This window comes from Cornus florida, unplaced genomic scaffold (genome assembly GCF_030987335.1).
Source record: "Cornus florida cultivar Cherokee Brave unplaced genomic scaffold, ASM3098733v1 CherokeeBrave_3.0.0_Hap2_Chr03, whole genome shotgun sequence".
Lineage (NCBI taxonomy): Eukaryota > Viridiplantae > Streptophyta > Magnoliopsida > Cornales > Cornaceae > Cornus > Cornus florida.
The window spans coordinates 20,554,277-20,626,365 of record NW_026775573.1 but is presented as its reverse complement, the minus strand read 5'-3'; the positions used below and the strand labels follow the sequence as shown (position 1 = coordinate 20,626,365).

At 32.1% G+C, this 72,089-nt stretch overlaps 3 protein-coding genes across 9 annotated transcripts; all 3 read left to right on the top strand.

The window, feature by feature from the left end:
* Positions 1–12,094: 12,094 nt before the first annotated feature.
* Positions 12,095–23,047, top strand: LOC132299854 (cysteine synthase-like). 3 transcript variants are annotated; one of them, XM_059796717.1, is made up of 11 exons: positions 12,095–12,228; positions 13,662–13,727; positions 13,814–13,923; positions 14,154–14,211; positions 14,464–14,727; positions 14,800–14,937; positions 15,030–15,081; positions 20,526–20,605; positions 21,779–21,838; positions 22,001–22,081; positions 22,793–23,047. In XM_059796717.1, exons 2-11 carry the CDS (start codon positions 13,689–13,691, stop codon positions 22,880–22,882), a joined length of 972 nt encoding a protein of 323 aa, XP_059652700.1. In that variant the 5' UTR covers positions 12,095–12,228; positions 13,662–13,688; the 3' UTR covers positions 22,883–23,047. The 3 variants fall into 3 exon arrangements, with proteins under 3 accessions (XP_059652700.1, XP_059652701.1, XP_059652699.1); XM_059796718.1 differs by having other exon boundaries at positions 12,152–12,288; XM_059796716.1 differs by lacking the exon at positions 12,095–12,228 and adding an exon at positions 12,295–12,531.
* Positions 23,048–27,963: 4,916 nt separating this feature from the next.
* On the top strand, positions 27,964–65,127 carry LOC132299856 (putative disease resistance RPP13-like protein 1). Of its 5 annotated transcripts, XR_009480207.1 has the most exons (5): positions 27,964–28,438; positions 30,651–30,719; positions 35,838–40,066; positions 63,549–63,631; positions 65,097–65,127. XR_009480207.1 is itself a non-coding variant. In XM_059796721.1 (4 exons), the coding sequence occupies exon 3, from the start codon at positions 35,857–35,859 to the stop codon at positions 40,021–40,023; it is 4,167 nt and encodes a 1,388-aa protein (XP_059652704.1). In that variant the 5' UTR covers positions 27,964–28,438; positions 30,651–30,719; positions 35,838–35,856; the 3' UTR covers positions 40,024–40,066; positions 40,773–41,068. The 5 variants fall into 5 exon arrangements, 3 of the variants coding, with proteins under 3 accessions (XP_059652704.1, XP_059652705.1, XP_059652703.1); XM_059796721.1 differs by lacking the exons at positions 63,549–63,631; positions 65,097–65,127 and adding an exon at positions 40,773–41,068; XM_059796722.1 differs by lacking the exons at positions 63,549–63,631; positions 65,097–65,127 and adding an exon at positions 40,150–40,378.
* On the top strand, positions 57,027–63,615 carry LOC132299855 (putative disease resistance RPP13-like protein 1). The gene is made up of 3 exons (XM_059796719.1): positions 57,027–58,460; positions 58,994–63,337; positions 63,544–63,615. Exon 2 carries the CDS (start codon positions 59,068–59,070, stop codon positions 63,292–63,294), a length of 4,227 nt encoding a protein of 1,408 aa, XP_059652702.1. The 5' UTR covers positions 57,027–58,460; positions 58,994–59,067; the 3' UTR covers positions 63,295–63,337; positions 63,544–63,615.
* Positions 65,128–72,089: the final 6,962 nt, after the last annotated feature.

Below are 72,089 nucleotides of genomic sequence, written 5' to 3'. Positions count from 1 at the left end.
CCATAGGTATTGTGACACTGTAGATCATTCCTAGTTCTAATAGCTTGCTTAAATAACAAATGGTTGTTTTGGTAGAGAAAAGGGTTTTTCTAGTTATTTCAAAAGGAATAAAGAAAATAGGATCTACATCTAACAAGATAACGGACATAGGTATTTGGGTGCCTGTTTGTATAAATCGTAGGAAAAAAGTAGTTATATCGGGTTCCTTTGGGTGGACTGTTATTTTTGAGGTAGTTTTGGATATCAACCCACTCTGTGAGACCATCAGACTTAATCTCTTCAAGAATAAGGTCTTTGAGATCATCAAGGAAGAGCTCAACTTGTTGTCTTAGGATTTCTCTGTAAGTTGAGGAAAAGAGGGTAGAAGCTTAGCATACTTGGTTTGTACCTGCAAAAATTAAACTTTCTGAAGATTTTCATCTTCATTAGTTATCTGTTCAGAAATAGTTAGTTCTGTGGGGTTTTCTGTTGATCTTTGATAGGCTAAATTTAACTTTTTATAATGAGATATAAAAATCTCGTGCTCCTTTTGTAAATTCTGATATGCTTTATTAGTTGATTCAAAATATTCACTTAAGGTATTTAGATTTCTAATGATGGTTCTATTGGGGTTGTTTCTGGAAAACCAAATATTATCTAAAATAAGTTTTTGGTCAGGAAAAAGATTATGTCTAGCGCGGAACTGTTGAGCTGTGTTTTGGATAATTAAAAGAGGATTAGAAGTGCCTGGTATAAGGCTATAGCTATTGTTGCTTGTGATCTCCATTCCTGCAAAAGTTAACAATCGATAAGTAAACAAGATAGAATATTTGCTAAATAATTATCTTTTCCTCTGACATGTTCAAATATAGGTTTAAAACCTCTTCCAGTAATACAGTCAATAAAGGAAATCCATCTCTTAGCAGACATTCGCTGTTGTTTTGCTTTATTTGCGAATTTAACTATATTATCACAATCTGTTCGTATAAAAAATTATTTATCAAGGAAAATCTGAAATTTTTCAATAGAGTTGGTGACCCCTAAAATTTCTAAGTCCGTGGAGGGTAAAATAGATTGTGCTTTATTAAAGGTTTCACTAGTATGGCGACAAATTTGTTCTTCATCTCGGGAAGACTCTTTTGTTGGTCTTTGAAGAAGTAACCCTGCCCATCCTTGAGTTGATGCATCTGTTTGAATAATTTTATAACTTTTTTCAAGTGGAAGTTGTAAAGCTTTGAGCTGCGAGACTAAAGATTTAATTTTCTTAACTAATTCTATATCTTGGGTATTAAAATACTTTTGACCATGTTTTCCTAGTTTTGAATATAAAGGTCCGACTAGTTGTCCTAATTTTGGAATAAAATTGCGACCATAGTTTAATAATCCTAAAAATGCTTGTAACAACTTGGTCTCTTCTAATTTATCAGGAAAGTCTAGAATATTTTTAACAATATGAGATTGTAATTCTATTTTTCCATCTTTTATGTATAAACCTAAGAATTCAATATCTTGTTTTTCTAATATCATCTTTTTACTACTTATAATGAGTCCTTGTGTTATGAACTCAGTGAATATGATTTCAAGATGTTTTCTATGCTCTTCTTTAGTTTGACTGAAGACTAGGATATCGTCGATGTAAACACAACAGAATTTTGAGTGTTTATTAAATATAATATCCATTTTTCACTGAAACTCTTGGGGCGCATTTTTTAATCCAAAAGACATAACAAACCACTCATAATGTCCTTCAAAACATGTGAACGCTGTCCATTCAATGGATTCATCGGCCATCCGGATTTGCCAAAATCCTGATTTATAGTCAAATTTAGAAAACCATTTTCTATCTTGGATTCGATTTATTAAAACATCTTTGTTAGGGATTTTATAACTATCATCATAGGTATTATCATTTAATCTTTTATAATTTATAACCATACGAGCCTTTCCTTCTTTTATTTCGGCATGATTTCTAACCATAAAAGCTGTACTCCTATGTTTACTATTACTTTTTCTTATTATTTTTAGTAATAATAGTTCTTTAATTTGTCTTTGGAATTCTTCTTAATCGTCTAAGGTATGAGGATTATCTTGTGTCTTTATAGTTATAAAAGGATTTATTATATTTAATTTTGCTTCAATTTTATTTTTATACCAGTGTTTTTGAGGGTCTTCACCTAAAATTTCTGTGGTTTCAGCTAATCTTATGAGATTATCTATGTTTAGTTTGGGGTTTTTTAATATGGCTTTATTATTAAGGAAAATCTTTGGTTCATGTGATACCCCCGGATTCCCGAATGCAGGTTGGCCAGGCCCACGCCCAAATACCCGAGGATATCAAAACAAATTGATAATAAACGAATACAGAGTACAAAAGAATAAAGAAGAATAGATAAAATACTGATAAGAAACTAAAATGATAATCTAATAATAAACCTCAGAATATATTTTCATTAATTAATAAACTCTTCTGATACAACTGATCCTTTAAAATACAACTCGGGAATCCAAACTGTGTGGACCCCTAAAAAATCCAAACTAAACAAATGACAGCAATAACTGTCTAAATCAGGAAACTGAATCGTAAAGGAACTCCTATGTAGCATCGGAAGAATGAAGTAGACTGATCCCCGCTCAGCACGAACAACCTCTACTCCTGACGAACACCTGAAAAATAATGGTGGGTCAGGCCAACAAACAAGTTCTACTCTCCTACAGTCCAAGCAGAGATCCGATACACGTATACATCCTAGTCAATCCAACAGTAACTAGTAGTCCGTATATATATATATACACACTAAAGGAACCTCACTAGACTATAGGGTTGTCTCAACCTGAATAGTAGGCAACATGCAAAACGCACATATAGTAGGCATGAGTACCTAGACCTATCAGGGTATACAGCTACACTATATCTAGCTACACATCCCTGGCGATATACGCACCCTAACCACTGATCCTGAGACTCAAGCTCATATCATGACACCATACTTATATATATAAAATCTAGTAACCATCCTATTCAGTATAAATTAATCCTCCATAAGTCATTCAACTTATTCAGCTGACCTGACTTGAATATAAGTAGGACTTAACATTTTAGTTAATCCATTCCTTTATATAATAAATTAATCCTCCATAAGTCATTCAACTTGTTCAGCTGACCTGACTTAAATATAAGTAGGACTTAACATTTTAGTTAATCCATTCCCTTATATAAAATAGGTAGGACTTAACTGATAAGTTAATCCGTCCCTAGAATGCCACCGTCCCATACCGGTGCATTAAACCACACAATCCAACAATTAATGTAACGATTAAGGAAATACATTAAACAATCCAGAAATAACTATGATAATATGATATCAAGTTATCACAAAATAAGAATGACTTATTATTTATTTAAGCTTTCTATATCATATGTCCTACATTAACTGATTCTTATACATATGATGATATTTTATTATACCGTCAAATAAGCATTCTCCATATCCAATTCATCCTACACATTTAATCTCAATTGCTAAAACATATTAAAAGATTAAATTCATTCGTTTGTTTAAAACATTCAAATAGCAAGCATCATTATGATTGAGTCTATTTAAATTTATTTAAACCCAAACTTAGTTCTTATTTAATGTTCAGAAATTCTAGGCATGTTTCTACGTTCCATCATTCCACAGATATGAAAAATACATAATTTAAACATGTAAAAATTCACACCGGAAATCAAATCAAAATCATGCATTTATCAATTCATAACACAAGAACAGATTTGAACAAAATTCATAAAACCTATGTTCTAATCCAATTAAACATGCATAATTATTTAATTTTATGTGTTTAATAAATCCTAGAATTTTCTAGGCATGTACAGAAATACGAATCAAAGGGAAAGAGATAGAAGAAGAACTTGCTTTAAACTTTCGGATCGAAAGTTAAACTTCTTCTTCCTTGATCTTCTCTCTACATGATTTTTCTTCTCCTTCCTTCATTTTCCTCCTCCTTCTCTAACTCTCTCTCTCTAGAATATATCACGTGAATATTTCTAACCCCCTTTTACAACCTATAGCTATATATTTATAGGCTAAATAAAATAACCCTAACCCTTTTCCCAATCCACGTCAACTTAAAAAAAATAAAAATAAAAATATTAAAAAAGTAAGTAAAATATGTTACGTATATAATTTATGTATATCTTTATTAAATAAATAAATTATATACATCCCATTATTTATTAATGGATTATCCAATAATACTTAAGTTACCATAATATTATAAAGTAACTTAAAACATAACACGTATCAAATCTATGTATATTTTTATTATTTAAATATAAAACATATACATCAGATTAAATATTACTACCCAAGTTACCATAAAAGTAATTAATAAATTACTTTCCTTTTATATATATTAAAAAGATAAGTAAAATATGTTACGTATATAATTTATGTATATGTTTATTAAATAAATAAATTATACACATTCCATTATTTATTAATGGATTATCCAATAATACATAAGTTACCATAATATTATAAAGTAACTTAAAACATAACACGTATCAAATCTATGTATATTTTTATTATTTAAATATAAAATATATACATCAGATTAAATATTACTACCCAAGTTACCATAAAAATAATTAATAAATTACTTTCCTTTTTATATATGTATATAATATATATCTATATATTACACAACTATCCATGGGTAATAATCCATACACATCCAACCTCCTATCCAAATAGTTCATGGGACCCAATTGGTTGGCCCATTACTACTAACCATAACCATAAAAGAAAAATAAAATAAAATAATCAAATAATCAAGTAATACCTAATTCAATTAAACACATAAGCAATTAGTCAAATAATCAATTAGATAATTAACAATACAATTAAAATAAATAAATAAATACCGAGACTATCCTTTTAGAATTAGGGGTATTACAGTTCATCAAGATGACTAAGAAACATTAAGGCTTCAGAAACGTCTTCTAAAAATTCGGATACATCAAATAAGTTTTCTGTCGTTTCTTCTGTCATAGGTAGAGTATTAACATATGTAATGGCTCCTTTATCTTTTTGAGGAATAAAAGGATTTTTAGACGGAATAAAGGTTCATTTCTTAAAAAACTGTAAGCTTGTAGGGGTATATATAAATCTTTCGGTAAGTGAGTTTATAAAATTTAATCTTAAGATAAAATCATAGGTGTTAGGGATATTATTAACTACGTAAGTCTGGGGTAAAACGAACTTTTCATTATTAATTAATATAGGAATGTTTTGAACACAATGGGTTATTGGAAGTTTTTCATTATTATACTGGCTCATATTAACATTATAATTTAACTTTACTAAGGCTTCGTCTGGGACTAAATGTTTTTGAATTATACTTTTAGATGGTCCAGTATCAAGCATAGCTGAGGTTTGAACTAATTTTTCTCTAAATTCTAATGTTACTGGGAATTGAATTAGACTAGATGGTTTATATATTGAATTTATAGATTCAACTAAAATATCTTCTTGCTTATCTTCATATTTTGTGTAGCAATTATGATATAATAAAGTTTTACAATAGTTTTTACAGTAATGACCTTTTTTAATAGATATGTTGCACTGTTTACAATTATAAGAGGAAAATTGAAAACTGACTGCGTTATACTGACATGATGGATTATTTATAGTATAAACGAAATCTTCTAATGAATGAAGTCCTTGTTCAAAGTCTTCATCATTATCAAAGTTGCTATCTAAACTCTCAATACTATATATACTTTCATTATCATCGTTAGAGTCATAAATGTTTTCTAATTCATATAATTCCTTTATCTGTTCTTCAATATCTTCGAGTATATTGATATTTTCTTGTATCCTTTTAATAGGGTTTTGTTTGTATCGATGAGGGCAATTTGGTCTAATGTGTCCTGGATCTCCACAAATAAAACATTTGCAATGTCTTTCTTTTGTGGGTAACGTGTTTACCTTATTATCCTTGTCTTTGTTGCCTTTTTTATCTTTATTTATCTTTTGCTTCTTATACCAAGGTCGCTTTCTGAATTGCCTAGGGTTAGTTCTAACATAGGATTTTTTATTACGAAAGTTCCTGTAGGTTTTGCTTTTACGCAAATTATATTTTTTAGATTTATTATGCTTATAGTTATAATTTTTCTGAGGCATACACCCATATTGGGGTGGAAAATCTATTTGTCTACACGTATAATAAAATTGTTTTTTGATTTGTTTAGACTCTTTACGTTGTCGACATTCGGCTTTTAACATGTTATACACATGATTAACTCTATCGCCTATAGTTAGCGTATTGCGTTTAGGATTTTCTAACCATTTTTCCCATATTTTAGTTCCTACGCTTCCGGGTAACTTCTGAAGATATCTATCAAGTAATGTTTTATCACCTGTTTTACCAGTGACTGCAAAATACTCAAAAAACTTATTGGTATAAGGTTTTATGTATCTAAAGTCACAAATCTGTAATAATTCTAAATTACGTAAAGCTTCGTTTTGTTTTATTAAGGTGTCATCTAATAATCTGTCTTCACTAATTAATACCTTTTTAATGAGGCTTGTAAAGCCTTGAATGGTAAAATTATCACGTAAGATGGCATAATCATTTGGATAAATTACTTTATAAGCTTGCCACCAGTCATGAATGGTTTCTCTTAATAAGGTTTCACAATAGGTTAAGGCTTGAGTTCGATTGTCAAAATTGGTCAGAATAGATTGCCTAATACAATCTTGTTCCCAATTTTCGATTACTTTTGCCCAGTCTTGGGGATCGTGTCTTGCTATGTCTAATATTGTTCTTGATGATTGTGCTGGTATATTCTCATATTGTCTACGATATTGCATTAATGTGTATATATTTGGTATATTTCTATTTTCGACATAAGTTTCTCGTGAAGGATTTAATCTTTGTCCAGTAGTAAAATCATCACTTAAGGTATTACTTCCTGAAGTGTTATTCTTTCTTAGGTCACTCATTTCTTGGTCTATTGAATGAGATTTTGATCCTTCTGGTACTTTCCCTTCTCTATGCTCTATTACATTTAATTCTTCTTTTACTGTGTTTAATTCTAATGCTGTATAGAAGGATTCAAATCTGACACTTAGAATATTTTTCTTAATATCATCATTATTTTTTTGTCCTAAATAAATACTTTCGATAAGTTAGTATTTAGGTTCTGGATACTTGTCTTGCAACTCTTCAAATTCTAAATTATCAAAATCGTACATTATTTTATCTAGAATTTCATCTTCTAATCTATCATAAAAGACATTTATCTCTTCTGGAGATTCGATTTCTATTAGTGTAGTTAAAAAGTTTTCTTGAGTATCATCAACTAAATTGTCTTGCCTTTTATAATTACTAAACCCATCTCCGCTATTTGCAACATATATCATATTATTTTCGGGAATATTTTTAGATGTAGTAGTAAGTTTAGGTAATTTCCATTTTGTTCCTTCATGAGTAATACTGCTTACTTTTCTGGCTTCTATCATCTGCACATATTTGCTACTAAAAGGTTTAACTATTTTACTAAATTGGGCTTTAAATTTTAAGTTATACGGATTAACTGCCTTCCCATAAATAAAGTATTAACTAATAGATTTTCAAATTGTCCTGTCATATTATATTCTTTTGTAGATATAGCTACCTTAATATGTTTACTGAATTATCTAGTAGTCATTGTATAATTGGGAATACACCTTATTATTGCAGCATTGTCGGCTAAGTCTATTTCGGCGCTGGCTATTTGAGCTTATTGATGGTTATTCCATCGATCATCATAAATATAAGCAAGTGCTCTAGTTCTGGTTTTTGGTCTGTTTAATCCTACTAATTCTATCATTATGACACCTAAATGCATAAGTTCTAGATTATTATTATTTAGTTCTTGGCATGCTTCGGGTGTTATAAGATCTAAAATAATTTGATTGTTAATTACACTTATTTTTCTTTGGCTAAAATGATTATATATCTTGCTCTGAAAATCTAATAAATTATTAGAATAAAGATTGATTTTATTTTTTACCTTCTTCATTCCTTGTTTTATATATTTTTTAGCATCATGTTCTTTGTCATATAAATCTTCTACTCTCATTATTTCTTTGACTTTTCTAAGGATAATGGCCATTGTGGTATTTACTTATGAGGTTGAAGTTGTAATAAATTTACACGCTTGGCTATTGTAGGATGGGACTGATTATTAACTGACAATTTTATTTCTTTTATTTTATCTGATAATTCAGGTAATTCTTTTGAACATTCTCTGGGAATACTTTCTTGTATTAATTCTAATTTCTCTTCAAGTTTATTAACTTTATTGAATAACTGAAGTAATAATTGAATTAAAAAGTTATTTTGTCTAATGTGTATATTAGTTGACTGTACATCTGTTTTAAAGCTGGTAAATCCTATAAGTTCTTTATCAATTTTGTAAAGTTCAGCTAACGCGGTCAAATATTCAGGACTACAGGTGCTCATAAAACTATTGTAATAATTTTTAGATATCGGTTTTAAGGGATTTTAAAGAGTTTAGGATTATTTTTTGGTTTTTAGCAATATTTTTAATATCACTATTAATATCTTTAATTGCGACTAATATTATCTTATTGTCTAAATTATTTGGACTAGAATTCTGTACTACTTGTTCTTTAATATAATCCAAATTTTCTCCTAATCATTTCATAGAAGTATCTAAATTATTAAAGTCAAATCTATTCATAAACTAAAATCGTTGCCGTCTAGCTTCTAAAATATTTTGTAGTAATATAATTCTAGATATAAGTTCTTCAATTCTTCTTTGAAGACTACGTGTTGTGTCTCCTAATTCGAGCGCTATGTAACAGTTCCTAAGTGCTATTTGACAAAATTCTAATACTTGAATAAGTTGTTCTTTGGGTAAATTGTGCATAAATTAAATATCTAGGGGTGAAAATATAACTCCGGCTTAATAAAAGGCTAAAATAGAACTTGGTTCATGTATTTGTAAATATGCAAACTACGTTTGGCTATGAGTAATATACCTACACTAAGACCACTTTATTGTAAAAGTCCCAAATAATAATCATAATAATATTCCAGAAGCAGTTTTAGAGAGAGAAAGTGAGAGGTATTGCTACGTTAGTTGCAGAGGGGTACAAGATGAGGTCAAGAATTCAAGAAAAATTGGTGGTGGAGGGGAAGAGATTGGTTTGTTTTCTTGTGTTACTTGGTTGGTTCGTAGGATTAATGGCTCGAAATTTGTGCTGGTCAAGTGGGTTTTGGAACCTAAAAGTCAATTTGGTTATGCAGCCATTAATGGCTTCTCTTCTACCTGAAAATTTCCAATTTTTATATAATCCAAGATTTGTAAATGGTTCCCATTTTCCCTTTTCTTTTCCTTTCGATTTTATGTTGGGTTTAAATAACAAATAACAAGTAAAAATTAAAATTGATCATGAATTAAAGAGAGGTTTTGATATCATACCTGATTAGAAAATTAAACTTTAGATACCTTTGAGAATTTCTTATCGCCTTTTGAGAGATCTGAAAAATTAAAGTGCTTTACCCCTTTCTGAAAGTTGTCGATACGATAGAACTGAAAGCCCTTATACATGTAACAACAACAGAGGGGACGGCTTCTCTAAAACAAGTATATCTAAGTCCCCCTCCTATCATGAAAACTTAGATATCAATGGTTAGAAATAAATCACATCATATAAGTTAGAAAATCACAATCTAACAGTATAAAACCATACTCTCAATTAGACCACCAAATTAGAAAGTACAAACCCAATCCATCAAGTATCAATAATCACATTGCAATCCTACTTTAGAAAAGTAGTGCATAGGGCCATAAAATAATTTTTATTATATATATATATATATATATATATATATAAATTCCAACATTTTGTACATATTTATATGTGTGTGTGTGTATATATATATATGACCATGGTAGGTGTCCCCTGGGTTCTTGGAATTGCAGTAAATGAAATGAAAATTCCATAATTTTGGCTAGATTAGCATTTGGATTTTCAGTCTAGTTCAGATATCTTTTATTTCCGAACAAAAATTTGGGGAAAAACAGAGATGTATGATGTTGAAATAAGGGTGAATTTTATCTTGTTTTTTAAAGAAAGGAATTTACCCGGGAAAAAAAAAAAAAAAATCAAAAGCTGTGATTTCAAAAACCATGGGAATTACAGAACAATTTCTCAAAGCAAGGCCAATAGAATTTCACTCATCGAGGATATTGAATAACCACTCCGGCGCTCGCTTCCGATCGCCACCACGTCTGCAAAATTCAAAAGCTAGAAGGTGGAGCCTCTTCGTACCACCATGAAGGAGAGATCGACAGCGATGGAGAGGGCGAAGAAGATGCGATCAGCTGTCATTCACTTGGAAGAGAATTCGAACCATGACGTCGATGATGGAGAAGGCGAAAAGCGGAAGAAGATATGATAGCGGTCGTTGGCAAGAGGATCTACGCTCGGGAAGATGATTGATTGGTTCGTGCTTGGTTGTGCGAGAGCTACAAAAACGAGCGCACCGTCGTGGAGAACTTGTCCACACCCTTCCCGTGAAATGGTTCTTGGAGACTAGAGGATTGAACATAAGATAACAATAACACACACACACACACAGAGACATGTAAGGTTGTGTTTGGCGTTTTGATTTTGGGTTTAATAGTTACAATAAGGGCATTAATATCTTTTCATGCCTACGAGGGCATTATGATCATTAAAATTATAGTGTATGCCACGTGACGGTCATGTGATCACTTTAATGGTAAGACCCGACCGGAAAAATGATGGATCCGATCGGACAGTGACGGATGGGACTATCTGTAACAAATATGCATAGTTCAGGGGTTAGTTGTAATTTTAGTTGCAATATATATATATATTGAGTGATGTATTTTTAAAATAAAAAATAATATTATAAATTAAGATATTTATTTGAGTTGGACGAATATTCAAGTCTTTGGATGCTCGATGCGTTTGTTTTTTTCGTTTCTTTATTTCAAAACATGGAGTGCGACTTAAAGTGAAATTGAGATGCTTCTATAAATTATTTTTTCAATCAGATAGATTCATAGATAATAATTTTTATTTTTGAGTCATAATCGTGACATGTCGACTGCTTCCACCTAGGTTTTTTTTTTTTTTTTTTTTAGTTGGTACTCACAACTACATGCTTTCACTGAGGTTTGAATTCCTGATTTTTCTTTGGGAAGGAGGAGTTTGGTACCGCTAGGCCACTGACCTATTGATTACTTTCAAATCCATTAGTTCGAATATGACCTATTTAATAACCGAATTAAAAACTCTCGATACGAATGCGACTCGTTTATTAAACGGATAGCAAAATATAATCGGTGAAAATAATTTAATAAAACAAGACATGTAATGATACCTACAGTTTAATAATTCATTTAACTAAATAAGTCATATAATAACTAATGAATAAAATATAAATATAATGAAAAGTTGAAATAATGGATGGCTAAATTCATAAAAAATGAAAAGACAATACAAATTCAAAAAAGACCAAATACAATATTTATGTTAGATTTATTTTAAAATAATAGGAATATCCAAAACACTCAAATTGATAGTATGGACTCAAATATTCAAAACAAGTAAAATAGAATTTATTTATTTTTACTTAACAAAATGTGTTTTTCACCTGTATAAGTAAACGAGCATCCTTACTCGACAAGTTCAAGCTAGTACATTGAACGGAATAATTTTAGTAAACAAGTTTCCTCCAATCGAGTAGTCTAGTTGTCATTTCGGCTACTCTTGTAGGTTGTAATTTATGCGCAAACTTGGCACTTTGCTTCAATAGTGATCTCATCATAGTTATTGAGAACTCGACAGTTAGTACTTCTTTTTTATTTATTTATTTTTTATTACAGAACATTAGTCGTCAACTATGTTATAATACCAGTAATAAATAAAATATTAGCTATCTGTATATAACTTTGTCCTTTTGTTGACTAAGTTTTTATTAAAATATACATTATCAGTTAAAGCCGCTCTGTTTCTCTTCTTTCAAGCTTAACAGATATATATATATATATATATATATATATATAGGAAAAAAAAAAAGATATATATATATATATATATTATTTGTCTCTTTGTGTAACAAACACTGAACCGATGTGTACAGGGAGTAAATGCATCCAAACAAAGCCTATCAAATGCATCCAGCAGCACTAGAGTACAGGTCCTATTTTTATTCAATTGAATACTTTTTTCTGTTTTACGGTGTCCAAAATCTGATTTTGTGAGTGATCTCTTTGAAAACTTACATTGTTGGGGCATTATAAAACCTGGGTACTAGTTCATTGTTTGATTTTAATATAATAATAACTGGGTTTGATATTTTCTAGTGTCGGCTGTTGACCTTCCTAGCTTCCGATATGTGTAGTTTGGCTTTTGAGAAAAATTTGGTTTTTTTTTTTTTTTGGTAATGATAATGTTTGGGAATCTGATTTCCTGGAGAGCTTGAAATTTTGGGACTTTTGAGGTATCTTAAATGTTTAAATTTTCTTTTTTTGCTGCTTTTATTTTGGTTGAATGTGAGTTATCTTAGCTTTCTTCTTTTATATTTCTAATTGTTTTATTATCTGGGAGTAATCTTGTGGTGATTTGTTGAACAATCTGCCAGTTGGAGCATTTACAATATGTGGATAGTTGAAACTTGTTCTTTGCTGTAAATTTGTGATATTTATGTTTTTGATTAATGATTTGGCTTTTATTTATTCTATTTTTTTCCCAATGTTGTTGTAGTTCTTCTGAAGTTGGGGTTTTGAAAGTTTAGTGTTTTTCTATTTATAAAACCATGGCTATATTCCATTTTGGTTTCTAATAATGTATTCAGTAGTTCCATCATTTGATCTTAAATTGTAATAGATCCATTATTATATCTTTAATTATGCTACTTATTTTAAAAATCTGCATCTTCGATGTTGACAATCACATGAGGCTTTGATCTTTTGAGTTATGGTATGCCCTCACATATAACTGAGCTGGTGGGCTTGTTTTCTTACTTGGAGGTGGAAATTTGATGGCTATCTAGATTGGTTAATGAGATAGCTGATTCTTGTCCAAAAGAGTAGAGTCCACTTTCGTCCTCCTCGTGCTTTTGTCCAGTAGGGATGTGATTTTTTTTTTTAAGGACATTTCTGACATTTCTTTCTTTGGTCCCTTGATTTTTTTTAGAAACATCAACAATCCCTCTTCCTATTCTATCATCATCTAATGAAAAATTTAGTCAGTTTTTTTTGGTTAAAGAATAAAGAAGCTGCATTGGAGTTTGAATTTATAATTTTGAATGCACTAGTAAGGTTTTGTTGAATAACAAATTTTTCGACCCATATTTGGCTCATTTGTCAATTGTGTGGCTTCTGAAGAATCAAATAATCGTGTTTTGCATTTGAACTGACTACAGATTTTTTAACAGTGAGTTCATTATTTATTAGGTATAGTATCATACCTAGGTTAATCACCGTTTAATATTTAATTTTTGTCATGTTTATTTATTTAGTATAATTTTTATGTTTGTAATGGTTTTATCTCCATGATATGTCCAATTGCTCCTTGAGGTACATTTTTTCATTTCTTTTTGACTTATGTTTGACTGTTTCATTTCTTTAGCATAGTGCAGTAATTTGATAAGAAAATATGGAAGACACACTTGCAATCGCAAAAGATGTTACTGAAGTAAGTTTTCATCCGAGAGCTTCATTACTGATTTCAACCGTCTATCAGCGTAAAATCACTTTATGTCTTGCTTTCACAATGTACAGTTAATAGGAAATACCCCAATGGTATATCTTAACAACATTGTAGATGGTTGTGTAGCCCGTATTGCCGCCAAGTTAGAGACGATGGAACCCTGCTCCAGTGTTAAAGATAGGTATTCATCTTATTTCTCTTTTGGGATTTCTTACTTGTTAGTTTCGTAATTTGCTTTACAACTGTGGTATGTTACAATCATGAAAATGCAATCATAGAAATACAAGTATTTCAAAATGTTGCAATATGAAAATGTTGAAATACAGGTATTTCAATTTTTTTGGGAACTGCTGTGTCGATGGGTATTTCGAAATTTTGCAATATGCAAATGAACATATTTCTTTCATGTAGGATTGGGTATAGTATGATTAAAGATGCAGAAGAGAAGGGCCTGATTACTCCTGGGAAGGTTAGTTGATTCCTTTTATCGGCAGTGTTCTGGTAAGATTTTTACCTTTCATAACTCTTATATCAAATTATTGTAGGCTTCAGAGTTCAAATGCAAATTATAAAATAATTTTACGCCACATGTTTGGGTGAGGCTAAATGTCCTATAGATTGCTTTAGAGTGATTGATGATCAAAGCAAGCTGAATTATGTACATTTTGAACTGAATATTATCTTACCATTTTTGAATATGCTAAAATAATGGTGGCTGAAGACGGTCCTCGTTGAGGTTACCAGTGGTAATACCGGCATTGGTTTGGCATTCATCGCAGCTGCTAAGGGTTATAAACTTATCGTTGTTATGCCATCTTCGTATAGTATTGAGAGAAGGATTGTTCTTCGAGCTTTTGGAGCAGAGTTGTACATCACAAATGCCGCCAAGGGCATTGATGGAGTTCTTCAAAAGGCGCAAGATCTGCTAGAAAAGACGCCCAATAGTTTTTTTCTTAAGCAATTTGAAAATCCTGCCAATCCAAAGGTATTCTTCGCATTGATATCTTGTAATGTGTAAAGATGGTAGGAAAGTTTTCATGGGTTTGTCATTGTGTAGATTCATTATGAAACTACTGGACCAGAGATTTGGAAGGGTTCTGAAGAGAAAGTCGATGCCCTAGTTGCAGGGATAGGGACTGGGGGGACAGTTACTGGGGCAGGGAAGTTCCTCAAGGAGAAAAACTCAAAGATAAAGGTTGGTTTGTGCGCGCGTGTGTGTTTAGTGAGAAATGAGATCATATTTTACTGTTTCGTATGGTGTTGAACCTTTCTTTTGCTTACATCTAGGTGTATGGTGTGGAACCAGCTGAAAGTGCCATTCTAAATGGAGGAAAGCCTGGTGAGTCACGTTGCTTTTCAAGTTACACACCTTACTCACTTAATTCTTTTTGGTTGCTGTTTAAATTTTTTAGTTTCAATATGAATTGGTTACATAACACTGTTGTATAACTGTGTACTTGGGAGATGCTTTCAGGTTTCACTGTACCAAAATAACACCCTTTTTAAACCATATTATGAGATGTATTACATTAATGTATCATGTAATATAACTAATGAAAGATAAAATAAGATAAAAACTAAGCCCTTCATATATCTTTGAAAATATATGCAATCTTTTTTATCGAAAGAAGCACTGTGATCATGACACCTTGTTGGGAGTGTTGCTTGAAAACACCATCTTGATGACATTTGCTGGAATGTCACTAGCTTTTCGCAAGGATTGCTGTGTTAAGTTTTTAGGTGTTAATACTTTCCTTTTCTGATGGTATGATGCACACTCATGTTCTAGTTGGGACTAGAACCCCTTTACCTCTCCTTTTGATTGTGGCAGGACATACCACTCAAGCTAATAACTGGTTGTAAGTTTCTTTGTTAGCACATTTCCAAGTTTTGTGACAAACCAGATACTGAATTGCTCAAGCTTGTCTGTCCAATTGGTTTGTTCAATCTTATTCACAAAGTCTAAGTTAGTTGTTTAGCTTAATTTCTACCAAATGATTAACATGCCAGTATTGAGCAACACCAAGCTTGATTTCCCCAAGCCACTGAAAACAGGAGACAGTTGTTCTTAGCTACCATTATGTGTTCCATAGAGAGACTTGCCAAGAAGTCTTCTTAAATAAAAGCTATATAGAATTGTTAGGGTAGAAAAACCAATGAGTAGGTTAAGTAGGTTAAGCAAGTTTGTGGTGCATGGCAATCTATACTTGAAGCATCTGCTGCGGTGCTGCCATTCACCAATCTTTGCCAAAATATTGTTTTGGCATGCGTTTGATCGAATTTCTAAATCCATTGAAATATTATGGGGATCCTTATTTAAATTAAGATATGGATAAGTTACATGGAACTGATTATTATGTTTCAGCTGCTGTGTTCTAAGGTCTAAGATTTTTTTTTTTCTTAGTTGGTAATCACACACCCATGCCTCCATTGAGGCTTAAACCCCTCACCTCCCTTTGAGAAGTAGGGGCTTAGTACTGTTGGGCCACCGGCCCGTTGGTTATAATCTAAGATTAGTCAATGCCCCAAAATAGGAAAGTGAGTCAGCTGGGAATTCATAGTGAACTAAAATGTTTTTATCCTTGTATAACATGGCTGCTGGCCATTTTATTTAGTGTTCGGCATGTTAAACATATTCTTTTCTGACATTGGTAGTTTAAGCATTTTATAATGTCCATTGATTGTAGACATTCATTATTAAGTTTATGTATAGGTCATGCTCAGGTTCATGAACAGGCTAGAGCTTTGGTTGACCAAGCTTAGATAAGTTTGAATGGCTCTAGTTGAGCTTTGGTTGACCAAGCTTAGACAAGTTTAAATGGTGTTAGTTGAGCTTGGGACAAGTCTGAGCAGTTCAACAAAGCCAAATTTGATGATGAATTTTTCCAGTATTATTCTATATGTTTCATGATGTTATGTTCTCTCTTTTCAATCAATATAAATCACCGTCAGTCTCTTTTCTGTCATTGGGTAGGCCATGGACTGGAATCTATATGAGACAGAAATGCCATAATTCTAGAACTCATACATGCTGTCTGGCACAGCAGCCTGAAAACATGAACTTATAATAACAAAAGTAGAGGGAAATGTTGGAGATTGACACTGGTACAAGGTTTTTGCAATTTGCAGTGATGTTATTTGTTCTAATGTGCAAAGATGTTTTAAACAAGGTGTTTGGCTCACAAAGTGGTCTGAGGTCGCTACCCAATGAATGGCTGACCTAAAACGCGGGCGTGCCAGAGTCCTGATGGACTCGAATATTTCTTGCCAAACTATTCCTATCGGGTCGGGTCGCCAACCTAATGTGATTCAGGTGAAAGTTGGAGAGTAGGAATGACCCTCTCCTTAAGATTGCTATTGCCTTTAAGAAAGGACTTTAAACATTCAAGATAGATATCAATTAGAAGCAAATTAATTGAACAATAAATATACCTGAATCTGCAAACCTTACTTCATTGAACTTGGCTGATTACAATGATGAATGAATTACAAACTCTTGATTGAAATGGAAACTAAAGTATTGAATGCTGAAAGATGAACTAAATACTAAACTGATAGTGCTAAACTAAACTTGATGAAATAAAAGTTAAGTGCTAAGTGATATGAATGCTAAAGGTTTGAACTTTAGAATTGGTGTTGGACCCCTTGCTTGTGAGACTTGAGTGGGTATTTATAGAAACTTCAACTTGGTGTTGTCCCTTTCAAACCGTTTCTCTAGAAATTAATTGGTTGTAAGTTGAAAACGACTTCTCCTAACCGTCTTGCTGAGCTGGTCAGGTTGACTGACTTGCACATCTCTCCATGGGCAGATACAAATGTGTCTGACATAATATTTTTGACTAAATGGTGCCTCTTCTTTCATGCTTGATGATTTTGGTCTTTGGCTCTTTTGTTCCCAAGATTGTTCAGGATTGCTGTTCACAAACATGCTCTGGTTGTTGACTGCTATCGCCTTGATAGTGGGACACTGTTTTGGGATGTGAGATTCGGGCGATCTTTTCAAGATTGGGAGTTGGATGATGTCACTGGTTTGCTAGCCCTTTTGTACAGATAGGAGTTGGATGGCACTAGTGCGGATTCCCTGATTTGGGTGCCTTCTTCACAAGGGATTTTCCAGGTCCGGTCCTTCTTTGTGCGCCTCTCTGGTTTTCATGGTATTCCCTTCTCGTGGAAGACGGTGTGGCTTTCTAAGACGCCTCTTAGGGTGGCCTTTTTTGTGTGGACTGCAGCTTGGGGTAAGATTTTGACTTTGGATAATTTGAGGAAGAGAAGACATATCATTGTTAATCGGTGTTGTCTTTGCAAGTGCTATGGGGAGTCCGTGGATCACCTTTTGCTGCACTGTCCTGTTGCCTATGATTGTTGGAGTCTTATGTTTGGTTTGTATGGCATCCATTGGGTTATGCCTCGGACTTCTCGAGAGTTGCTTGATATCTGGAGAGGCCAATGGGGGACAGGCTAGAGACTTCTGGAGGGTGACCCCTTTTTGCGTTTGGTGGAGCCTTTGGAAAGAGCGGAATAGACGATCTTTTGATGGGAAGGAGTCCTCCATTGGAGCGCTGAAATTTTCTATTATTTGTACCCTTTTTTGTTGGGGTTGGGGGAGAGATTTTTCTTCTTTTGAGGATATTGTGGACTTTTTGGGCTCTTTGAGTTCATAGGTTATTTTTATGTATATAGCTTGGGACGCGTTCCCCTTTTGAACGCTTTCTAATACATTTTATTTATAAAAAAAGAAGAAGAGAACCTTCTATTTGTAGTTCTGAATCTCTGGACCTCTGACATGGTCAAGTTGTCCTTTTCTATTTCAAGCTTTCTTTAAGCTTCCAGACCTGACTTGTTGGGTTCTTGAAACATTGGGATTCATAGCCGGTCTTTATTTGAATGACACCAAAGATTCTTCAAGTGAATATGGCCCGAAGAGGTATCAGATCCATCTTAAACTGAGCTTGTCCATCAATTAGGTGTACTCTCGATCATTGGTAGAGACTGTCGATCATGGTTGGTCGAGAGATTTTCTTAGGTCATAGTGACTTACACTCTTGACCATGATCATAGAAAATCTTAGGTCATGATGGTTGAGAAACTTTTTTCAGTCATAATGATCCATGGACCTCTATCAGCCATAGTGGTCGATGGTCCTTCGTTAGCCTAGTGGTCGATGGTCCTTCGTCAGCCTAGTGGTCTATGGACCTCCGTCAACCACACCTCCATCAGTCATTAGTGACCAAGATACTCTGTGGACCTCCATCAGCTATAGTGGTCGATGAGACCTCCGTCAGTCTAGTGGTCGATGGACCTCCGTTAGCCACACCTCCATCAGTCATTAGTGACCGAGATGCTTCATGGACCTTTGTCAGCCATAGTGGTCGATGAGACCACCGTCAGTCTAGTGGTCGATGGGACCTCCGTCAGCCTAATGGTCGATGAACCTTGACCATTGTTAGCCATGAGCTCAACACCTTATCTCTGTTCTAATGACCTTAAATCTCGACCTTAATTCCGACCACTATGATTTAAAATTAATCGTTCCCCTCGACGATCGTGGGCTGATCCATAGTTCAGGCCTCGGGTTGTTCGACCACGTGGCATGATTACTTTGGATAATATTTTTAGGTGTTAACACAACGGTTCCCTTGTTTTGCGGGTTTAGTTTGGCTCCAAACTTTCCTGTATTAATGATGATTCTTTTTTCTTCTTGTTTATGTCACTTGATCTCCAACCCACACAAGATTTTTGCAGATTCGTTTCCTTTGGTTGGTCGCTATATGTTGAAGGGTTGAATGTGTTAATGTTGTGGTGACCAGATGGGCTCAAGCCCATCGAACTTGAGAACTTTCAGAAGTGAAATTTTTTGTTGCAGTGAAACAATAAAATTCTGAGGGCAGATATGCAGTAAATTTTATGAAAGATATCTGAGCTCTTCAAGCTTGTGAAAAACACCCTTTATTAAAAATCCTAAAATGGACATATTCAATAGGATTCATAAAGAGTAAGTTTGGTGGAGGTACGGTTTGTAATTTAGTCCAGTTCCTGGATTGTGGATAATTATCTATGAATGCATGAGCAGTATTAGAGAGTGGTTTCAGACCATTGTGGGAAGAAAGTTTTAATAGTAATTTTATATTCTCTTCTTATGTACTTTTTGTTGATGTTATTGATTTTACTTCATTACTGTTAGAGTGCTCCTGTCATTAGGTAGCCCCGTCAACTATGTTTCAACTATGTTAATCTCAGCTGCTCTGAGAGTCATGTTACTTCTGATAAGAAAATGCACTTTGGCTTTTCCTGTATGAAGTTAGTAAACCTAAAGATCATTTTTTCACTTGTCGAAGGAAAGCGATTAACTGAATGGGCATCAAACTACCATCAATATGTCCCAGGCTTGCAAAGATCAAACACTTTTTTCCTGCTTAAGAAATCGGTGATAACTCTGTTTGGTTAAAATTTCTGTTATTGTCATGAAATTTCAGGTGGTTTCAGAGTTGGTAGACTTTCATGGAAATGCTTCTTCCAAATTGATCTTTCAATATTACCAGTTAGCTTATTCATTTGTTGTGGTCAACAAAAAAAAAAATATTTGGAAGTTGCTACCAGTTTTTGTTTTGTTCATCTTTTTCTTCGTGTTTCCAATTTTTGTTTTCTTGGTGAGTATGATTCTTCTTCAATGTCAAAAGTCAAGGTTTTAAATGTGTTTTCTTGCATCAAGATCTTTTGAGAAGAGAAACATCTTCACATATTGATTCTTTCCTGATTGGATATTTGCATATGTTCATCTGATAGGCCCACATAAGATACAAGGAATTGGTGCTGGCTTCATCCCTGCTGTATTGGATGTCAACATTCTTGATGAAGTTGTTCAAGTAAGCCTCAAAATCTTATTATCAGGAATTTAGTTTGAGGATTTTTTTAGACGATTCACATTGTCACCTTCTGCTTCTCCTTGACTTTGTTGCATTTTCTAGTAGTACCATTGAACTGCTTCTTTATGAAAAATTATTCTTATCATGGTTGTTGAGCAAAAATAACCTTTGTAGCATTTTGTTTATAGTTCTCATAAAAGCACACAGATAGTGGATGTTCCTTAAATTCATGCTGTTATATAGGCAATAAATGGATTAAATTTAGACCAGTTATTTGGTGTTTTAAATTGATCTTGTAAGAACTTATGATTTGGTAATATGACTGGCAAACATAAGTATTATTTCAATTAGTATGTTGAAAAAAAAGAAATTTCCCACCAAATAATTGTTCACTCTAAGATAATTTACATAAAACAAAAGTTTGGTAATAATAGAATTTTATGAATTTATACTTGTCGTATCCAAATTTGACATCTATCATCAAACTAAAATTGATATAACCAAACAACCAAAAGAAAAACCAATGAATTTCAAAATATTTTCAGCCTTGAATATTGTGAATCTAGTGGCTAATGTTAAGTTAGTAACCATATACAGTATTAGTGAATTTTTTTTTTTTTTTTTTTTTTTTTTTTTGTGTGTGTGTGTGTGTGTGTGTATTATATTAAATTAACTTTACTCATGGGTTTTGTCCCTTTTTTGCAATATCTTCTTGTGTATCCTTTGCTTATCAAAATAACTAATCATATTAATTGGTATTACACTATTTTATTATTTCATCGACCCATTGTTCTAGAATCCCCTTAAATCCGAGGTCATTCTGTTAATGAACATATATAGTGAAATGGACTTTGGTACTCATCAGATTTAGGGGATTATAACACTCTTACCAAATCCAAAGTATGGGAATTGGATTAAAATTGAATTTAAATCCAAACTGTTGATATGTGCCCGCCCACTTACTTCCTGATATGGCAATATCTATTATGTGAATTCCAGCAACTTTAAACTTGGATTTCCTAACCATCAAAGGCTGTAGACTAGTGTTATTTCCTCTACCTTCGAAATTAGAAGGTCGAGGGTTCAAGTGATGTGTGAGTTATTTGCCCAAACAAAAGAAACAAAGAACTGGATTTCCTTTTTCTCAATTGCGATGTTTTTGTAAATATTCAGGTATCGAGTGAAGAAGCTTTGGACACTACTAAGCTTCTCGCTTTGAAAGAAGGTTTACTGGTATGTTTTCAGTTAGTTAAGATCTCTTATAATGGTCTCACATGTATTTCTGACACTCCTTTCTCTTATCAAAGTCCCCAAATTCCTAGTTGTACATACTATGTTGTTTCTGTCATCAACATTTCCTATGTTTTGTCATGTTTGTGGTGAGATTGTTTGCAGGTGGGGATATCTTCTGGGGCTGCAGCTGCTGCTGCAATAAAGATAGCCAAGAGACCAGAAAATTCTGGGAAACTCATTGTTGTAAGTTAAATTTCTTTAATCCAACTTACATATTATATATATATTCACCTCAGTATTTGTACTTCATTTTCTAGGTTTCTTGTTTTCCTCATTGCATCATCTGTTGCCATTAAGAATTGCAGGCATGGAGGGTTTTTCTTTTTTTCTTTTTTCTTTTTTTTTCAAATATTGACCACTGATGAAAAGAGTTGAACTTTAAAGTGTATCCTCAAGTTTCCATACAGTAAAGAGTGTTATAGTTTGGTGAATCCTAACTCAATATGATTTTAGTTAGTTAATGTTAGTGTTAGGCATATACTTGTGGTTAGAAATTGGATAGACCGTGCGTAACTCTGATTAAAAGCAGCATGAGGACACTAAAGTTGGGTCCTTTTGTTATCAGTTGATTAATAGGGGAGGGAAGAGGAGATACCGGCTGTTAGAACCGTGAACTAAAATTGTTCAGAGTACTACATTTTCATTAAATGTTGCCAAATGTGTGTATGTACACACACATACACAAATATTTGTAATCAAAATTAGATCAGGTTTTCATGCTCCAAAAACTTGTCAACCCTTCGTGCGATATCAACGTGATTTTTTGCTAGCCTATGGTGTTTTGTACTACCTTTAGTATAAACTGTATGAACTTGATTTGTTTTATAGGTTTTTATTTTTCTAGAACAAGTGAAGAACCCAATAGAATATGGCACTTATATTTGTTATGTACAGGTTATTTTCCCAAGCTTTGGAGAGCGTTATTTATCCACTGTGTTGTTTGATTCCTTGAGGCATGAGGCTGAAAACATGAGTTTCGAGTAAGGTGTTAGTGTTACCCAGCAGCCTAAAGAAGCATGACTTATCCTTTCTGCTACTTTTTGTATTGCAGTTTGTGTTGGACATTTAACCAATTGATTATTTTGAACAATGTTTGATTTGTAAAGATTCAAAATAATAGTTAGTGTGATCTCTTTTTTCTTGAAATAACTCAACCGGAACTGACAACATTTACACTTATTATTGAGAAAATACACTTTATTGTAACTTTTTTATTTAATAGTATAAGAATTAGGGATATTTTTGTTATTTGCTTACAAAAATTAAAGACAAAAGAGTGAAGTCTTCCTAATAAAAAAACAAAAACATGTGTGAAGAGTCAGCCTGGAAGCTGCAGTGTCGCTTTTGATGGGCAAAGTTGCGGACATGCTCATGCTCATGTGAATGCATCCTCCAATTCTTTTACATTGTCTCTTTCCCACGTTAGCTAAATTGGGAGAAAAATTTTGGTGCGCCGTACCATTCGTATAATACACTTGCTTGTGCGTATATTACACGCGCAGTAGTGAATGGTCGGGTGCGGCTGTTGCACGGTGCAACAACCACATCCAGACCGTTCGTGTAGTACAAGTGTAGTAATAAACGATCGGATAGGCCGGTTGCATCTTGCTTTAGTTTGACGCTTAGCAATCAAGATCATAAGAATTCTAAAAATGTATTGTTATAATTATGAAAAAAAAAACATGTATTGTTATACAATTTTGTTCATTTATTTACTTCCTCCTCTTATATAAATGGTACATCTTTTTATTTTTGGTTGATTCATAATAATTGTCCCATTTAAAAAATTAATACACTATTTTTTATAACATTATCAATTTATCGCTAAAAGATAAAATAAATTAAAGTTCCAATTCTCAAAGGGTAAATTTGAAAATAAACCTTCTGCCAATGTAATAAAATATAATAAAGTCTAATGTCTTAAAAAGTGTGAATTTTAAAACTAGACATGTATAATGATACAAAGGTAGTATTTTTAATTTTTTTTTCAATATCTCAATAGTGGCATACACATTTTAGGACATGTTTCCACTGTTTCTTTGACGTACTCTTCATTTCTCCTCTTTTTCTTCTTGTTCTTCCTCCTCTACTTCTTCTCACTTTCTCTCTCATTGATTTGGCTTACATTATATTATAATATGAGAGAAAAGTTTTATGCAAAAGATATGAATGAATAACATTATAATGTTGTTGGACTTTTAAGTTTAGTTTTTATTTTGACGCATTAGATTTTAAAATTTGAGTTGAGCCTCATGATTTAAATTTTTTTTTTACAATATTCACAAAGTGACCCGTGTGTTCCAAAATTGTCAAAACATGTCTAGTCATTATTTTGCATATCCAGTTGTGTTCTTAGCGTATTCAAACGTGTCCGTCTAAAAAATAATAATCATTTAAAAAAAGTGGAATCTTTTAGCCTTGTTGAATATGTCTTCGACCGTGTCTCAAGCGTATATTCGATATCATGTTGTGTTCGTGTTTCTTATAATCTCACGGTTCTTATAAAGATGTGAATTAAAATAAAATAAAAAAATTATTCCAACTTCTTTTTTTTATCTTTGGTCCCTCCACAAGGTCCAATAAAAAGAGCTACACTCTTTAACTCTTTTGGGATGGGAGGAATAGGACTATTTCCTTTGGTGTTTTTAGAAAATCCCAACTTTAAAAATAAACTATTTTATAACATTCCAATCTTGTCCCAAGGTTTTAGTAGCTTGATATAGATTTACCTTTCAAAACAGAATTGATTTTTTTTTTTTTCTTTCTATTTATATATATTTCTTCTTTTTTAATGAAATATCAAAAACTGATGATTGCACTAGCTTAGTACCAAATTATTAAAAATTATTTTAGCTTTTGCTCGACAATAGTAAGCTTTGAACTCTCAAAAACCTTAACGTATGTGGTAATCTCCAAGAGGCTTGACTTACCATTGAACAATTATGATGCGAATGGACCAAACTGCTTCATTCCTTCATTAAAGTATATGACTTATTATTATTATTATTATTATTATTATGTTACATCAAATTTAGTGAAGAATCTGATTTCATAAAAATGTGAGATAGCATTTGGCTTGTGTGGCCCATAAATTAGTGTGAATGATTATCTTTGTATAAAAAAAAGGATATGTGAAGAGTCAATGGCCTTCAACGCATTATTGACTTTGTGTGGTCCATAAAATTATTTCAACATAAAAGATGAAAAGAGTATGCATGGTAGGTGTACTTTCTTTTTGATGTGTTAAATGTGAATGTCAAATCTCTTTTAGTAGCTAGATTGATATCTTGCTTAATGTTAAACTTGAGGAATTGTGTTGCAGATGCCATATTGGACTTTTCTCTTTAAAGTGTTTATATATATATATATTAGGGATGGCAACGGGACGGGTTTGGAGCGGGTTTCCCTAAATCCCGCCCCGCCCCTTTTAATTTTTATTAAGTCCATGCCCGCCCCGAGACCCACGACGGGTTGGATTTTCATATCCAACCCCGCCCCGTTAAGAAATACTGTGCCCCCGTGCCCCGCCCCACTAACAAATTTTTTTCTCCCACTTTTTGGAACTTAAACTTCTGCTATTTAAATGTGCAAAGCCTAGGAATGACACAACATAAATAAAATTATGTATCCTAATAAAAATAAAAAAAATAACATGCACATAACATAATTCAGAGAACATAATAAGCAAAAATAAAAGTTTAATACAACCAAATCACAAGAAGTTCTAAGCTCCAACTTCTACTATAACCAAAACAAAAGCAAATTTAATACCAAGTTTACATCCCAAATTAGAATTGTAAGAGATGGGTAATTGGGTAAGCCGCTAAAATAACTTATTAATATATATATATATATATATATATATATATATATTAAATATAGTTATATGAGGGGCGGGACGGGGCGGGGCCCCTAGGATATGTATATTGAACCCTTACCCGCCTTGTGACCCTCGACGGGTACAAAATTTGTATCCATGTCCGCCCCAACGGTATAACAAGTGTTCCCATATCCGTTATTAACGGGGCGGGACGGGGCGGGGCCCCGGCGGGGCGGTAAAAATTGACATCCCTAATATATATATATTGAATATTAATTTTATTAAGATGGTATATTGACGGTTTTGAATATGTTTAATCTCTTTTTTGAGTCATTTTTATTTGAGTTCAAGATTGTTCAAATTCAATTTATGCATACTCAGCTTGGATTTCAATTCAGACTCTTCACAAGTTCAGAAAACATTTAGTTGTTAATGTTCATATTCTAATTTTTCATTTTTCATTTTTCATTTGTTCTATAAGAATGAGAATTCAACATTTTATTTACTTCAAAACCCTTATTGAGTGTGTGACCAATATATCAAAAGTTATATTATTTTTCAAAATTTCCTTGATCATTTTTCAAAATTATTACAATATATTTTCAATTTTTATATTTATATTTATATTTATTTTTTTTTGTAATTCCTACTCATTTTCAGGGCAAAGAACAAAACTTACCCAAATATTATTATTATTATTATGTTACATCAAATGTAGTGAAGAATCTGATTTCATAAAAATGTGAGAAAGCATTTGGCTTGTGTGGTCCATAAATTAGTGTGAATAATTATCTTCTTAATACAAAAAAAAAAAAAAAAATATGTGAAGAGTCAATGGCCTCCAACGCATTATTGGCGTTTGTGTGGTGCAAAATCTATTTCAACCTAAAAGATGAAATGAATCTAGTAGGTGCACTATTGCTTTTGATGTGCATCTACTAGATTATTTTGTGATGTGCAAAAAAATATCTTATAATCATGCACAAGGGTTTTTAACTAAAAATGATAGTTTGGAATTTTAATGGAGAAGTTATATTCTTTTTTTTTTTTTTAGATGGAATGTTACTTTTTTTTATTTAAAAAAGTTACAAATTGAAGAATTCCCTTGGTCTTTTATGTATTTTCTAATATATATCACATTGCGGGCTTGTATCTTCACAAGTTGATAATTCTATTGAGGTTTTTGACTTATAATTAAACCATTACGATGAGAATGGACCAAACTACTTCAGACTTTATTTAGATTTCGTTTGGATAAATAGGAGATAAAAGAAAAGAAATGATAACATTAGTCATGAGAGAAAAGAAAAGAAAGTATAACAAATTAGCAAGGACCTTTATTCATATTTGGATAAATTCTAAAGGAAAAAAAAAGAAATGATAGTATTTTTGTTTGGAAAAAGTAGATAAGAGAAAAGAAGAGAAAAAATAACGATCCAATTATTTGATGATACTTTTTTTTTAAAGATTGGACTTAAGTGTCATAATATGTTTATTATTTTAATTGTTGAGGGTAATTTTAAAATTATGAAAGTATTATTTATTCATGATTATTTCTCTTTAAATCTTCTCATTTTTTTTAAAGAATAGCATATGTTCTTTCTTTTCTCTCCACTTAAAACAACCCAAGCACACATTTACAAACCCAACCTTTAATAAAAGAAAGACAACATTTACACTTTATTATTTGACAAATACACTTTATTTTTAAACAAGATGACATAATTGTTCCTAACTTTATAATTAAGAGAATAAGAATTAGGAATATTTTTGTCATTTGCTTCCAATGTCAAGGTGAAATGAATATAGTGTGTTGTAGCTGCACAGTCGCTCTTGATGGGCAAGAGGTGCCCATGTGAATGTGTCTTGCTTGAGTGTGACAATAAGGGCCCTTTCCTCTTGCAATCAAAATCGCACTCGAGAATTCCTCAGAAAAAAAATTGACTCGTGTGTCACGAAAGTGCCAAAACATGACCAGCGGTGTCTTTGCTGTCATGTTATTAGCGTATTATTCAGGTTATGTCCATCTCAAAAAATAATTATTTAAAAAAGTAAATTTTTTAGCCGTGTCAAATACGTGTTCGACCGCGTGCATCCGATACCGCCTTGTGTCCATATTTCTTAGAATATCACGATTTCATATTTTAGCTGCTACTAAACATATGTGAAGAGAAGAGTCAATGGCCTCCAATGCATTATCAGTTTTGTGTGGTGCATAAAATTATTCCTAATGAAATGAATATAGTAGGTGCATTATCATTTTTAATGTGCCAAATCTCTTTCAATAACTAAAATGCCATCTTGCTTTAATGTTAAGACTTGTGGAGTCTAACATTAAAGTGTTACAGATGTTATGTTGGATTAATGTTAGCCATCTTGTGGAGTCATGTTATAGATGTTATATTGAATTTTTCTGTTTAAAGTGTGTGTGTATATATATATATATATTTTTTTGAATAATAATTTTATTGAGATGGTATATTAGCTATAATGTCATTTTGCTTCTTCTTCTTCTTTTTTTTTTTATATTTATTTTTAGGCCCATATAAGTTAAAGTCGTGTGGGACCTAATTTAATGATATATATTGGTTGCAGCATCCATTAGACGTGTGCAAACATACAATTTCATAGCTTTAATTACTTGATATCTCAAGATTTGAAGACTCTCTTTCCATAGCTACTCTCCTCTTCCTGAATTCTCACTTTCAAAACATATACAGGTTTGTATCTTCATAAGTTAGGTCATTTTATTGAGACGGTATATTAACGATTTTGAATATATTGTATATTTTATTTCTTTTTTGAGTCATTTTAATCCGAGTTCAGAGTTGTTTGAATTCCATTCATGCATATTAAGTTTAGTTTTTATCTCATATACTCTTTACGAGTTCATAAAATTAAACTTGAAACTCAATTTCGAAAACCAGGCTTGGCTCATGAATTTGTAAAATATATATATATATATATATATAATTAATTTCTATCATATTTTATATTTTTATATTTAATATATGTAACAAAATTTTTCAAAATTTTGAAAAAAAAAGGTGAAAAAAACACTGTACTAAGGATCCGATGTAACAAAGCAAAATATTGAAGATTGAAGAGACTTTTCCTTGCCATGTCTAAGTTAGTCACTACAAGAAATTTACAAAATTTAATTGAAAGTTACAATCGAATCCCCATTTTATGACCACCAAACTATAATTTTTTTAAAAAGAATCTTAAACGATTGTGGCCAATTATTACAATATATTTTTTATTCCCACTTTATGACCACCAAATAATAATTTTTTTAAAAATAATCTTAAACGATTGTGGCCAATTATTACTATATATATATATATATAATGATTCCACTCAAGTTCAAACCAAATTAAAGAAAAAAAAAATAAAAACAACAGCAAAACTTACACAAACACTTAACTGGTCATGCTTTATTAGAAAATTTATTAAATTTTTCATGATTACCAAAAGATTTCACCACACAATCATACTCCCCATCTCAAATTAATGACATAATAACATTTGAAACATTCATCATCATCCGTAACAAAGTTATTCTAAATTTTGTCCTCAAGTACCTTCATAAGTTCAATACATTTAGTTGTTAATTTTGTTTCTATATTTAGCGTTAATTTTCTAATTTTTTACCATTTTTATTTGTTCTATTAGAATGAGAATTCAACATTTTATTTTCCCCAAAACCCTTATTGAGTGTGACCTATTATCAGAAGTAACGTTATTTTTCAAAATTTTCTTGATCATTTATTTTTGGACAAGTGCAAAAAATAACCCTAAATTCTATTCTGCGCAACACTTTTACTCCATATTTAAAAAAGTATGCAAAAAATACCCATAATCTTTTCACATTGTGTAAAAATATCCCATCCGACATAAATTAGTATTGTAATACCCGTTTTGCCCTTTTACTCTTCTAAAAATACACAAAGGGATATATATGCTACTAATTTCATACTATATGGGTATTATGTGCATATTACTTTATACTTTCGTTTTGAAACTTTTTTCTTTATATATATCTCTAAACATTTTTTTTAATTTTTTTTTGAGAATTTGTAGAACAAGAATTTAATTTTTTTGAGATTCCAGTTTACATTTTTCTACTAATATTTTTTTCCTTTATTTTATTTTATTTTGTACCAACACTGTTGAACAAAAAAAAAAAATTCCAATATCAGTATGTAATGGTTTTCGGAGTTTGGAAATTTTTTTATTTTCATTAGTTTGCACTTTATTTTTGTTTTTTATTTTTTATTTTTATCTTACTTTTATTTTCATTTTATATTTTTACTTTACTTGTCTATTGCCGGCGTCTCCAATAATGTCATTATCGGTCATTTTATAAAATTATTTATTTTTATATTTATAAAATGGTTCAGTAAGGGTAATTTAGTCAACTTAGGGTTTATATTTGTCAGAGGGATCTATTTACACCAAATTAAAACTTTAGGAGTGTTTTTTGTACGAGAGGGGCATCCTCCAATAGTGTTCTTTTCGGTCATTTTACAAAATTATTTATTTTTATATATTTTATAAAATAATTTAGTAAGGGTAATTTAGTTAACTTTGAATTTAAATTTTTTAGTGACGTATTTGTACCAAATTAAAACTTTAAGAGTGTTTTTTGCACGTGAAGAGTGTGATATGTACTGTAAGATTAATTTAGGGTGTTTTCTCACTTGACCATTTTTATCTTTGGTTCTACTTTATCTTTAAATAATTGGGTTTCTACAATTCTTTTGACACAGAGCTATCCTCCTACCTCAAAATTAATACTATTGGGTTTCCTCCATCAGTTGGCTACGATTTGAATTGTGAATTTATTATATCTGCATTTCATTTTATATGTGTATCTCCTACTCTCTCTTGTCCGGAATTTATACTAATTATTTAATTATTGTTTTGCAGACACAACTTCTTTATTTGTTGATTGTCATATAAGCCTGAAAACAAACAGAGAATTCGGAATCCACTTAGGTAATGCATATTACTTGTATATATTATGTAATCTGCATCATAATATATATATTTTTTCAATTAATTCATATGTATCTTCTATGCAAAGCAAAAACTTATATTTCGGTTAGGGTACAAGCAATCAAATATTGTTGCTTATCCTCAAAAAAATTTTTTTTTTTTGAAAAAAATGAGAGATAAATCTCTACGAAAGAGTGAGAGACTTTGTGAGAGAAACAAAACAAAAAGTGCATAAAGTAAGAGAGAGAGGTGGTGTAGCAAGGGTGTGAGACAATAGAGATAATTGCTTAAATTGAAATAAAAAAAGATAAAGAAAAGAAGAATATAAGAAATTTTTTACTAAATTTTTTAAAGTTTGAATTTTTCTATGCTGTTTATTTTATATATAAATATGTGTGTATTGAAAATTTTGTTACATGTTATTTTAGATTTTTTTTTTTTGGACATTAAACTCTTTAGATGTTACCATGAAAAATGCAACATTATTTGATTTCAAGTATAATCACTTATATACGTGCGGTGCACATGAGTGAAAGTGTGTATATATAAGTTTTGCATGGTTATTTTATTGGTATATTTTGATATAGAATTATTATGTATTTATTAAAATAAATTATATATTGCATTCTCTAATTATATATCCTTTAATTGAATTTCAGTATTTTTTCCCTCCTCTAATTATAATTTCTTTTATTCAATTTAATAAATGAGTTTTTTAATATTATATATTTCTTTCTCCAATTAGATTTCTTTTTATTGACTTTTAGTTTTTTTAATTTTTTAATTGTATATATTTCCTGCACTAATTAGATTTTCTAATACTCTATTATTAAATAAATTTTTTAATATTATAAATTTTGTTCTCTAATTAGATTTTCATTTATTGAATTTCAGTATTTTCTATTACTATATAATTATTATTTGTATTTTCTTTACTAATTAAAATTTTTTAATATTATATATATTCTTCTCTAATTAGATTTCTTTTTATAGAATTTCAATATATATATTTTTATTCAGATTTCCTTTTATTGAATTTCAAATATTTTATATTACTCTACTATTATTATTATTATTATTATTATTATTATTATTATTATTATTAGTATTTTTAGTACTATATTATTAAATAAATTAATATACAGAAACACTGACAACAATTTTTGTACTTTCAATAATAAACTTAATAGTGTAGATATATATATAAATATATATACGCAGATATATATATTTGGAAGGTACATTGTCCCATGTTATTGCAGCAACTATTTTTAGACTTGTTGGAGCATTTTCTTTCATGATGCTTTCGTGAGGGACCCGTAATCCAAAGTAGCTTTACTTTGTACAATGTTAATTGGAAAATGCTATACAAAATTATTAAATAAGATTTTTTTATTTTTTTTATTTTTTATTTTTTTATACAAAATTATTTTTTTTAAAAAAATTATATTTGAGTATAATTATACTAATTTTACTTTTGCTGTTATTTTTAAAGTTTCGATTTAAAAGAATTTTCAATTCTTTGTTATTTTCTATTTTTACTTATTTTTCAATATTTTGATTTAGAAGAATTTTTAATTATATCTGAATATGATCAATTGATTTTATCTGTGCCGTTATTTTTTATTTTTATTTGCTTTTGAATTTTGATGGAATATGTTTCGTCCAATTTAGAGTTTTTGATTAAGTTTTTTTTTTTTTAATTATTTCTTTTATTATAATCGAGTATAATTTTATTGATTTGTTCTTTTATGCTATTTTTCAAGTTTTTGATTTAAAAGAATCTTTAATTCTTTCTCCTATTCTATTTGAGTATGATTCTATTGATTTTACCTTTGTAGTAATCTTTAAATTTTTTATTTTATTGTTAAATTTGATAAAATAGGCTTCATCTAATTTAGGTTATTGATTAAGTTATTTAAAAAAAAAAAAAATTTATTTCTTCTACTCAAATATGATTCTATGGATTTTATTTTTGCCGTCATTTTTTGGTTTCAATTTACTGTTTCCTCATATCATAATAGTATATGTAATCAACTTCATATAACTTTTTTTTTTTTTTTTGGTAGAATCCCTAGCTTAAACTTTTAACCTTGAAATAGTTTGGCAGAAGATGATATATCAACCCTTGATGATTAATAATCTTCTCTTATAAACCCTATCTCGAATAAAAGAAAGACAACATTTACACTTTATTATATGACTTTATTATATGATGTACCATACACTTTATTTTTAAACAAGATGACATTATTGTTCCTAACTTTATAATTAAGAGTATAAGAAATAGGGATATTTTTGTCATTTGTTTACGAAAATTAAAGGCAAACAAGTGAAGCGCATTCATCCCTGCAAAAAATTTCTTCTTAATAAAAAAAACAAAAACATATGAGAAGAGGTGCCAACATGCCCACGTGAATGTGAATGTGAATGTGAATGGCATCTTTCAATTCTCTTATGAATATTACGTTATGTGTTAAATTATAATTTAGTTCATTTAATTTAAATAAAAAAGTCTTTTGTATAATTCACAATTTGGTAAACAAAAAATTAAATAAGTCATTAAAATCGACTAATTACTACACAATTTAGATGTAAAAATTGACAACAATTAGGATAGTTAATATTTTTTTTTTTCAAATATGTTTAAATGGAAAACTAATTGATTTTGGATAACCACTTAATTTAGAATAAAACTCTAATTACAAAACTTTATTTATTATTTTGAAAAATAGTATATATATAAAAAAAACTATTGATTCAAAACTCAATTGGAATAAGATTTTCAAAGTTAGATTTATTATATTTCTAAAAAATAAATAAAATGAAAGGAATTATCTGTGTTTTAAAAGGAAATACATAATTTGATGGTAATTTTTTTTTTAAAATATTCTTTTAATGTCTTCAGTCATAAATTATATAAAATTTTAATTCAATCATTTTCATGAATGAGTAAACTTTGCCTTCTATTATTTAACATGCTTAGGGGCATTTTTCGAATAACAAAAAATGTATCAACACATGGTTGGCACATGTGTTTTGCAGTAGTAATTTTGTCACTAAAAATATTTTGCCAATACAAGTGAGCAGGAAGTGCAATTTTAACACCCCAAACTAACAGAATTGGGGCAATATGATAATTTTGTAATAGTACTGGAGTTTTTTGAAACAGTTTGAGATTTTATGATTAAAAATAGTAAGAGTTTTATGAGTTTAGCACTAAATATTATTGAATATAATGATAAAAACAATTAAACTTTCTCTTTCATTCTCTCCTAAGTTTATTCTCTTCTTCTACCTAGCCGAACAATGCCAAGCCAAGTTTAAGATTATTTGAATTCAATTTATGCATACTTCAATTTTGACTTGTACTCTTTACAAGTTCAGAAAATTAAATTTGAATATCAATTTCAAAAAACTAGCTGGTTTAGCTCTTGAATTTGTAAAACATACGTAGTATTTTTTTTATTGGCTTCGATGTGCCAATATCAATGCCAAATCTCTTTCAGTAGTCAGATTGGAATCTTACTTTATTTTTAAACTTGTGGAGTGATGTTTCAGTCCATATTGAACTTTTTTCTTTAAAATTATATATATATATATATATATATATATATATATATATATTTTGGGTGTTGGTAGAATCCCTTAAACTTTTAACCTTGAAATAGTTTGGTGATATATATATATATATATATATATATATATATCAACCCTTGATGATTTAGTTCAAGGGTATAAGAATTAGGGATATTTTTTTCATTTGCTTACGAAAATTAAAGACAAACAAGTGAAGTGCGTTTATCAGTGTGAAAATTATCTTTATAATAAGAAAAACAAAAACATATGAGAAGAGTCAATGGCCTCCCAGCACAAATTATTAGCTTTTGTGGTCAAATTATTACAAAGTCAAATGTGAAATGAATCTAGTACAGCCTGGCAGCTACACTGTCGCTTTTGATGGGCAGAGGTGCCGACATGCCCATGTGAATGAATGCAAATGCATCCTCCAATTCTCTTGCAATCATGATCATAAGAAATTAAGAATTCCTCACAAAAATAAATAATTAAAAATATATTATTATACAATTTTGTTTATTTATTTACTTCCTTCCTCCCATATTAATAATCCATCTTTTATTTTTGATTGTTTCATTATTGTTGTTTCATTTTAAAAATTAATGTACTATTTTTTATAATATTTTTAATTTATCAAAGTCTCAATTTTCCAAAATGGGCGGACCTCATCAAAGGGGTAAATCTAAAAATTTATTCACGGCCAATGTAATAAACATATTTTTAAAACAAGGACTCTTGAATTTGTAAAACATATTTTTTTATAATTTCATTATATTTTCTATTTTTATATTTAATATATGTAACAAAAATTTCAAAACTATGAAAAAATGAAAAAGAAAAAGTATAAAATTGGCTCGTTTTTGAGCTTTATGCAATTCACTGTACTAAGTATCCAATGTAACAAAAGCAGAAAATTGAAGATTGAAGAGATTTTTCCTGATATTTTTAAGTTAGCTAGCCACTAACAAGAAATTTACAGAATGTAGCTTAAAGTTTTGTCTAATTTATCAAATCCTCATTTTATGATCACCAAAAAATAAAATTTTTAAAAAGAATCTTAAACAATTGTGGTCAATTATTACAATATATTTTCGATATCTTTATGATTCCACTCAAGTTCAGTACAGAATAGTTATTCACATCGATATCTTTTTTTTTGGGTAAGTTATTCACGTCGATATCAATTTAACAAAAATAATAATAATAACCAAATAACAATAAAAATAATAATAATAACCAAAAAAAAAAACACGATTGTGGCCAATATATTATTACTATAGAAATATATTTTCAAATTTGTTTTTATGATTGCCCACTCATGTTCGGTACAGAGTAATTATTCACATCTCAATTAAACCAAAAAAAATAAATAAAAATAAAAAGAAACAAACTTACCCAAATGCACAATCAAATAGTTTCATTAATTTTTAGCCGTGTGGGGGGACCTTTAATAGTATTGCTTGCAGCATCCATATTTGTGCAAACATACCTACTCTGCTTGCACTCTCACTCTTTCCTTCTATTCTGCGCTTTACTCAGCAACTTAAAGAACAAGAAAATGGCTGAAATGGTGGTTGGAGCACTTCTCTCGGCTTCCTTTGACGTGCTGTTTGATCGTCTGGCTTCTCCGGAGTTCATAAGCTTCTTTTCCAAACAAAAATTTGATGATGGACTCATAGGCAATATGAAGACAAAGTTACTGGCCCTTCAAGTAGTGTTGGATGATGCCGAGGACAAGCAGATTACCAACCCGGCAGTGAAAGCTTGGCTGGACGAGCTTCAACATGTTGTCTACCAAGCTGACGACTTACTGGACGAGATAGCTACCAAGGCCTTGAGGCACAAGTTGGAAGCTGATGATCATCATCCTCCCCAAACCCAAAGCAGCACAAGTATTGTTCGTCGATTTCTCCATCTAATGAAGCAATTTCTGTTACGAATTAATTGTTTTGTCTCGACTCCTGCTTATCATTCTGATAATGCTATAGAGTCGATGATGAAAGAGGTCATCAGTAAGTTGGACGAGTTCATCAACCAAAAAAATTCTCTTCATTTGATGGAGAATGTTGGAAGACAAGGAACTTCCCACTTACCAAACAACAGAGAAGAAACTTCCCTGGTAAATGAGTCTCAGATTTATGGGAGGAACAAAGACAAAGAGGATATAATGAAATTGTTGACCGACGATATTGCAACTGGGAATCAGATTCCTGTGATCTCCATTGTTGGAATGGGTGGCTTGGGAAAGACAACCCTTGCTCAACATATATACAATGACACTGAAGTAAAGGACAAATTTCATTTGAAAGCATGGGTTTGCGTTTCCGATGCATTTGATAGTTACAAGATAACAAAGAAAATTTTGGACGATGTTAACGGAACAAACAAGGACATCGACAACCTTGACCAGCTTCAAATCAAGTTGAAAGAGAGCCTCACTGGCAAAAAATTTCTTATTGTTTTAGACGATGTTTGGAACGATGATTATAATGTCTGGGACCGCTTAAGAAAACCTTTCATTGGTGGAGCACAGGGAAGTAGGATTATGATAACAACACGCAGTGAAAAGGTTGCATCAGTAATGGGCGCCATTCCTAGTCATCACTTGGAGCCACTGTTGGTTGACGATTCTTGGTCATTATTTGCAAGGCATGCATTTGTGAATGGAGATCATAGGCCTAATTCAGAGCTAGTGAAAATTGGAAGAGAAATTGTGAAGAAGTGTGGAGGCCTGCCTTTAGCTGTAAAATCACTTGGGGGTCTCTTGAGGTCCAATCAGGATATTGAGTACTGGAAAAAAATACTGGAAAGCAAGATATGGGGTTTGAAGGAGAAAAACGTTATTCCAGCTCTAAGATTGAGCTATCAGTATCTTCCTTCGTATTTAAAGCGATGCTTTGCATATTGTTCGAAATTTCCTAAAGATTACGTATTTAAGAAGGAGAAATTAGTCCGGTTATGGATAGCCGAAGATCTTGTGCCGCAGCAGCCCGAAAGCAAAAATTCAATGGAAGAAGGTAATGACTACTTTCATGAACTACTATCAAGGTCATTCTTTCAGAGATTAAGTGACAGTCCTTCCTATTTTGTAATGCATGACCTACTCAATGATTTAGCTCAAGATATATCTGGGAAGTTCTGTGTTAGGTTGGATGATGACAAACCACTTCATAATATATGTGAAAAAGTTCGCCATTTCTCATATCTTCAGTGCCAATTTGATGCATTTGAGAAATTCAAGGTTATTAATGAGGTTAAGTGTTTACGGAGTTTCATATCATTTCGAAGTGAAGGACGGTCTTTTTTCTTGGGCAGTAAGGTCCTACATGATATGTTACCAAGTTTGAGATGCTTAAGGGTGTTATCTTTGTCAAGATATAAGATTCATGAACTGCCTCAATCGATTGAAAATTTGATACATTTACGCTATTTGGATCTCTCTCGGACTCTACTCAAACGATTACCTGGTACAGTAACAACGTTGTGCAACTTACAGACATTAGATTTGTCATTTTGTGGGGATCTTATTGAGTTGCCTGTCAACATAGGAAAACTAGTAAAGTTGCGCTATCTTGATATCCGAAAAACTAGATTGACTGGGATGCCAACTCAAATGAGCATATTGAAAGATCTCCAACATCTAACAGATTTTGTTGTTGCCAAGGATGGTTGGTCAAGATTTAGTGGGTTGAAGGAACTCGGTCAACTTCGGGGGCAACTCTGCATTTCAGAGCTTCAAAACGTAACCAGTGGTCCGGAGGCATCAGAGGCTAATCTGAAAGGAAAGAAGCATCTTGAAGGGTTAGAGCTGAAATGGGTCAGCCATACTCACAATTTACAAAATGAAGAACTTATACTCGACAACCTACATCCTCATGCGGGAGTGAAGCATCTCCGTATCATTAACTATGGGGGCACAAGATTTTCAAATTGGTTAGAGAAAGGTAATTCGTTTGGTGACATGGTGTCCTTGGATCTTATAGGCTGTGAAAATTGCTCTTCTTTGCCATCAATTGGGCAGTTACCCTCTCTAAAATATCTAAGAATTGAAAGGATGAATGCAATAAGGAAGGTCGGTGGGGAGTTCTATGGGAATGCTTCTTCTTCGAACAAACCGTTTAAATCTTTGGAGACACTATTGTTTGATGGAATGGCAGAGTGGAAGGAATGGGATGCATCAGGGATTGAAGAGTTCTCTAGCCTTATAGAGTTTTCAATACACAATTGTCCTAAGTTGATCAGTGAATTATCTATCCGCTCCCCAATCCTAACAAAGCTTAACATTTCCGAATCCAATCAAGTTAGGCTGTTACTGCAAGGACTTCCTTGCATTCAGGGGTTGAAGATTCCAAATATTCCAAATTTGACGGAATTGCCGCAGCAAATGCAACACCTGTCTTCTCTACAGCAATTGGAGATTTCAGGGATGTCAAACTTGAAGGAATTGCCACAGGAGTTGTGCAGATTAGTAAATCTTGAAAGGTTGAAGATAGAGGAATGCCCGAGGCTTGTGTCATTTCCAGACATGGGGCTGCCGCCGAAGCTTAAGACGCTAAAGATCAGCAGTTGTGAAGGTCTACAGTCCCTAGCATCAGAGGAAATCATCAACAATTGTCTTGAAGAGTTGCGTATCTCTGATTGTTCATCTCTTCTTCAGGTGTCTTTTCCTATCGCTACATTGAAAAAACTTGGCATCAAACGTTGTAAAGCTCTACAGTCCCTAGCAGCAGCAACAGTACCATCAGAGGAAATCATTAATATTCGTCTTGAAGAGTTGCACATCTTTAATTGTTCATCTCTTGTTAAGGTGTCTTTGCCCATCGCTACATTGAAAACACTTGACATCTCCTCCTGTAGGATATTAGAGTTTCCCCTGTCCGAGGAGATGAAGGAGTATAATTACTCCACATCCATTGAAGTTTTGAGTATTAATGAAAGCTGTGATCTTCTCAAGTCGCTGTGGTTAGGCTTCTTTCCAAAGCTTCGTGATCTCTACATCAACTCGTGTATGGATTTGGAGACGCTCTTGATCCCAACCATGCTTCAACATCTGATAACGCTTGAAATAGTGAATTGCCCTAAAATGGTATCCTTTCCCCATGGTGGTGGAGATGGAGGAGGATTATTGGCCATTCCCAATCTCATGGATTTGAGAATCTGGGGTTGCAAGAATCTGAAGCGGCTACCGCATCAAATGCACACCCTCCAATCTCTTAATACTTTTCAGATACAAGAATGTCCGGAAGTTGAATCATTTCCAGACGAAGGTTTGCCATCCAACTTAAGGAGACTTCGTATCATTAATTGCAATAAACTGATGAAGGGCCGGATGAGGTGGGATTTGCAGCAAAAACTCCCGTCTCTTGAAGAATTCTGGATCAAAAGTGAAAATGAAGAAGAAGAGTTGGAGTCATTTCCGGAGGAGTGCCTGTTGCCCACCACTCTTACTGGACTTCACATCTGGAACCTTTCAAATCTGAAAGCACTGAACCACAAGGGCCTTCAACACCTCACCTCTCTTACAAACCTATCCATCTATGATTGCCCTAAGCTCCAGTCCTTGCCAGAAGAGGGGCTGCCCAACTCCCTCTCTTACCTGGCCATATTCAGATGTCCATTGCTGGAACCACGTTGCCAAAGGGAGAAAGGGGAAGATTGGTCCAAGATTTCCCGAATCCGCCGCATACAGCTCGATTTTGGACAAGACATAATAAACTTAGAGTGAGAATGATTGAGTGGTTTGTAATCGTCCAGAAAAACCGAATCAGGTACTTGTTCTACACTCCCTGCAACTTAACCAAACTTGTTTCTTTCTTCTATCCATTGAATTTCTATTATGTTACGGGTACAGGAATAAGTTGTTGTGGAAGTGCTTCTATTCATTGAATTTCTATTATGTACGTGGTGGAAGTGCTATTATGTTACGGGTACAGGAATAAGTTGTTGTGGGCAGCTTTGTGACTATACAAGGCCACCAAATCACGGATCCTCTCAATGTTCTCTATTCCTTGTTAATTGCTTTCTATCCAAAGTTGTTTTCTTATAATTTTTTATTGAAATCCTCTTCTCTTTTTCCTTCATTTTTTATTTTCTAAGACATATATATATATATTTTTTTAAATGCTCAATCTATAAATACTGCTCAAAACTTCAACATCTAAAATTCAGTTGTTAAAAAAAATAATAATAATAAATAAAAATAAAAATTGGACCGATTTAAAATTAATGAGGTAGGCAAATTGACTAGCATATGTTCAAAACACATGCAGACTTCTTCTTGAATCATTTTTGGTGAAATATAAAATTGTGCCAAAGCCACTACAATATGGTAACAGACATCTATGGGGTGCTTTGAGTTCAATTCTTATTATTAATTATTTTATTGTTACTGGGTATTATAATTTTCACATTCTTGACTGACAAAACCCATGGATGCCCCTTTTTTTTTTTTTCATTTTTTTCTTTTTTTGGCAGGGGACATGTGGATTTTAATGGATACTGTGTTGGAAAACTAATGCTGAATCATAAAATCATGGAATTTATATATATATATATATTGCTGGGCTGTCCAGTATTTTTCATTTGGTTATTGAGTTATTGTGAAATTATCTATCAAGTTGTGTAGTGTACTGTAAGACTGTAAGTGATGCCCACTCCTTAGGTATGGGAGACATTTGCTGGTTGGGCTGTTGTGTAATGTAATGGCTGAATTGAATTTGTACTTCTTAATTTGCTTCAACGATGAAATGTTATCTTTTTTTTTCTTTTTTTTTTCTTCTTCTTAAATTGCTGGTTGTATGCCAAGGTCTGTAATCCAGCAACATTCCTCTACTTTTGAAAGTGGAAGATGAGGGTTTTACTCTTGTTAGGTACAAATGTGTGCCAGTGTTTCTAACCAACGAAAAATAAAACATTTCTGATTGAACTCTTCAGAAGTGGAATAGTTCCATAATGATATTACATCAAATATTTCCTTCTTTTTTTTTTTTTTGTGGTTTGTTGATGGGAATATGTAATCAGTACAGAACTTGCTTTCATGGTGGTGTCAAAGTAGTAATGAAAAAGTATGATTTGACCCTCTTCTAGGTAGGGATCCCGCTAGTGTAAAGTTTTTAATGCTTGGTTTCATGGTGGTGTCTACGGGACAATCTTATTACTACCTCCGTCTCACTTTAAATATCGGTTTCGGAAACCATGACTCACAAAATGAAATAGAGGGAGTTCTTCAAAGAAAAGAGATAGAGTCAACCCACAAAATCGCAAATATAGTCACAAAACCAGTAATTTCAAACTGGGCAGAAGAAGGGCTGTGACATTGGTTCTGTGGAGAAACATGATTTTTTTGCACGAGTGTGCGACACCGTTCAGCCTTCACTCACCAAGTGGCTTGCAATGATCTGTGTGCTTCCGGTCTCAACTCAACTGGTACAAGGGTTGTAGCTCGGATCATCTGCTGTTACAGCACCATGCTGTAGGGTTTTTCATAAAAGCAGAATTAATGTGTTCAACACCATTTACGAAGAAAAAAAACTGTTTTCAGCACACCACTACATCAGAGAATTGTTATAGCAGAGGATCCAGGTGCAAAAAGTTTAGCAGGATTAGAGTAGATCTGTTTATCTGTGCTCAAGTGATAGAAAGGTTGAAGTGATATGGGTTGTATAAATTGTTCATTTTCTAGTACCCCTAAAAAAAAAAAAAAAAAGGAGCTTTTTATTTCTGAGCAATTCCATGTAAATGAGAATTTAAGTGATATCTGTACAAATCCAAAGACCTTAGAATTCCCCGGTCTCTCTCGCTCTCATTTAATTTTGAGTTTAATACCTAATACCTCACAAGTCAAAGTAAGTGGAAATGGCTGTCACTATATTATATATATTTTTTTCTTAATTAGTACTCACACACACATGCCTCCACCGAGACTCGAACACCTGATATCATTTTGGGAAGTAAGAGTTTGGTACCGCTAGACCACTGACCTGTTGGCTATCACTATATTAGCTATTATGCATTTCATAGCATGGCGGACGGTTCGTAACCCTTCTTCAAAGGTTCGACCAATTCGATCGGTTTACACCGATATTCATCCCGAATCCATTACATCTCGACCGCGACCAATACCGTAACTACGAACCACGTTTCATAAACACCATTCTACCTGATTAAGATATCTTTTTGGAAATTTTCCTTGGAATATCAGTTTGACTAGCAATTTATTAATATTCTTATTCTCAATATTCAATCTTGCATTGCATTTAGAGAATCATTACTTACGCTTATCATGCATCATTCAGGAAAAAAAAAAAAAAATTTGGTTTGAAGAGGTGAGGTTTCTTCAGAAGGTTTAACAAACAAAGAAGCAGAACAAACTTGACATGCATCGGTTTTCCTAGAAAAGGGTGTAGAAAATTTACAAAGAAAACGATTGTAACACCACATATTATGAATTTTTACTTTTAGCAAGAAGGCCAGCAGGAAACCCCAAACTACTGAGATCGGGAAAAAAATAGCTCAGATTATCACCGATCCTAGACCTCAATTTGTGCATACCTCACTGGTAATACAACTACAACCACCAAGCCTTTTTTACAACTACTTGGTGTTGGCTACATGAATCCTATGTTTCAACTCTGTTCTATTTAAGGGGTCAAACTACATGCATCATATCCTTCATCACTAGCACAACCAATATCCACGTCAACTTTGATCTTCCTCTTTCCCTAATATTTGCATACTGGTCACATAAGAAAATACAAAGAGATAAATATTGATGAATACATGATACATTTTCATATCATTTGAGGACTACCTTTCTATTCTGGAATTCATGGAACTCTAAAAGGCTTGTACTGACAAAGGCTGCAAACTTTTCATTTTGCAATCTTATTATGGGAATGCGAGAATCAAAAGAAGTGTCAATGAAATGAAGGTTAGAGTCATGAACTAAGAGTCAAGGGCTAAATTAAAAATTGACTGAATTGGTGGGATTCATTTATGTTACAGTTAGTGGACAGTGGACACACTAGCACTTTTGTATAATACAATTATTAAATTTACACTTAAAACATATTGATAATCCATAGTTTACCCGGACATACATTGTCACGACCTGTCCAGTCAGTGTAAATATTATTCGTTTTGCATTTCTTTCTTTCGATGCTCAAGGTATTTTTCTTAAACCGAGAATTCATATTGTGAGAGGTATCCACACATATAAGGTGCCAACAATTAACATAGAAAACATAAAATTAACATATAACTCTTCTATCTCAAGCATTCAATCAAACATTTTCAACAAAAAAACAAAATGTCAAAACACATAAAGCTACAAAATTATAATCTATACCAATTTCATATAATCCTCCATTTTTGAAGAAAGTAACCAGCTAAGAACAACACAATATCTATCCAAACAAAATATGGTATTAAAAAGGGAGAAGTGCAAAAAACACCCTTGAAGTATACTTTTCAAAACACTTTTACCCCCTATTAAAATAGGCTTCATCTAATTTAGGTTATTAATTAAGTTATTTAAAAAAAAAAAAAAAATTTATTTCTTCTACTCAAATATGATTCTATGGATTTTATTTTTGCCGCCATTTTTTGGTTTCAATTTACTGTTTCCTCATATCATAATAGTATATGTAATCAACTTCATATAACTTTTTTTTTTTTTTTTTGGTAGAATCCCTAGCTTAAACTTTTAACCTTGAAATAGTTTGGCAGAAGATGATATATCAACCCTTGATGATTAATAATCTTCTCTTATAAACCCTATCTCGAATAAAAGAAAGACAACATTTACACTTTATTATATGACTTTATTATATGATGTACCATACACTTTATTTTTAAACAAGATGACATTATTGTTCCTAACTTTATAATTAAGAGTATAAGAAATAGGAATATTTTTGTCATTTGTTTACGAAAATTAAAGTCAAACAAGTGAAGCGCATTCATCCCGAAAATTATCTTCTTAATAAAAATTAAAAACATAATTATTAGCTAGTGCAGCATGGCAGTTGCACTGTCGCTTTTGATGGGCAAAGGTGCCGAGATGCCCATGTGAATGTGAATGGCATCCTCCAATTCTCTTATGAATATTACATTATGTGTTAAATTATAATTTTGTTCCTTTAATTTAAATAAAAAAGTCTTTTGTATAATTCAAAATTTGGTACTCAATTCAAGTGTGTTTTTACTAGTTATATATAAAATAGAGAGAAAAGTTAAAATATAATTCTCTAAAAAAATATTCTTATAATCATATAATACATAACTAATTTATACTTTCACTTGCCAAAAGAAATCAAAGGGTACAATCTTGTCATCATATTTTTACTTTTTATTTTTTATATATATATAGGATCTAGGAGGAGCCTATGAGGAATATAATCCAAAGTTGAAACTAAATTTTAGATAATATTATTCTAGAATATTATTATATATACTTTTTTTTTTTTTTTTTTTTTTTTTTTTTTTCATATTTTAGTATATTTAAAATAAATAAAAATAAAAAATAAAAACACCTGTAAAGTTGGTTCCATTGTGAAGTTTATGCAATTCACTTGACCAGAAAATTAAAGATTGAAGAAGTTTTTTCCTGATACCAAAAGGCATGTAGTTAAATAGTATAACCTTTCCATTATCACAAAAGAACAATTATAATAAGTTGTAACCACATCATAATTTAATCACAAAACAATATTTGAAGCATTTATGATTAAGTTTTTCAAAGTTCACTACATTTACCCTTTCAAGTCCCTATTTTGTATTATTAGCCGTAGTTTATTTGCTTATCCTTTCCATCTTTTTTTTTTCTTTGCCAATCTTGAATGAGAACGCAAATATTTTATATTATTAACTATCTTATGTAATTTAATTAACACTAAATGCTTATCATCAAATTTTTTTTCCTCTTTTTCTTTTTTGAAAAAAAGGAGAGATAGATCACTACTAGAGAGAGATTACATAACTAATTTATATTTTCAGTTAGGGAAAAAACAAATAAATTCATTCGTTTCTTCAATGCAAAGCTAAAAATTATGTTTCGGTTAGGAGAGAGTGAGAGACAAACAGAGAAACAAAAAAAAGTGCATGAAGAGAGAGAGAGAGAGATGGAGTTACAAGGGTGTGAGACAATAGAGAGAATCGCTTAAATTGAAAACAAAAAAATAAAGAAAATAAGAGTTTTTTACTAAATTATTTAAAGTTTGAATTTTGATATGCTGTTTATTATATATATAATATGTGTGTATTGAAAATTTTGTTACATGTTATTTTTAGATTTTTTTTTTTTCTTTTTAGAAATTAAACTCTTTAAATGTTACTATAAAAAATGCAACATTATTTGATTTCAATTATAATCACGTATATACGTGCGGTGCACATGAGTGAAAGTGTGTATATAAAAGTTTTGCATTTTTATTTTATTGGTATATTTTGATATAGAATTGTTATGTATTTATTAAAATAAATTATATATTTCATTCTCTAATTATATATCCTTTAATTGAATTTCAGTATTTTTTTCCCTCCTCTAATTATAATTCCTTTTATTCAATAGAAATAAATAAGTTTTTTAATATTATATATTTCTTTCTCCAATTAAATTTTAGTATTTTTAGTATTTTAATTGTATATATTTCCTTCGCTAATTAGATTTTCTACTACTCTATTATTAAATAATTTTTTGAATATTACAAATTTTGTTCTCTAATTAAATTTTAATATTTTTTATTACTATATTGTTATTAGTATTTTCTTCTCTAATTAAAATTTACTGTTTCCTCATTTCATAATAGTATATATAATCAACTTCATATACCTATTTTTTTTTTTTTTTTTTGGTGTTGGTAGAATCCCTTAAACTTTTAACCTTGAAATAGTTTGGCACAAGATGACACACACACACACACACACACACACACACACACACATATATATATATGTATATATATTGATGATTTAGTTCTCTCTTAATAATCTTCTCTTATAAACCCTGCCTTGAATAAAAGAATGCGAATGCATCCTCCAATTCTGTTAACAGTTTGTGTCTTTTCCCACAGTAGCTAGATTGGTTCTTGCAATCAAGATCATAAGAATTCCTCACAAAAATAAATAAATAAATAAAAATATATTATTATACAATTTTGTATATTTATTTACTTCCTTCCTCCCATATTAATAATCCATCTTTTATTTTTGACTGTTTCATTATTGTGTTTTATTTTTAAAATTAATGTACTATTTTTTATAACATTTCTAATTTATCAAAGTCTCAATTTTTCAAAATTGGCGGACCTCATCACAGGGGCAAATTTAAAAATTTATTCACGGCCAATGTAATAAACATATTTTTAAAACAAGGACTCTTGAATTTGTAAAACATATTTTTTTTATAATTTCATTATATTTTCTATTTTTATATTTAATATATGTAACAAAAATTTCAAAACTATGAAAAAAGGAAAAAGAAAAAGTATAAAAGTGGCTCGTTTTTGAACTTTATGCAATTCACATTACTAAGGATCCAATGTAACAAAAGCAGAAAATTGAAGATTGAAGAGATTTTCCCTGATATTTTTAAGTTAGCTAGCCACTAACAAGAAATTTACAAAATTATCTTAAAGTTACAATCAAATCCTGATTTTATGATCACCAAATAATAAAATTTTAAAAAAGAATCTTAAACAATTGTGGCCAATTATTATGAATATGTATAAAAATAATCCAAGCCTTCTTCTTGCCTGTATCCCTTAGCAACAAGCCTAACTTTATATTTATCTATTGAACCATCAAGCTTCATCTTTCTCTTGAAAATTCACTTATACCTTAAAGGTATAGTACTAGGAGGAAGATCCACTAACTCCCAAATATGATTTTGCATGATGGATTCAATTTCACTATTTATGGCTTCTTTCCATAAAGGAGCTTCAGGAGAAGACATAACTTCTTTATAGCTTTGTGGCTCATTCTCCAATATATATGTTGGAAAATCAAAACCAAATGACTTAGACGTTCTACCTCTTTTGCTACATCTAGGTTCTTCCTTATTTTCATTATCTATAGACTCTTGGTCTATATTCTCTTGTATATTGCTATTAGCAATATTATAATTTTTTTTAAGAGGATTTTTACAAGGAAATATATCCTCAAAGAAACAAACATTCATTGACTCAATAATTGTATTGACATGGATGTCAAGAATGTCTGATTTATGCACAAGGAATTGATATGCATTACTATTCTGTGCATAGCCTATGAAAATACCATCAAAGGTTTTTGGTCCTATCTAACTTTCTTAGGAGAGGAACTGCAACCTTTGCTAGATACCCCCACACTTTTAAGAATTTATAGGAAGGTTTTTGACCTTTCCATAATGCATAAGGTGTCACATTTGTTTTCTTTTAAGGTATTTTGTTGAGAACATAATTAGCAGAAAGTAAAACTTTCCCCCACAAATTCTGGGTTAAACAAGAACTTATCAATATAGCATTTATTATTTCTTTTAAGGTACGATTTTTGCGTTCAGTAACACCGTTTTGTTGAGGTGAATAAGGAGCGGTAATTTGGTGAATAATACCATGTTCTGAGCAAATGTTAGCGAATGGTGCTTCGTATTCACCACCTCTATCACTTCTAAACACCTTTATCTTCTTGCCAAGTTGATTCTCAACCTCATTCTTGTAATATTTAAACATTTTCAAGGCTTCATCTTTGCTTCTTAACAAGTATACATAACAGTATCTTGCACAATCATCAATAAAAGTAATGAAATACTTTTTTCCACCTCTGGTTGGCACAGATTCAAAGTCACAAATATCACTATAAATTAATGTTAGAGGTTCAGCACTTCACTCTATAGAGTGAAATGAGGTTCTAGTCAATTTTGATTCAATATATATTTGCCATTTTTTATTTAAATCAATACTAAATTTAGGTATAGAATCCATGCTAATTAATCTACGAATCGTATCATAATTAATATGTCCTAACCTACCATGCCACACATCAGATGACTCAATCATATAAGCAGAAGAAGCATTAACTTTATTATTATTATTATTAATAGCTTTGGGTACAACAGTCATTACATTGAACTCAAATAATCCATTACTTAGATACCTTTTGCCCACATATACCCCATTCTTAGTCAACACAAACTTGTCAGATACAAAGACCAGCTTGAACTCATTCTTGCTTAGGAGTGACCCAGAGACCAAGTTTTTCTTGATGTCTGGTACATGCAGCACATTATTAAGAGTGAGCTCTTTTCTTGAGGTCATTAGTAGCTTGATTTTTCCTTGTCCTTTAACCTTTGTAGTAGAAGAGTTCCCTATGTAGAGTTATTTTTCATTATCTATAGCTTCATAGGTAGTGAACATCCTCTTTTCTGAGCAAACATGACGAGTAGCTCTTGTGTCCACCCACTATTCTCTATTATTGCTCACAAGGTTGATTTCAGAAACCATAACTGAAAGATTTAGCTCTGACACATCAGCTATCAACTTATCTTCCTCAGTAATGTGCACCTCAGTGGTCTTTTTCTCGGGGTTATGTTGTGCTTTCCTGCTACGACAGTCTTTAACTCGATGTCCTAGCTTGTCATATATGAAGCACTTTACAGTGAATCTCTTGTAGTTTTCTTAGCTGGGACCTTCTTCAGAGTACATCCTCTTCTTATTCTTTTGTCCAGCTTCCACTACATTTGCCTTTGACACCATTGAAGAATTCCTGGTTTTCTTTTAAGATGTGCGGTTATCTTCTTCAATTCTTAGCCTAACCATCAGGTCTTCGAGCCCCATTTCCTTGCGTTTATGTTTCAAGTAGTTTTTAAAATCTTTCCAAGTAGGTGCTAGCTTTTCAATGATTGAAGCTACTTGAAAAGATTCACTTAAAGTTATCTTCTCAGCATGTATCTCATGTTGGATCAGCTGAAACTTCTGCACTTGGCTTATGACTGTCTTTGAGTCTATCATTTTGAAGTCCAGAAATCATCCGACCACGAACTTCTTCAATCCAGCATCCTCAATTTTATCTCTTCAGCAGTGTTCATTGGACTGTACACATTATATAGAGTGTTGTCCAATCCACTGAGGATGTAGTTCTTGCATAGGAAGTCTCCATGCTTCCATGCATCAACAGTTCATAGCTTAGTAATGTCAGTTGCTCCCTCTTCTAGCACTGAGGCAGTTTCAGTTAGGTACTTGCTTAGATTTAGAGTTGTAAGGTAGAACATCATTTTCTGTCGCCACCTTTTAAAGTCCGCCCCATTAAATTTTTCGGGCTTCTCCCTATGACTGATGGGAACATTAGGCATAGTAGTAGTCTGGAATATATTTAATATACAGAGCACAGTCAAATTTACAGAAATAAAATAACAATAATATTTAAATAATTAAACTATAGTATAAGCTGAATCTATCTTAAGATTGTAGTTCAAAATTATGGTCTAACTATACCATACACTATAGTATTACTATTTAAATATTATGCAAAAATATGATGTATGTGTGTGTATATATATATATATATAATTATTATTATTATAAAATAATAATTTATACATTTAATATCTTATTAAATAAAATAAAACAAATAAAATAACCTAGAAATAAGTCGAGGCTAGAATTTGATTCTATGTCCTTAAGATAGATTCGCCCTGCTATGGTGCTAACGGATTCAGTAGCATCTATCTCCCAGGATACAATAACTTTTACTTTATTCGATAGTAACACTGCAAACCAAAGGAATACGTGAACTGGCTCGATGTAGTACTCTCAAACTCGAACTCGGAGTAACTAACTAAACTTGGACTAGGAGTGACTAACTAAGGCTCGAACCCAAAGACAAGGGTTCGTACCCACAGACACTTATAGAAGAAGAAGAGAGAGGAATGAAAGAATTTAGAATTAGAGAAAATGATTCTGAATTGGAGTACTTAGGAATGAACCCAAGGGGGGTTTATATAGGCCTCAAGGTGCTTTTTAGTTTTAATATTTTTCCGATGTGGGACAAATATTTCCCACATTTTGCAAACCCATTTAGGCTTATCAAACAACTTACTTTGGAGCTAATTTTCTCATTCACTTAGAAACGGATTTGAGAAAGTAAATATACCACGTTTATCTCCTTGCGGAGAGGAACGCGCTCATCTATAGATCCATAAAAAATTCTTAGCGAAATCTATTCAAAATCGAATCCAAAGTTTATGCTTTTAATGCCCCCGTTTCCAACAAGTAGAACTTCCCTTAGTTTGGATTGTCACCTTTCCTTTTCCTGTAACAGAGACTTTGGAGTTGTCACCAAACTTCACATTATCACGAAAAGATTCATCCAACTTCGAGAATGCAGACTTGTCTGCACAAATATGGTTGCTGCAACCTGTGTCTAAGTACCACAAATTCTTGTGGGTTTCCTCCTTAGCTTGACAAACCATCAACAAAGACACTTCTTCTTCCTTCTCTACAAAGTGAGATTTTTCTCCACGATTTTTATTTAAATGCGTACGACATTCTGAACAATAATGGCCATACCTATGACAGCGGAAGCCTTCAACTTTTGATTTGTCTGTTGACTTTGGTTTGAAAGTGGTTGAATGGTGACCACCTAGACCTTTTCCTCTCCCTTGAGAATCATTAAGTTGATTATCTTCAGAGTTTTGTTGCTGGTTTCTACGATCATTGTTTCCTCTACCTTTTCCTTTTCCTCGATTTGCTCTATTTGTTGCCAAAGGCTGATTGTTGGTGGAGGCTTGCAATGCTTGCTCTTCTTTTTTCTTATTGAGCCAATTTTTGTTCATGAGCCAACAAAGATCCCTGCAGTTCATCAATTGAAAGATTATCAAGATGTTTTGATTCTTCAATTGAGCAAACCACATAATTAAAATTTGGCATCATTGACCGAAGGATTTTTTCAACAACAGTAATGTCATCAATTTTCTTGCCATAGATACACATCTTGTTGATAATCGCCATTGTTCTTGAGGAAAAATCAGAGACGGACTCTCCCTACTTCATCCGAAATGTTTCGAACTCTGAGCAAAGTGCTTAAAGTTGCTGCCTTTTTGCTCTCGCTGATCCCCGAAATTTCTTCTTCATAGACTCCCAAATCTGCTTGGAAGTTTCTTTGCTGAGAATCATTTCCAAGTTAGAGCGATCAATTGCTTGGAAAAGGTAGTTCTTTGCCTTCAAATCCTTTAGCTTCAATCCTTCTAACTCTGTCCTCTATGTCTCCGTTAACACAACACCAGCTACTGGTTCTGCTACTCCAAAATCAACAACCTGCCAGTACTCCTCAGACCTTAAGAAGTTCTCCATCAGCATGCTCTAATGGTCATAGTGACAATCGAAATGTGGAATGGCTGGTTGCACAAAAGTCTCTAATGCCATCGTTCACCTATGTCCTCTGCTGCTGTAAAAAAGAAAACAAGTGAAATAAAAAGAAAGCTGCTGCTACATCACTTTATCTCACGAACTCACTTTCTTTTACTTGACTCTCCCTCACTGGTTTTTTTTTTTTTTTTTTTTTTTTTTAATGTGGGTTACAACCGTAGCTCTGATACCACTATAAATAAGTGTAGTGAAATAAAGAAGATAAAGGCAACTCAAATATTAATACTCAACAATAAAGCTGATGAAAAAGAATTTCTGCAGTATACATAATTCATTAAACAAAGTGGCCTTTTATAGGCAAATTACATATAAGCAAATAAACAACCTATTAACAGGGAAATAACAAATCACTACCACTTATATAAATATGACAATAAACAGATTCAACATAACTAATTTATATTTTCACTTAGGGAAAAAACAAATTAATTCATACGTTTCTTCAATGCAAAGCTAAAAATTATGTTTCGGTGAAGAGAGTGAGAGACAAACAGAGAAACAAAAAAAGTGCATAAAGTAAGAGAGAGAGAGATGGAGTTGCAAGGGTGTGAGGCAATATAGAGAATCGCTTAAATTGAAAACAAAAAAGATAAAGAAGAGAAGAGTTTGTTTTACTAAATTATTTAAAGTTTGAATTTTTTTTTTCCTTGGGTAAAGTGGAAAAATTTTATAGATATATCAAGAATGTACAAGTAAAACAACAAGGGCATCCCCTTGTAAAAGAAAAACAATATTTACAAATAACTGTAGCTACAACAAGTAGCTACAAGAGAGTTTGAATTTTGATATGCTGTTTATTATATATATAAATATGTGTGTATTGAAAATTTTGTTACATGTTATTTTTAGGTTTTTTTTTTTTTTTTTTTTTTTTTTTTTTTTTTTTTTTTTTTTTCATTTTTATAAAAGGATATATTTGGCTATAAATATCTCTACTAATATAACCTTGTCTATATCCCAATTTTTCAATGTTGATCTTAATTTGCAGATAAAGGTATTAGCTGTAGTTTATTTGCTTATCTTTTACATCTTTTTTTCTTTTTTATTTTCTTTGCCAATGTTGAATGAGAACGCAAATATTTTATATTATTAACTATCTTATGTAATTTAATTAACACTAAATGCTTATCATCAATTTTTTTGTTTCTTCTTTTTTTTTTTTTGAAAAAAAGGAGAGATAGATCTCTACCAGAGAGAATACTCAAAATACATAACTAATTTATATTTTTAATTAATTCATACGTTTCTTCAATGCAAAGCAAAAAAATTATGTTTCGGTTAGGGTACAATCTTATCATCAAATATTGTTGCTTATTATCAAATATATATATATATTTTTAAAAAGGAGAGATAAATCTATACAAAAGAGTGAGAGAAGTGTGCGAGAGATAAAAAAAAATAAGTGCATAAAGTAAGAGAGAGAGATGGAGTTGCAAGGGTGTGAGACAATTGAGAGAATTGCTTAAATTGAAATAATAAAAAAAATAAAGAAAAGAAGAATATAAGAAGTTTTTTTACTAAATTCTTTAAAGTTTGAATTCTGGTATGCTCTTTTTGAAAATTTTGTTACATGTTATTTTTAGATTTTTTTTTTTTTTTTTTTGAAAATTAAACTCTTTTGATGTTGCCATGAAATATGAAACATTATTTGATTTTAATTATAATCATTTATATACGTGTGCTGCACATGAGTGAAAGTGCTTATATATAAGTTTTGCATTGCTATTTTATTGGTATATTTTGATATAAAACTGTTATGTATTTATTGAAATAAACTATATATGTCATTCTCTAATTATATATCCTTTAATTGAATTGTGGTATTTTTTCCCTCCTCTAATTATAATTCCTTTTATTGAATTGATTAAATAAGTTTTTTAATTTCATATATTTCTTTCTCCAATTAGATTTCTTTTTATTGAATTTTAGTATTTTTAGTTTTTTAATAGTATATATTTCCTTCGCTACTTAGATTTTCAACAACTCTATTATTAAATAAATTTTTTAATATTATAAATTTTGTTCTCTTATTAGATTTTCATTTATTGAATTTCAGTATTTCCTAGTATTATATTATTATTAGTATTTTCTTCTCTAATTATATATTTTTAATATTATATATATTCTTCTCTAATTAGATTTCTTTTATTGAATTTCAATATTTTTTTTTTCTCTAATTAGATTTTGTTTTATTGAATTTCAGTATTTCTTATTACCATATTATTATTATTATTATTATTATTACTATTATTATTAACATTAATATTTTTTTAGCTCGATATTATTAAATAAATTAATATACTAAAACAAACATAAACTTAATAGTGTAGATAATGTACCTTCCATATATATATATATATATATATATATCTTTCTCCAATTGGATTTCTTTCTATCGAATTTTAGTATTTTTAATTAGATTTTCAACTACTCTATTATTAAATAAATTTTTTTAATATTATAAATTTTGTTCTCTAATTATATTTTCATTTGTTGAATTTCAGTATTCCCTATTATTATATTATTATTAGTATTTTCTTCTCTAATTAGATATTTTTAATATTATATATATTCATCTCTAATTAGATTTCTTTTATCGAATTTTAATATATTTTTTTTCTCTAATTTGATTTTATTTTATTGAATTTCAGTATTTCTTTTTACTAAATTATTATTATTATTAGTATTTTTTTAGTATATATATATATATATATATATATATATATATATATATATATATATATGCGGAAGGTACATTATCCCATGTTAGTTAGCCGTGGGGGGCTTATTGGAGCATCCCGATTAAGACTTATTGGAGCATTTTCTTGCATGATGCTTTCGTGAGAGACCCGTAATCCAAAGTAGCTTTAATTTGTCCAATGTTAATTGGAAAATGCTATACAAAATTATTAAATAAGTTTTTTTTTTTTTTTTTTTTTTTTTAATTATACAAAAATTGTTTTATTTATTAAATTAGTTTTTTAATACAAAATTCTTTTTTTTTTTAAAATTATATTTGAGTATGATTTTATTAATTTTACTTCTGCTGTTTTTAAAGTTTCCATTTAAAGAATTTTCAATTCTTAGTTCTTTACTATTGACTATAGACTATTGACTTTTTTTTTTTTTTTTTTTTTCAACTGTTATTTTTCAAGATTGATTTAGAAGAATTTTTAATTATATCTGAGTATGATCTATTGATTTTTTCTTTGCCGTTATTTTTTTATATTTATTTGCTTGTGAAATTTGATGGAATAGGTTTCATCCAATTTAGAGTTCTTGATTATTTTTTTTTTATAAAAAAAATATTTTTATTTTTATTTTATTATATTCAAGTATAATTCTATTGATTTATTTTTTATGTTATTTTTCAAGTTTTTGATTTAAAAGAAATTTCATTTCTTCTTCTATTCTATTTGAGTATGATTCTATTAGTTTTACCTTTGTAGTAATTTTAAATTTTTTTATTGAATTTGATAGAACATGTTTCGTATAATTTACGGTTTTTGATTAAGTTATCTTAAAAAATATATATATTATTTCTTCTACTCAAATATGATTCTATTGAATTTATTTTTGCCGTAATTTTTTGAGGTTTCAATTTAATTAATTTATTTATTTTTTAATCTATTATGTTTGAATATGATTCTTTTGAGTTTACCTTTGACATTATTTTTTTTGTTTTATTTTCTTGTAAAATTTGATGGAATATAATTTTCCCTAATTTATGATATTTTATTAAGATTTTTATTAATAAAATCTTTCTTCTATTCTATTTCAGTATAATTCTATTCATTTTACTTGCCGTTATTTTTTTGTTATTATTTGAATAATTCTTATTTCTATATATTTGAGTATGATTCTCTTATTTTTACTTGTCATTATTTGAATATATATATTTTTTACTTAAGTTATATCAACATTGATTGTTATTCAGGTCAAGTGTGTTTTTACTAGTTACATATAAAATAGGAAGAAAAGTTAGAATATAATTCTCTATCTAAATATTATTATAATTATATAATAGATAACTAATTTATACTTTCACTTACGAAAATAAATTAAAGGGTACAATCTTATCATCATTTCTCTTTTATATATATATAAAAGGAGATACAGATGCATGCTAGAGAGTGAGAGAATACATAATTAATTTATACTTTCACTTAGCATACAAAAAAAAAAAAAAAATGGAAGAAGAAGAAGAAGAAGAAGAGAAAAAACTAATTTATGCACTTCTTCAATGCAAAGCAAAAAATTATATTATATTTGGGTTCAGGTCCAATCTTATAATTAAATATAGTTGCTTATCGATTATTTAGGAAGCACGAGTTCTACGAGGAAGCTATACCCATGTCATATTCGTGTTGGACACCGACACTCCTCAGACACTCTTTGTATACGTATTCAATATTTCATATACGTGTCCATAAATAAAAATTAATTTTATTATTTGGGACACTTCGCTAGATACTTTGCTGATACTTTCGGACACTTTGCCGACACTTCCTAGATACTTTGCTGATACTTTCGAACACTTCGCCAATACTTTTTGGACATTTTTAACACAAGTCTACCTACTAATCTTGAAAATAATATAAATACTATCATAACAAAGTAGTGAAATATTGATATATATGATATAAAAATCATTACAATAATGACATAATATCATTTTCTAATTCATTTCAAAACAACTCTTTATATAGAAATTATAAATAAATTAAAATTTTATAATACTATTACTAAATAGATGTATAAAAATAAAAAAATTATATTTATACCTACATCCACGTTGTACGCATGTCCTATTTTTTAAAAACTTTGACATGTCAACATATCCCTGTCCCGTATCCGTGCTACATAGCTTATCATCAATTTATTTTTATTTTTATTTTTCTTTTTTCTTTTAAAAAATAGGAGATAGATCTCTACAAGAGTGAAAGACATTTGAGAGGGAAATTAAGAAGTACATGAACTAAGAGTGAGAGAATTGCGGGGGTTGTGACACTAGAGAAAGGGTTCTGCTTAAATTGAAAATATATAAATATAGAGAGAGAGAGAGAAAAAAAAAAAAAAATTATAAGAAGTTTCTAACTAAATTCTTCAAAGTTTGAATTTTGTTATATATATATATATATATATATATATATGTTTTATAATTGATAAATTATAGTAAATGAAATTTTTATTTCATACATATGTAATATGTTGTTTTATATATTTTTTTTATAAGAAATTAAACTCTTTAGATAAAGATGTCATTAAAAATAATAATAAAAAAATTCCCTTTTTTTTTTTTTTTTTTTTTTCATATTTGGTTCCACCACAGGTCAATAAAAAAAGCTATACCCATCAAAATGATTCCTCATCGAGAAGCATCTAAGGGGGAGCCTATGAGGAATATAATCCAAAGTACTAGCTTATTTATTTATTTTTTAAATGTACGCCCAAGTTGAAACTAAATTTTAGATAATATTATTTTAGAATTTTATTATATATTCTTTTTTCATATTTTAGTATATTTAGTTAATTTAAGAATATTTTCATATTTGTGAAGGCTCTGAAATTCACTTGACCAGAAAATTAAACATTGAAGAAGTTTTTTTTTTTGATACCGAAAGACATGTAGTTAAATAGTATAATCTATTCATTCTCACAAAAGAACAATTGAAATAAGTCGTAATCACCAAACAATATTTGAAGCATTTATGATTAAGTTTTCCCATAACTAAGTGTGTGTACATTTACCCTTTCATGTCCTTATTTTGTGTTTATATTCTTTTTTTTTTTTTTTTTTTTCCCCATCTTTTTTACTATATTAATTTGATTTACTTTTAACTTTTTTTTCTTGTCCCAAAAATTTAAATTTCCATTTTTTTAAAAAAAAAAAAAAAAATTCAAAGAAGACATTTTTACCACTAAGCTTGACTTCTTCCTTCTTAATCAAAATATGGAAACATTGAAGAGGCTTCAAAGAAAACAATTTAAGAATATTTTCATAATTATACAAAAAAAAAAAAAAAAAGGAGACCTATAAAGTTGGTTCCTTTGTGAAGTTTATGCAATTCACTTGACCAGAAAATTAAAGATTAAAGAGATAGTTAAATGGTATAATCTATTCATTCTCTCAAAAGAACAATTGTAATAAATCCTAACCACATCACAATTTAATCACAAAACAATATTTGAAGCATTTATGATTAAGTTTTCCCCCCTTCCAAGTGTGTACATAAGTTCAATACATTTACCCTTTCATGTCCCTATTTTGTGTTTATATTCTTTTTTTCTTCTTCTTTTTTACTATATTTATTTGTTTTTGTTTTCAGGTAAATTTTAGTTTTTTTTAGTAAATTATTTTTGTTTGATTTATTCGAATGAGAGAACCTTTTCAATCTCTGATTTGTTACCAGAAAATTTGCTCTACTTTTAACTTTTTTTATTGTCCCAAAAATTTTAATTTCCATTTTTTTTTAAAAAAAATACTTGCAAGAAAAAGAATTTACCACTAAACTTTACTTCTTCTTCCTTCTTAATCAAAATATGGAAACATTGAAGAGGCTTTTCACTGCTGCGTCTCTCTCGCTCTCTCCAGACACTTCACAGTCGACTTTCTCCCTGTTCAGTCTCTCTCAGCACTCTTCACAGTTACTCTCTCTCTCTCCTTTGAGGAAGAAAAGAACTAGCCTTGGCGCACGGGTGGAGCATTTCTCTTGGCTTGTTATAAGAAGTGTGGCGAACCGACCCCTTCGTTAAGTGCCAGGTACAACATTTTGTAATTTATTTTATTTTATTAAATCCAAAACGTAACCAAAATATTAAAACCAAAAACACGATCAGCTGTAATTTTAAGTACCATTTACTAATTAATACAATCAAAAATCAAATACTGCTCTTCCAAGTATTTTTCTCCTTGTTCGATCTGGTCTGTCTCTTCTTTTTATTTCATTTTTATAGTTGATCATTCATGAATTTTGGACTTGATACAAGAAAGCAAATGTACCAGGTTTTTGATAAATTTGCTTGCTTTTTTGTTCAAAATGCAAAAATACTAATAGAGATGCTTTAGAAATGGGAGTAAAATGATTTTGTATAGCACAAGTGTTGTATATATTTTCTCTAATTCAGCTGGTTGGTTGAAAATTTAGAAACGTGACCAAAAAAAAAAAAAAATTTACGGTGTCAAAATTTTATCACTTAGTTTACATGCTACCGAGAAAACAATATATTAGCTAGAAATTAGAAATTTTCTTGGTCCTTAATGTATTCTCTCTTAATTAATAATATTGCTTGCAGCATCTGAAGATTAGAAGAAGCTCTTCATAGCTACTCGATCTCCTCTTCTTGCACTCTCACTCTTTACTAAGAAGATGGCTGAATTGGTTGTTGGAGCACTTCTCTCGGCTTCTTTTGACTTGCTGTTTAATCGGCTGGATCAGCTGGCTTCTCGCGAGTTCAAAAGCTTCTTTTCCAAACAAAAATTGGATGATGAACTCGTACATAAGCTGAAGATGACTTTGTTGGCCCTTAAAGCACTGCTGGATGACGCTGAGGACAAGCAGATTACCAACGAAAATGTGAAAAAGTGGCTTGAGGAGCTCCAACATGTTGTCTACCAAGCTGACGACTTGCTGGACGAAATCGCTACCAAGGCCTTGAGGGACAAGTTGGAATCAGATGATCAACCCCAAACCCAAAGCACCACAAGTATGGTTGGTTTGACTCGATCTTTCCATCTAATGAAGCAATTTCTGTTGAGAATGAATTGTTTCGCCTCCACTTCTGCTTATCTATCTGATGAAGCCATAGATTTCCGGATGAAAAAGGTCATCAGTATGTTGGAGGGGTTTGTCCAGCAAAACAATTCTCTTGGACTGAGAGAGAATGTCGGAAGAAAACAGTGGAAAACACAAGAAACTTCTTCTCTGGTAGTTGAATCTGATGTCTACGGGAGGAATACCGATAAAGAGAAGATAATGAAATTGGTGCTACCTGACAGTTCAACCAAGGAACAGATTCATGTGATCCCTATTGTTGGAATGGGGGGGATGGGCAAGACGACACTTGCTCAACTCGTATATAATGATGCTAGAGTAACTCAGGAATTCGATATGAAAGCATGGGCTTGCGTTTCTGATCCATTTGACATTAAAACGATAACAAAGAAAATTCTTGACGGTGTTACTAGATCAAACAATGACATCGAGAGCCTCGATGAACTTCAAATTAAGTTGAAAGAGACTCTCAAAGAGAAGAAATTTCTAATTGTCTTAGATGATGTTTGGAAGCATGCTTACGATGATTGGAATCGTTTAAGAATACCATTCAGTGATGGAGCACATGGAAGTAGAATTATTGTAACAACACGCATTGACGATGTCGCATCAGCAATGGGCACCATTCCTAGTCATTGCTTGGAGGAATTATCATTTAAAGATTGTTGGTCATTATTTGAAAAGCATGCATTTCAGAGTGGAGATTGTATGGCTCATTCAGAACGAAAGATCAAGATTGGCGAACAAATTGTGCAGAAGTGCAAAGGCTTGCCCTTAGCAGTAATATCACTGGGAGGTCTCTTGCGTTCTAAACAGGATATGGAGGGCTGGAAAGAAATATTAGAAAGCCAGGTGTGGCATTTGGAGAGCAACGTTTCTCCGGCTCTGCAATTGAGCTATAATGATCTTGCTTCACATTTAAAGCGATGCTTCGTACATTGTTCAAAATTTCCTAAAGATTACAATTTTGAGAAGGAAAAGTTAGTTCGACTGTGGATAGCCGAAGATCTTGTACAGCAACCCAAAAGCAAAAAATCAGTGGAAGATGAAGGTCATTCCTACTTTCTTCAACTATTATCAAGGTCTTTCTTTCAGGTATCAAGTGATGACAATTCCTATTTTGTAATGCATGACCTATTCCATGATTTAGCTCAACATATATCTGGAAAGTTCTGCTTTTGGTTGGATGATGATAAGCCACTTGATTGTAATTGTGAAAAAGTTCGTCATTTCTCATATGTTCGGAGCAAATATGATGCATTTGAGAAATTCAAAGTTGTTAATGAGGCGAAAAGCCATTTACGAACTTTCATAGGATTTTCAAAACGTGGCCAATCTTTCTTGGGCAATAAGTTTCTACATGATATGTTGCCATACCTGAGATGCTTAAGGGTGTTATCTCTGTCTCGATATAAGATTCATGAATTGCCTCAGTCGATTGAAAATTTGATACATTTACGCTATTTGGATCTTTCTTTTACAAAAATCAGTCGGTTACCTGATTCAGTAACAACCTTGTGCAACCTACAGACATTGGACTTGTCATATTGTAGAAACCTCATTGAATTGCCCGTCAACATGGGAAAACTAATAAAGTTGCGCTATCTTGATATAACAGAAACTAGATTGACTGAGATGCCAACGCAAGTGAGCAAATTGAAAGATCTCCAACATTTAACAAATTTTGTAGTTGGCAAGGATGGTGGGTCAAGAATTAGTGGGTTGAAGGAACTTTGTGAACTTCGGGGGCAACTCTGCATTTCAGAGCTTCAAAATGTAACCAGTGGTCTAGAGGCATCAGAGGCAAATCTAAAAGGAAAGAAGCATCTTGAAGGGTTAGAGCTGAAATGGGGCAGCGATACTGACAATTTACAAAATGAAAGAGTTGTACTAGACAACCTACATCCTCATGATGGAGTGAAGCATCTCCGTATCATTAACTATGGTGGCAAAAGATTTTCAGATTGGTTAGAGAAAGGTAATTCGTTTCATGACATGGTGTCCTTGGATCTTATAGGCTGTGAAAATTGCTCTTCTTTGCCATCAATTGGGCAGTTACCCTCTCTAAAATATTTAACAATTGAAAGCATGAATGCAATAAGGAAGGTCGGTGGGGAGTTCTATGGGAATGCTTCTTCTTCAATCAAACCGTTTAAATCTTTGGAGACACTAAGGTTTTATAAAATGGCAGAGTGGGAGGAGTGGGAAGCATCAGGGATTAAAGAGTTCTCTAGCCTTATAGAGTTTTCTATAGACAATTGTCCCAAGTTGACCAGTGAATTATCTATCCGCTCCCCAATCCTAACAAAGCTTAACATTTCCGGATCCAATCAAGTTAGGCTGTTACTGCAAGGACTTCCTTGCATTCAGGAGTTGAAGATTTCAAATATTCCAAATTTGACGGAATTGCCCCAACAACTACAACACCTGTCTTCTGTTCAGGAGTTGAAGATTTCAAATATTCCAAATTTGACGGAATTGCCCCAACAACTACAACACCTGTCTTCTGTTCAGGAGTTGAAGATTTCAAATATTCCAAATTTGACGGAATTGCCCCAACAGCTACGACACCTGTCTTCTCTTCAAAAATTGGAGATTTCAAATATTCCAAATTTGACGGAATTGCCGCAGCAAATGCAACACCTGTCTTCTCTACAGGAATTGGAGATTTCAGGGATGTCAAACTTGAAGGAATTGCCACAGGAGTTGTGCCGATTAGTAAATCTTGAAAGGTTGAAGATAGAGGAATGCCGGAGGCTTGTGTCATTTCCGGACATGAGGCTGCCGCCGAAGCTTAAGACGCTGGAGATCAAAAGATGTGAAGGTCTACAGTCCCTAGCATCAGAGGAAATCATCAACAATTGTCTTGAAGAGTTGCGTATCTCTGATTGTTCATCTCTTCTTCAGGTGTCTTTGCCCATCGCTACATTGAAAACACTTGACATCTCCTCCTGTAGGAGATTAGAGTTTCCCCTGTCCGAGGAGATGAAGGAGTATAATTACTCCACATCCATTGAAGTTTTGAGTATTAATGAAAGCTGTGATCTTCTCAAGTCGCTGTGGTTAGGCTTCTTTCCAAAGCTTCGTGATCTCTACATCAAGTCGTGTATGGATTTGGAAACGCTCTTGATCCCAACCATGCTTCAACATCTGATAAACCTTGAAATAAAGAATTGCCCTAAAATGGTATCCTTTCCCCATGGTGGTGGAGATGGAGGAGGATTATTGGCCATTCCCAATCTCATGTATTTGACAATCTGGGGTTGCGAGAATCTGAAGCGGCTACCGCATCAAATGCACACCCTCCAATCTCTTCATAATTTTCAGATACAAGAATGTCCAGAAGTTGAATCATTTCCAGACGAAGGTTTGCCATCCAACTTAAGGAGACTTGATATCATTAATTGCAATAAACTGATGAAGGGCCGGATGAGGTGGGATTTGCAGCAAAAACTCCCATCTCTTGAAGAATTCAGGATCGGCGGTGAAAGTGAAGAAGAAGAGTTGGAGTCATTTCCGGATGAGTGCCTGTTGCCCACCACTCTTACTAGACTTGACATCTGGGACCTTTCAAATCTGAAAGCACTGAACCACAAGGGCCTTCAACACCTCACCTCTCTTACAGACCTACACATCAGTTTTTGCCCTAAGCTCCAGTCCTTGCCAGAAGAGGGGCTGCCCAACTCCCTCTCTTACCTGGACATATTCGGATGTCCATTTCTGAAACCACGTTTCCAAAGGGAGAAAGGGGAAGATTGGTCCAAGATTTCCCGAATCCGCCACATAAACCTCGTAGGTGAAGACATCATAAACTTAGAGTGAGAATGATTCAGTGGTTTGTAATCGTCCAGAAAAACCCAATCAGGTACTTGTTCTACACTCCCTGCAACTTAAACAAACTTGTTTCTATCTTCTATCCATTGAATTTCTCTTTCATTGCACTACTTCAGTGAGTGGTGGAAGTGGTTGTGAAAGCTATTATGCTTCAGTGACTATTAACATTATGTTGTTCTTTTGTATGCCATTTCGCGATTTTCATAATATTTGTTGTGACATTTTTTCCTTTTGCAGGTAAGGATTTCTTCTTGGGCTCCAGCTGCTGCTGCAAGCTTGCAATTAAGGTAGGGAGAGTCTGGAAAATGCTGGGAAACTCGTTATTGTAAGTTGAATTTCTTTCATTAACTAATCTTTCTTTTATTTATTTATTTTTTATGGTCTCTCTTAAAGTATAAATCAATTGTGATAAGTTGTTGTGGGCAGCTTTGTGACTATACAAGGCCACCAAATCACGGATCCTCTCAATGTTCTCTATTTTTCGTACGTGATTCACCATTCCTTGTTGCTTTCTATCCAAAGTTGTTTTCTTATAATTTATTGAAGTCCTCTTCTCTTTTTCCTTCATTTTTTATTTTGCATACAGTTTTTCAATTGGCCCAGACTTTCTAAAGACAAGTAACAACTTTTTCCTGCTTAATAAATTAATGGTGACGGTTATGTTTGATTTGAATTCTGTTTCTACCATGAAATTTCAGGTAGTTCTAAATCTAATACAACTTTCAAGCCAATGTTCTTCATTTGTTGCTAACTGCTTTTGTTTTGTTCATCTTAATCTTCTTGTTTCTAATGCTTCTCCATTTTGTTATGCCATGTTCATGATTGAATTATTTGGAAGTTGTTACCTGTTTTTTTTTTGTTCATCTTTGTCTTCTTGCTTCCAATTTTCTTTTTCCTGGTAAGTATGATTATTATTCAACATTAAATATTTTCTTCTATTAAGATTCCTGATGCTCCTTTCTCAGTCTTCAAATTCCTAGTTGTACTTGTACACATTATGTTGATCCTTTGTATGCCATTTCGCGATTTTCATAATCTTTGTTGGGACATTTTTTTTCCTTTTGCAGGTAATCTTTGTATGCCATTTCGCGATTTGGATAATCTTTGTTGGATTTCTTCTTGACCTCTTTGTTGGATTTTGATAATCTTTGTTGGATTCCAATTTTCTTTTTCCTGGTGAGTATGATTATTATTCAACATTAAAGAAAAGAGGAGATGGTGGTTGATAAATTTTCTTCAATTATTCATCAAAGTAATATGGGTTAACCTCGAGTATGACTTGAATCATTATATAGCACAATTTGAGTGTCGATTAAAATATAAGTTCTACTAAAAATAAGGAGAGATTTTAATTGAGTGATTGCACTTATTGCTAATAGTTGGACACTTACAATATAAAAAGAAAAAAAAAAAATTCTCAATCTATAATTACTGCTCAAAATTCAACATTTAAAACTCAATTGTTAAAATTTACTGTACTAAAAATTCAGTTGTTAATATATATATATATATATATATATATATATATATATATATATTTATTGGACCGATTTAGAATTACTGAGGTAGGCAAATTGACTAGGGTATGTTCAAAACACATGCACAGTTCTACTTGAATCATTTTTGCTGAAATAGAAAATTGTGCCAAAGCCACTACAATATGGTAACAGACATCTATGGGGTGCTTTGAGTTCAATTCTTATTATTAATTATTTTATTGTTACTGGGTATTATAATTTTCACATTCTTGACTGACAAAACCCATGGACGCTCCTTTTTTTTTTTTGCAGGGGACACGTGGATTTTAATGGATACTGTGTTGGAAAACTAATGCTGAATCACAAAATCATGGAACTTATATATATATATATATATATTGCTGGGCTGTCCAGTATTTTTCATTTGGTTATTGAGTTATTGTGAAATTGTCTATCAAGTTGTGTATTGTACTGTAAACGATGCCCACCCCTTAGGCATGGGAGACATTTGCTGTTGCTGGTTGGACTGTTGTGTAATGTAGTGGCTGAATTGAATTTGTACTTCTTAATTTCTTTCAACTATGCTGAACTGACTTTGTATTTCTTAATTTTGCTTCAACTATGAAATGTTATCTTTTTTTTTTTCTTTTTTTTTCTCCTTAAATTGCTGGTTGTATGCCAAGGTGTGTAATCCAGCAACATTCCTCTACTTTTGAAACTGAAAGAGGGGGGTTTAACTCCTATTAGGGACAAATGTGTGCCAGTGTTTGTAACCAACGAAAAATAAAACATTTCTGATTGTACTCGGAAGTGGAATAGTTCCATAATGATATTAAATAAAAAAAAATTCCTTTTTTGTGGTTTGTTGAAGAGCAGTTATCGCTTTCTTTATAGAAATATAATGACATTTTTGTATGATATGGTTGTTGATGGGAATATGTAATCAGTACAGAACTTGCTTTCATGGTGGTGTTAACGTAGTAATAAAAAAGTACAAATTGACCCTCTTCTAGGTAGGCATCCCACTAGTGTAAAGTCTTTAATGCTTGCTTTCATGGTAGTGTCGTTAGGACAATCTTACTACTTCAGAGAAAAGAGATAGTCAACTCACAAAATCACAAATGTAGTCACAAAACCAGTAATTTCAAACTGGTAGAAGAAGGGCTGTGACACTGGTTCTGTGGAGAAACATGGTTTTTTTTTTGCGTAAGTGTTCGACACCGTTCAGCCTTCACGCACCAAGTGGCTTGCAATGATCTGTGTGCTTCCCGTCTCAACTCAACTAATACAAGGGCTATAGCTCAGATCATATGCTGTTATAGCACCGTGCTGTAGGGTTTTTCAAAAAAGGAGAATTAATGTGTTCAACACCATTTACGAAGAAAAAAACTGTGTTCAACACCACTACAGAAGAGGATCCAAGTGCAAAACAGTTGAGCGGGATTGGAGTAGATCTATTTATCTGTGCTCAAGTGATAGAAAGGTTGAGCTGGGTTGTATAAATTGCTCATTTTCTAGTACCACTAATTAAAAAAAAAAAAAAAAAAAAAAAAAAGGAAAACAAAAAAAATGAGCTTTTTATTTCTGAACAATTCCATGTAAATGAGAATTTAAGTGATATCTGTACAAATTCAAATACCTTCCATTCATATAGCTGCAATTTCTTTTTTCCTAGAATTCCCCAGTCTCTCTCTCTCTCTCTCTCTCTCTCTCTCTCTCACTCTCTTAATTTTGAGTTTAATACCTAATACCTCACAAGTCAAAGTAGGTGGAAAAGGCCATCACTATATTAGCTATTATGCATTTCATAGCATGGTGGCCGGTTCATAACCCTTCTTCAAAGGTCCGACTAATTTGGTCGGTTTACACCGATATTCACTCCGAGTCCATTACATCTTAACCGTGATTGATACCGCAACTGCAAACCATGTTTCATAGACAATGTTCTACCTGATCAAGATATCTTTTTGGAAAAATTCCTTGGAATATCAATATGACTAGCAATTTATTAATATATCTATTCTCAATATTCAATCTTGCATTGCGTTTGGAGAATCATTACCGGCGCTCATCATGCATCATTCAGGGAATGAAAAAATAAATTTGGTTTGAAGAGTGACGTTTCTTCAGAAGGTTTAACAAACAAAGAAGCAAAACAAACTTGACATGCATTGGTTTTCCGAGAAAAGTGTGTAGAAAATTTACAGAGAAAATGATTGTAACACCACATATTATGAATTTTTACTTTTAGCAAGGTCAGCAGGAAACCCCAAACTACTGAGACCGGGAAAAAAATAGCTCAGATTATCACCGATCCTGGACCTCAATTTGTGCATACCTCACTGGTAATACAACAACAACAACAACCAATCCTTTTTTCCTAACTGCTTGGTGTTGGCTACATGAATCTTATGTTTCAACTCTGCTCTATTTAAGGGGTCAAACTACATGCATCATATCCTTCGTCACTAACACAACCAGTACCCATTTCAACTTTGGTCCTCCTCTTCCCCTAATATTTGCATACAGCATTGGTCACATAAGAAAATACAAAGAGATAAATATTGATGAAAACATGATACATTTTCATATCATCTGAGGACTACATTTCTATTCTGGAATTCATGGAACTCCAAAAGTCTTGTGTACTGACAAAGGCCGCAAACTTTTCATTTTGCAATCTTATTATGGGAATGCGAGAATCAAAAGGAGTGTCAATGAAATGAAGGTTAGAGTCATGAACTGAAGAGGTCAAGGGCTAAATTAAAAATTGAATGAATTGGTGGGATTCATTTATGTTACAGTTATTGGACAGTGGACACACCAGCACTTTTGTGTAATACAATTATTAAATTTACACTTGGAACATATTTATAATCCATAGTTTACCAGGACATATTGTTCTTTTACACCCTTTCCTTCCTGTGCTCACGGTTTTTTCTAAAACGAGTATTCATATTTTGGGAGATATCCACATCCACATATATAAGGTGCCAACAATTAACATAGAAAACATAAAATTAACATAGAACTCTTCTATCTCAAGCTTTCAACCAACATTTTCAACACAAAAACAAAATGTCAAAACACATAAAGCTACAAAATTATAATCTATACCAATTTCATATAATCCTCCATTATTGAAGAAAGTAACCAGCTAAGAACAACACAATATCTATGCAAACAAAATATGGTATTAAAAACCATTCAATTGACATTGAACTCTTCTATCTCATGTATTCAATACAACATTTTCAATACAAAAACAGAATGTCACAACACAAAGCTACAAAATTATAAACTATACCAATTTCATGTAATCCTCCATTATTGAAGAAAGTAACCAGACAAGAACAACACAAAAAAGAAGAGCAAGCTACCATATATGAGCACAACCTTTTGGCCAGAGGTGAGTGTGTTACCACCAAGTCCAAACTGCTGGTTCTGAGCAAACCCTGCAATCTCCACACTCTTACTCTCAAAGAAGCTCTTCGCCGCCCCGCAAGTTGGGCACCGCCAGTGCTCCGGCAGCTTGTCGAATTGCAGCCCCGGCGGGACCGGATAAGCCGGGTCGCGGCCTCATTGTAGAGGTACCCACATGACCGGCACTGGTAAATTCCGGTGTTCAAGACCACAAATTTCTCTTCCAGTCTACGTTTATCAATATTCTCAGGCTCAGATGGTGGAGTAGTCTCAGAGGAAAGTGGAGCTGAATTGGGTTGTTCCAAAATGGGTTTTTCCGAAAGGGGGGTGTCTTCTTTCGAGACATCAATGGAGTTGAATATGAGTTTTGGGTGTTTGTGGGGAGTGAAATTGGGAATTTGAGGTGGGTTTTGGGTTTTGGAGGGGATGATTGAGTTGGAGAGATTGAGAGGTTGAATGTGAAGGAGGGTCTTGCTAAAGCCCTTAATGGGTTGGGTTGTGTATTACACACACCCTCACTGTCTGCTTGTGTGCGAGAGAGAAACAGAGATTTTTGTGCAGAATCTGAGTTTGTTTTAGGTTGTCTTCTTGCAGCTATGGGTCTGGGTGGAGAAGAAATCGAAGGGATCCATGAGAGAGCATATGCTTTCAGAGGAGAGAATTGGATAAGGTGGGAATTGACCTGTGTTGCTCAACTATTCTGTATATCATTGGGAGCTGCATTATAACCGTTGATGCAAAGACATGATGACGCCACAACTACTCTGTATATATCTATGGGAGCATTTCTTTTTTTAAAAGAAAAAGTAAAATAACACACTATTATTTCTCAATAACAATCTCATGAAGTCATGATTCGTGTACCATGCTTAAATTGTTAATGTCCAAAAATTAAAATGTAAATAACACTCGTTTTACTTGAGGTTTGTACCAATTATTATTTTGATCTCCTCTTGTATAAGAGAAAGGAAAACTAATCATTTTATAAAATATGCTCGACAAGTGTAGAAAAAGAAAAAATTAGAAATGTCATAAAACATATCTCTTAAATCTCATGGAAGGTGGTTTAAGTAATAAACGTTTATGGAAAGCGTAATTTATCCAAAATTAAGTACTTTCCGGCACATAAGCAGAGAGAACTAGAAAAAGAGTTTGATGGGTTGAAGTAGAGAAATATGACTGTCACTTAATACGAGAACAAGTTTACGTCACTTTTGAGATTTGCACCTGGGATTGCTAATGATGATGAAGGAAAGATAGAGAAATTTGTTGATGGCCTTGATCTTACCATCAGGCCAATTGTAACTGCCTCAGAATCGACAGTGTATGCAAAAGCAGTGCGAAATGCCTTAGTGGTTGAGGCCGAAAGTAAGGATAGCAAGGTTATCAGGGAGTCCTATAAGCATAACAGGAGCATGAGTGCTATCTCCGAGGGTCAATCAAGTAAGAAGTAGAAGAATGAACAGTTAGGGTTCCGGGGACAGAAGTCAGTCAGATCCGCACCCATAGCTTTAGTGTCTATTGGGTCTTCTAAACCGAATGTTACTTATTTCAGATGCTGGCAGCTGAAACATTTCAAGTCCCAGTGCACTTAAACTCAGGTGACTTGCTTCAAATGTGGGCAGTTAGGGCACCACAAGACCCAGTGCACTCAGATTCAAGCAGCATCAGGTGGATGTTTTAGGTTTGGCTAGCAGGGCCATAGGGTAAGGGATTGTCCATAGTGAGGCAGTGGTTCTGGCAGGGGTGGAGGTTTACAGTAAAGGCAGATGCAGTTTACTACAGTTCAATCAGAGTTTCTACCGCCACCACCACCTCAGCCATCTCAGCCAGCTATGACAGCTCAGAGTTCTCGACCGGGGAGAGGGGCTTTTTCGAGTGCACCCACTCAGCAGTCTGGTTAACAGACATGTGGTTCTCAGGGGCAGATGACTCAGGGTCGTGTGTTTGCACTCACTCCAGCCGAGCCATCATCCAGTCGTTCAGTTGTTAAGGGTATGTTTCTTGTGTCCCATTCTTGGGCTCGTGTATTATTTGATTCTGGTGTTTCCAATTCATTCATTGCTTCATGATTTGTACGGGTATTGGGATTAGAGGTTAGCTAGTTAGACAGATCACTTTGTGTTGGCACGCCTATTGGGGGTTCAGTCACTCTTAGTAGGGTTTGTCGCGGTTATTCCATTACCATTGCCGAACAAGTACTGGAGTTCAATCGTATATTTCTCGAGATGACATGGTTTGACGTCATTCTTGGAATGTACTGGTGATGAGCGCTCAATATATACATATTCGAGCCCCTAAATATATGTATGTTAAGGCCTAAAGTGATACTTCTATCCATAGTTAGACTGATTTATGTTTAATGTGTGTTTGTAGGTACTTTTCCAGAGAAATGGTTAAAACCGGGACTTTATGATGATATCAAAACTTACAGAGTCGATGTCGGTCATTCAGAGCAAGTCGAGAGCTTAAATGGTGAAGTTTGAAGAAATTCAAGCTCCAGAGCTCGAGCCCAAGTGTTGAGGCTTAAGCATTACAACAAAGAAAAGAAGAAAAGTCAACAAGGTATTGAAGCTCAAGCTTTGTACCTTCAGGCTCAAGCCTGAACAAAGGGTGCTCGAGCCTAACCATAGGGTGCTCAAGCCTTGACCCTCAAGCTCGAGCACAAGGCGTCGGAATTTGAAGAGTTGATTTCCAAGCTCCCAAACCTTGTGCCTAACCCCAAGGATCGAGCACCATTCATTAAAGCCCGAGCCTTGAGTCCTAAATGCTCGAGCCTGGTACCTAGTGGTTGAGCTCATGAAGCTTGGATCGAGCAATGTTAAAAGATTTCAGTCCCAAATATATTCTAAGTATTGAAGAAAAAGTTGCTTCGAAAAATATTTAAAGAAAATTGGCCAAGTGTCAAAGTGAAGATCAAGCACCAATTCTTGCAGCTCGAGCATCAATCCAAAGAAGCTTGAGTCTTATTCCTAAAGCTCGAGCCTCTGTTCCTAAAGCTCGAGCCTTCCATGACATGTCAAAATTAAAGTACGGGATTGTTCTCTTTGCCAGCCATATCTCATCCTAGATGGGCTATAAGACCTAAAAGCCCACCAAATACCTATTTTCTTCTATAAAAGAAGGCGTAAGCCTTGATAGAAGGGGTTGGAAATTCCAAGTTCTAATTTGCCGTGTGATTCAGAAAGCTGACTATGGTGGCTTTGAGGGTTCCTACAACCTTAGAAGGTGAAGATCCTGAGAAGAGAAGTACCGTCCGTGACGATGGAGACAACTCCAACACAGATGATATCCGACATCGTCATGAGTAGCTAATTCCTCTCTCAGGGCGCTGATGTAACCCAATATAGTATTATGGTTTGACTGTTTTAACTCTGGGATTATTTTAATATATTATGTTTTCTTGATTATATGACTATGAGCAATTGAGACAACTCAATTAGTTTTCATACTTTAGTAGATTATAAACTGTTATTACCTTATCTTAGATGTAATAGTTTATTTTCTATTCTCAACCTATCTTATTGGACGGTATCTGGCGGAGCTCTGCCGGACATGAGAATAGAGGTCATATAATGGTATTCCAATGTTTTTTTACAAAAGAATGTTTTCATAATCTATGCTTAAAAAAGGTGAATTGTTTGCAAAGTAGTTAAAGTAGGTAGGTGGATAGTCCATGCTTACCGCAGATAGGTTATAGTTAGCTGAATTTTGTAAAACATATTTTTTTAAAACCCGAATTGAACGAATGTTATTGAGTTCAATTCATTTGGAAAATATAATTGTTAAATTTCTAGAGTTGATATAATTAACCATGGTATGATGATTGTGGTGAAGTCAAAGCCCTAAGATCTCTCTCTCTGATCATTGAATTTAGTTTAA

What these genes read in the sequence shown, in the direction of transcription:
- LOC132299855 (XM_059796719.1), top strand. Translation starts at nt 59,068, where the DNA reads ATGGCTGAATTGGTTGTTGGAGCACTTCTCTCGGCTTCTTTTGACTTG.
- LOC132299856 (XM_059796721.1), top strand. Translation starts at nt 35,857, where the DNA reads ATGGCTGAAATGGTGGTTGGAGCACTTCTCTCGGCTTCCTTTGACGTG.
- LOC132299854 (XM_059796717.1), top strand. Translation starts at nt 13,689, where the DNA reads ATGGAAGACACACTTGCAATCGCAAAAGATGTTACTGAA. An exon ending in AAAATCCTGCCAATCCAAAG is followed by an intron (nt 14,728 to 14,799) that starts GTATTCTTCGCA and finishes GTCATTGTGTAG; the next exon opens with ATTCATTATGAAACTACTGG. An exon ending in ATTCTGGGAAACTCATTGTT is followed by an intron (nt 22,082 to 22,792) that starts GTAAGTTAAATT and finishes TGTTATGTACAG; the next exon opens with GTTATTTTCCCAAGCTTTGG.